The sequence below is a fragment of the Poecile atricapillus genome, chromosome 2, assembly GCF_030490865.1.
Source record: "Poecile atricapillus isolate bPoeAtr1 chromosome 2, bPoeAtr1.hap1, whole genome shotgun sequence".
Classification (NCBI taxonomy): Eukaryota; Metazoa; Chordata; class Aves; order Passeriformes; family Paridae; genus Poecile; species Poecile atricapillus.
Genome location: NC_081250.1, coordinates 15,657,490 through 15,729,578, shown reverse-complemented (window position 1 = coordinate 15,729,578; position 72,089 = coordinate 15,657,490).

The window sequence follows — 72,089 nt, the reverse complement described above, 5'->3', positions numbered from 1 at the left end:
AAGATTTCAAGTGTCTCTGAAGCATTTGTTATGACTTAATTTGATTACAGACTTAACAGAAGTTTTTAGAGCCAGTTTTGTTTCTTTAGTAGTCTTTTAGTTTATTCTGTTCAGATTTAGTGATTAACATTATATTCCAAATGGGGCACAGCCTTGTAACAGGTGGAAAACTAACTTTTTTGGGACACAATAGGCAGCACAATTAAATTTGGTATATAATCAATCATTTAGATGAGAAGCAAAGTCAAAGTAATTGGATAAATCATTGGGTTTGTGGAAGTGGGAGTCCACTGCAGTGGATGAAAAGGCACCAAGACCACTTCATTAGGACCAGCTCCTCAGGGAAAGAGATACCAAAGTGGACTTTGCATGTTGTGAAGCCCAGATTTTCTTTTCATGAAAGTATGATCTTCCTTTTCTTTCTTCTTTCTTTTTTTTAAAAAAAATCTGACTTCAACATATGATTTCATTGCAGTTTCATCCACTCAAAGTCCTATTTAGAAAGGTAGGTCCCTAATGTATCATGTGACATTTTCAATAAATTTCTCGAGATTCATCTGCAATTATCTGTCTTAGCTCTCCTCTCTATTAATCTTAAAATAAAATAGATAATTGGATTAGTCTAGTGACTTGCCATTTACAGAACCACATGGGCCCACAAAATTTCTGTGGTAAATTACAACAGGTATCCTCAGAGGATTTCTACATACCATTTCTAGTACATATTTTAGTCCTACAATAAAAATCTATTTGAAAATAATTTCCTGGTTTTCTTTGTTGAAATAGAAAGGAAAACTCATGCTCTAGAGATTTTTTTAGTACTTTATCCCTTTTATAACTGTAAGAGGATTAAAAAAATCAGCTGGATGTCATGTCAGGTCTTTTTGCTGTCAATATCTTCATGAAAACAAGTGCATGTTCATTTTGGTTGTATTAACATTTTCGACACTTGCATTGTCCAAGTCTATTCATTCTTTGGTGCTGGACTGACATGGTGGGAGGTGCTCTGAGGTGTTATTTCTGATGTGAAACTGTCCAAGAATTAAATGATTTTCCATGTCCCATGACCATATCTCACCTTTTGACATGTGTTCACAGTGGTCAGTTCTGTGCCTTTTGGGACTGCAAGCAGGGATGAGCCAAAGTTCCAGCTTTGTGAGGAATATTTCACTCACAGAACTCTCCTATAATCTTTTTTGTTTGAAAAGTTCATTGAAAGTAGCACTTGCCTTTGAACTCCTACATCAGCTATGCACAGATGGGGAGAAAAGAGTGAAAGAGAAGGGTGTATACACATGGTGCTTGCCTCTGCATATTCACCTGCTCTTCCAATTAGACTTATTTGCTGTTTTTAGTCCCCATCCATTGCCCCAGGGGGGCTATGCCCACACAGCCCAGCATAGCTCTTGCCACCAGGCCATTCCTTGGGCGGCAGGATGGAGCTGGGTGACAGATTTTGTTTACTGTCCTTGACAGTCTGTCACAAATCCAGCTAGCTAGACAGACTTTCAGACTTTACCTCCAGAATTTGTGCTGCCTTGGAGGTATAAACCATCTGGAAATCCTCCAGATGGGACCAGTGGAGATTTTTTTTCGATGCTGAACAGAGTAGCTCATCCACAATTCAGCTGAGCTGCAGTGAGCTTTGGCTGCCAGACCTGCCCAGCAGGCTGAACTCATCTCTGGGGTAGGGTAATGGTTCCAAAGGTTCAGCCACCTTTGTTCCCACTCTCTGGACATATTTTGGCTGTTGCTGGGGATGTAGCTGCCTCAGATAAAAAGATCACAAGCTTGCATTGTTCTTAACTAGCAGCATTACTCTGTAATTCTCTAATTCAAAGCAGGCTTTGCTCACTTTTGTGCTCTCTGTACAAGCCATGATGATGATAGGATTTCCGAAATCAAAGCTGAGCACTGAACTGAATTAGGATAGCAAAAGCCGCACTGCCTGGTTCGGGAGAGCAGAGAATAATTGTGGAGGATCCTCCCAGCCAGTTTGGCAGTGGTGGTGAAGGAATGGTTTTCTTCTATCAAACTTGTTTCATTTTTATTGCAAAATAAACATTTTCTGGGCATTGCATGGCAATTACTCACTCTGCCCCTCCAGGGATGAGGTTGCACCAACTGCAGATCACAGTGGAAGGCAAAACTTTCCCAGTTAGAGTAAAACTTGCATCAAACAAAGTGAACATCAATGGAGCCTTGTGTTTGTTCCTCTTAAGACTGGCTCACACTGTTTCTCTAAGCACTATTTCTGCATGAACACATTGGGCTTTGAACTTTGATTTGACGGGTAAACTGCTCTTTTTACCCCAGTATAGCAAAAAGGCTTATTCCATACTCCTTTACCTTCTTCTTTTCAGGAAGACTTGTTCACTGGGGCAGGCCAATCTGTTCAACTTCAGGTATGGTATTACAAAAAGTTAGTTAAACACGGTAGTACATTTATTTAAAAATGACTGATTATTAGCTAAGGTCACTTAGCATGGCAGAACATAACAAAACGTGTAATTAAATAAGCTATTTGAAAAATAATGTGAAATGGAACCTAAAGGAACAGTTACCTTTCAGACTGATCTAAATTTAAACTGCCCAGCCCTGCACACTGACAGAGTGATTGTGAAGTTGGAAGTATGTGATTTCTCAGCTCCTTATGGTTATCCTTCCAAAATATCTTCAGCTAACACTGAAAATAATCAAGTGATACCAAAAAAATGGGTAAAATATAAGTTTTCCATGAAGCTACAGTTTCCTAGTTCACAATTGTTTCTTGTTTCACAGGGAGAAAGAAACGTACTTTAAATGCCACCTCAGGGTGACTGGTTTGCTAATGCGGCTTGAGTAATGGTTACCATTTCACTTTTATTGTGCTCTTGTTAATTAAGTCCCACAATTAAAGAAAACAGAAATTCAATATGAGGAAATAGAGTTCTTAAGTTATTAAATGCTATACATCTGTGAAATCTGGCTGAGAAAGAAGGTTTCAATACTTGATTTAGTATTTAATAGTTTTTTATTAAGTTTTAGAAACCGAAGAAAATCTTCTTAGACCTACATTGCCAGGATAAACCTATTTTAAATGTTGCTGAAGATAAATAAAGGAGAAATACTGTCTGCATGTTCAACTTAAAAGGACTGTGAGATTAGCTCAGCTGTTCAGAGCACAGTGCCAGTAACTCCAAGGTCATGGTTTTGAACCCTGTATAGGCCATTCACTTAAGATTTGGACTTGATGACCCTTGTGGGCTCCTTCCAACGCAGAATATTTTGTGATGTGCAGATCTTGGCCCTGGACTGTAATGGCGTGCGCCACAATGAACCCATGAGAGTGACCTGCATTTTTGGGGCCTGGAGAGCACCGCTAGAGACTACTGACGATAAAGACAAAGGGACAGGTCCTCCTTTGAGTATCTGAAGACTGTTTATTCAAAGGATTGATAAGGGCCCCGAATGAACTCAGGGATGAGAACAGGATTGGGCTAAGGGCGCAGGCTTAAATACGGGGAAAATGGGGCAGATTTGAGGGTCGAAGTCCAATAGGGATAGGGGAAAGTGGTGCAGGGGAGTGGCTAAAGACTGAGCGAATCAATGGGATAACAGGGGTGGAGCAATGTGGCAAAACAGGGTTAAGGGAAGGAAGAACATTCTAGGAAGGGTGTGTTAAAAGCAAACGGGGGATGAACAAGGGTGGCGCTAATTTCCACAAACTACTAGAACACCAGAACCCAAAAGGCGCCAACCTGTGGCTTCAAAGCCTATAGGAACAATGTTTCCCCCACCCTAATCTAGAGGGGCACCTCTCCTCTTGAGTGCCTCCTCTCCAAGGTCAAGGCATTGCAGCAAGAGGTCCCTGGGCCTGCACACCGGACACACCTGACTCACAGCTTCCCTCTGCCTTCGCCATTCCTGGTGTCCTTGGTCATCCACGCAGAGCCACTGCTAAGGCTGGCTTACAGCTTCATTTCAGGCTTCCTGCCCCACTGCAGGTGTTATGAGATCTAAAGCAAGAAAGCAGGAATCTATTAAACACTTAATCAGAAAAGAATAGAGGATCTGAACTAATTAAGCAAAAATTTTTCTTTTACTTTGTTAATCAGACAGGTGTGTTAGCTTATTTATTATCCAGGCTGCTAAATTGATAGCTCTGCAGATTCCCAGGAGTGGGGTGTGGCAGCAGTGAGATGCTATTTGGGTGCATGGCATGACTCCCCCCACATGAATTTTGGCTGTTTTGTTCTAGCATTGTTTTATTTTATTTTCCTGAAGGTGATATAGGATAAACACTTTATCTCAGAAACATTTGAACAGTGGCCCAGTGGAATGGTCTTCTTTTGCCAGTATGAATGAATTATATTAAAAATTAAGCTTGTTTAGCACGCACTGAAAAGCCATGAAATTATTTTCCAGAAAGTTTCCCAGCTTACTCCATGCCTAAAGGCACTCTTCTACTCACACATTCTTTGAATTCCAAAATCTACTTCGTTTGTATATTAGTGAACTTTTTAGCTAAAAATATTTCTGATTTGGATAGTAAAGACATGTACTAGTTGTATTATCTGGCTGCATCTCTCTGACAAAAGCTAAAATATGCATCAGCTTACCTTTCTTGCACTCTATTTCTTTTTTACTATTAGAGATGACTGATAAATAGAAAAGTAGTGAGCTTATTTTTTGCTCCCCTGTGATACATAAAAATGTTCTCTTTGCATTAAAAGTTCAGTCTTAATCTGTCCTTGAAAATGCTACAGGCTGCTGTAGGAATGAAAAATTAAACTCGGCAGTGCCCAGAAACAGGAAATTATTCTTATCCCACTGGGTTTGCAAGTGCAAAGCTTGGTGTGTAGAACAACTGTTCCTTAAAACACAGAACCATGGAAATTACACCACATATTGCATTCTGTTTCATGTGTTGTTATTTGATTCAGCTCTGTTCACATCTTTTTGTTCTAATTTTTTAAGAGTAACTGTAAGTGAGCTGTGCAAATGTGTGTATGATGTTTCCATGGCTAGTCCAAATTTACTTATAAGGTTTTAGCACCTATTTTACTGGCATTTTAATTATTTGATATAAACAGGTAGAAGCAGAAGCAAAAATGCAGTATTGTGTTGGAGTCTGAGATACAGACTGTGTGCCCTTGTTTTTAATATTTAGTTCTAAGATTCAAGAAAACACTGAATTTCATATAATATGAAATGAAATATGATATGAGCATGTTTTCATGGTGATACATGAAAACAAATGCTAAAGTTAGATAAGAAAGGTAGGTGTGTAAATTAGAAAGTTTCTTAAATCACTAGGTGAAAAAGTAGTTTAGAGAACAGGAGACAAGATGGAGTATTTAGGGTTTTGTCCGTTGTCCCTTCTTCTTTCTTCTTCATGTTCTTCTCCTAGAGGTTTTTGGGTAATAGTGAGTGATTGGATAGAAAATGCCGCAGTGCATCACAGAGGTGATGGGTCATTGGGTCATTAAGAAAAATAATATCCGTGTCTATTGTTAATTGGGTAAAAATAGGTATAAAGATAAAAGAACTGCGTATTTCGGGGCCATTTTGTGTATCAGACACGAAGTGTGCCACAAAGCCTTGTTTGTACCATCAGAAGAAAGAAATGTACCAAATTGCAAAGATTAACCTTGTAACCAGCCTGGAGAGACCTGTTAAGTTTCGTAAGAATCCTTCAATAAACACGAGAAACAAGATTCTAACGAGCTCGGGAGTTTTCTTCGAATCATAAGGGCTGAGATAAGTGGAACTCCCCACAAGGGAGGATCTCAGAAGAATTCAGCTCAAGGGAGGCTGAGAGACTAGGGAAAAGTTGTATCCACAGAAAATTGAGCCCAAAGGAGGCAAGGAGAGAGAAATTACATATTGAGTACATCAGGCTAAGCTGTACTAATATATATTTAAACATGAAAGTGAAAAAGACTATTATTCCTGCAGTGGTACAAACTTGTAAAGTGTTAACCTATCTTTCCTAGTTCTGTGGTAGTTCACAAGATTAGAATATTACATTCACAACATCAAAGTAAAAAAAAATGCCAATTAAAAAAATAAAGTTATTTTTTTAGCCTGTATGGAATATGTATGTTATGTTGACTTTGAGTAACAATTCTCCAAGCTTACATGAAATCACATCTAGCTCCAGCTCCCCTGCCATGGGCAGGGATGCCTTCCCCTAGACCAGGTTCCTCAAAGCCCCATCCAACCTGATTCAGCCCAGCCCCTTCCTTTTTGGCAGTTACTGCTTTTTAAATAGGGACAAAACCAAAGAAGTCCTCAGCTTTCCTATGCTGGCTGTAAGCAGCAGTAAAAGTTCTCCCCACTGCTACATTTCTTTGCCCTGCAAAGCTGCTTCATTCCTTGTGTGTCCACCCTGACCCCCTGTGAGTCTCCTTTGTCACTACTTTGTCACCGCCTGCATCACTTCGGATTTTGTCCTGCTGCCCACACCACTGCATTGCATTGCACTGCTAAAAATACTGAGCTAGCAGAGATCGTAAGAGAGACACATTTTTAATTTTGGGCATGTCCATTTATTTCCGTATAAATATTTGAGTTAAAATTTAGTGTAGTACCAATCCAAACACTTCGGAGAAATTCAAATAAACTGCATCAGTCAACATGGTTGCCTTTATCAACAAGAAATGTCATCTTCTTCAAAACAGAAATGGTTTGTTTGACAAGATCTGTGCTCCTTGAAACCCTACACTCCTGTGCTGGTTCTGTGTTACTCTCATAATAATTTTTTTTTTTAGAGACAATACATTCCATTATTTTGCTTGGGTAGAGAAGCAATGTAGCAGTTCCTGGGTAGATCCTCTTCATTTTTTTCAGTCTTGGAAAAATAAGAATGTATCAAAGCCAGGGAAAATGTCAATGCGTTTACTGCTAAAGTATTAATTTCAACAACTCCCCAGCCTTTAGGACCCTCTGGGGTAAATTCTTTGGTCCTTTTGATTTAAGAAAATTTAATTTTAGTAGATTCTGGCTTGAATCCTCCTTCATGAAAGACACTTTTCAGTGCATGTATGGTCTATGAGTTGATTCAGTTCTCCCACTCTGTTCTGAAAGCAAAAGCATCTATTAAATATCCGCAGTCCTTTTGTTTGAGTTCTGTTTCTTCCTAACACATTTTATATTCCCCATTATTAATGCCACTGATGACTGAATTTTCATTAATTTCTTTCCCTTTTGTCTATTTTATCAGTTGGCTCCAATTTTGTACCTTTCATCTTGCTATTAACTTTCCTTTTATATTCAAACACTGTTGTTTAAATTCTGTTGTTCTGGTCAGATCTCCTAACCAGGATGTTTTTGTGGCTAGAATAACTGTTTTTTCCCCTTCCTTTTCTGGACAGCCAGTCTGGGTGCATCCAGTAGTATGTCCTTGAGCAATTTCCAGCTTTTGGTAATATTTCCCACTTCAAATGATGTACATTGCAATGGCAGTGAATCAGAAACTGACAGACAGAATTAAAAACAGTGTTCAGCCCTCCTCAAATTTGTAGGAGAAGTAATGGAATAAACAATGTCAGAATAATTTAATACTGAGAGAAGCAATTGAATTAAAGCGCTTTTGTGTACATAATGTCAAAATGCATAAAAGAAAGTAAGAAACCCATATGTAGAAAGGAAATACAGATTTTCAACAAAATCAGTTTCAGAACATGCAATTTTCCTACAAAATTCCCTGTTTTGTGAATGCAGGCAATTACTCACTTTCTTGCATAAGACACAGCTGATGGCTTGATGTTCACCCTTGCATTGAGCTAAAACACAATGCTCAGTCTGTACTGCTGCACCTGGGGCTGAGTGCCCAAAGATCTTGGAATAACCCTCTTTTAGGATGCATTGGATTACCCCCAGATTTGTCTTCCCAAGGAACTTCACTCTAGTTTATGTTTTTTTATTCTGCTTTCTGTAGCTAGCCCAGTTTAGGTGCCTCCAGTTGGCTGGGAGGAGTGCCATCTGTGGGGAACGCCGCGATGGAAGGTGGCACAGGGCCACCAGGGCTGGGGACTGCCAAGCCACGTGGTGCCTGAGCACAGCAACAAGCTCACAGCCAGACTGGGGGGAAACTTGGAGGTAAAGCTCAGGAAACTTGCCCTGCGTCCTCCAGATTCTCAAGGAATCTTCCCAAATTTGGAGGTGCTGAGATGCCTTGGGATGCACAAAGTGGAGCTAAAGCATGGCAAGAGGCTTTGGCACAGCTGAACTAAAGCTTAGGGATGTCACCGTTGCTGCTGGTGTTGGACAGGGACTCAGAGACATGTAGAGTCCATGCTGTTGCCACTCTGGTCCTTGAGGCAGCTTTGGGCTGTGTTACGGCTGGTACCATGAAAAATCATGAATGATTTGTACATAGCTAGTGCTCTCATCTCAGTATTCTAACCTGAGAAGGGACCTGAGGGATATTCTCCAGTTCCTCGAGGATGTCCCTCCACACCTCGCAACATGCTGGTCACCTGAGGTGCCTATTACAGCCATGCCTGGGAAGTTTATCTGAGAATGTCACCTTTTCCTTGTGGTCACCCCCAACACAGCAGAGACCTTGTAAGCTGGGGTATGGGAAACTGCTCCAAAAGCACACCCACCACCTCCCCAGAAATGTAGACATTCTTTTTATAATTTCCTATGAAAGTCCAGATATTTTGCTCATTTGTGCTCTCTTTGGTTAGAAGTGAGGAAATATCTTCATAAAGGCAGAGGTACTTATTGCTGAAAGGAGACCAAAGAGGAGGCATGGAGACAAGAATGACTAGAAATGAAAGTTTGCCTAGATTGTTAGAGAGCAGGAGTCATCCTATGTTTGCAAGGGTGGAAGAGACACTGCTATGGGGTAAACACAGAGCAGAAATTATGGATTAGATCTGGTAACATTATGCTCAAAATGGGACAGAAATACCCCAGGTTCTTGGAAGCAAACCAGAATATTACTTTTGCAAAATCTTTGAAAATGCCAGTGTTTGTGAGGAGTCTTCATGGTTAAAATCCTATTAAGAACAAAACTCTTTATTTACTCTTAGAATTCATAATTTAGGGCATATCTCAGACTTTTTTTCCCCTATTACTGCATTCCATTACTATTACTGAGTTTAAACTGGCTTAATTTCTTTTAACACAGACTATTACCTATTTGTATCTTGTTATATCAATCTTTCTATAAATACTTACTGATGTTTGATAGCTTTCCAGAGTAATGCTTTCCTTTCTATAATATTATGCATCTGATGAAGGAAAAAATTTAATTCTTAAGGAAGAGCATGTTAATGTATTTAATGATTTTATAATTTTTCCTTACTATTTTATTTTTATGGTGAATTTAGCTCCATAATTTAAATATTTAATTATGCATAAAAGAAATGCCGCAATCATTAGTGTAATGCTCATGACCCATGTAATTTTTTTTCTGGTAAAGTATGTGACAAAAAGCCATAACAAAGTGGGTTATTTAATCAATGTACCAAATATGTGGATGGGAAAGGTGAGCACATGCTTTCAGAACCCTGAGATTTTTCTCTGTATTTTGTGAAGAAGTTCCAGGCAACACCCCCGCTCTGGTTTTAGGGAAGTTTTGAGGCATACCAAGGCTGAAATGCATACTGTAGATTGTCAAAGGCAGCACCAATTTCACTAATGGCAGACACTTTGTTTTCAGGTTTTCGTAATACTTTAAGAACCAGAGACTACGTTAAATACTATGTACAACTTGTGGCTGCAAGCCAAAAGGAAGCCCACATGACATTTAGTGCCCTTGTCTGCAAGCTGATAAAAGAGTCTGGGTTCTCTAAACTCTTTAAGTGCTCAGTGTCAAGCTGGAATTCAGTAACTGCAGCCTGAACAACTTATGTTATTTAAAAATGCACACTTAGCTCTAAGAGGTTTCCAAGCACTCTAATGCTGGGGTATTTGAACAGAGTAATAGGGTGCTTTTAAAAAAGCTTTTTATTTTGCAACTTTATGTTCTTCATCTTGTTCAGATATTGTTTACTTTAGAATTCATCTGATAGACTCAAAATTAAACATGCTACTCAATATAATGGGACAGGGCTTTGACAAGCCTCAGGAAACTAAAAATATTTGAAGTGTTTAGACTTTACTATATCACAAAGTAAAATTTGCACAGTTTGAGTATGTGCTCTGGGATCACATAAAAATGCTAGACAGAATTATTCCTATCCAGTAATTTGAACTACCCAGACCTGCTGGTTTGTAATGTGCAGATGAATCTGTGTGTTTGCTCCTGCCACGAGCTCCAGAGTTGTATTAAATTGTGCTGGAATCCCTGTGCAGAATAATCTCAAATGGTACTGTCACTGGCTCTTAGTCCATCCTGGATGGGCAGTAAATTGCCTGGTCTTCGTCTTGCCTATGCACAAAAAAGTACAGCTCCTAACTCACTGCAGGCGCTACTATACCTTGTTTGAAAGGAAATCATGCTTGTTTAGCTCCTTTTCTCTCCATATGTCACTGTGAAACCATGGCGGAGTTGGAGGATCACAGCCTCTTAGTAGGACTTTGCAGAGTCCTGCACGGTATCCTTAATTCTTTTAGTCAATGAGCTCATTAATGAGTTTAAGTGAAACACGCTGTGCCTGTGGTGTGGACTGAGCATCTTTCTCAATCTTCCAATGAATTAATGGAAAACTGAATTTCTGAGAAAACAAACTATTTTTGTGTCTGACTCTGCAGCAAGAGGAGAATTCTCAGCTAAAAATTAAAAATAAAGCACCCACTGAGACTGAAAATAATTAAATTCTCAATGGGATTCCTGAATTCCTAAATCCTACACCTCTAGGAAGCTGTAATGGATATGCTTTTTATCTCTGCAGTGGGTTGGCTGTCAACAAATTTATCTCCTTCTCCTGTCCCCCACCAGTGAGACCTGGAGCGCAAGGGGAATCCCTCTGGCTTAATATCAGCACCTTTAGGAAACATGCAGAATGGGAGATTATTACAAATTACTTTTCTTCCACTGTAGTAGCATCCAGTGCAGTGTCTGAAAGACAAACTCCATCCACTGAAATGTGTCACATGGTGCTAGAGAGGGCATGGGAAAGGTTCATCCATCTGGACTGAGGTTGTCCACTGCTCTGAGATGCAGATGCTGGCAGCTGGGACGAGCAGTTAGCCAGGTGGATCCACCTGGGAGTTATCCTATGCTTCAACCAGCTGGTGTTGTCCAGCTGAGGAGCATTGCCAGTGAAAATCCTGTGAGCAAGAGTGCAGATACAAAAAATGTGGTGGATCCTGGGAGTTCTTTAAAAGAAGCTACTTAGAGGGACAAAATAAATATGGCTAGGGAAGTCAGGCAGGAGGCAAGACAGATTAGTGTTAAACCTCAGTCTGGTGTAATGGTGAATGGGGAACAAGTTAAAAATCAAATAAATAGCAAGTACCGATTTCCCCCTCTCTCCCCAAAATGCCAGTGAACAGAGATTGCAGGGTCTGTAGCAGAAAACACTCAAGAGGGAAAATGAAAACATCACTGGCGTTACAAGCTGGCAACAATATGAAGCAAAGGACATTGAAAAGAAAAGCTTTTTACCTGTATCAGGAACAAGAGAAATGGAAGCAATGATACAGCACCATTATTTGAAAGAGAGATAATAATTACATAAAATAAAATATTCAATAAACCCCACTATTTTCCATTTAGGAAAAGAGCAAGATAATAGGCTATTACCACATGGGAATGATAAATGACTGCAATCTGTTAAAGACTAAGTGGGCTGTTGGACAACAGCTATTAGAAGTAAATATTTTGAATAGGTGTAGATTAAATCTCTTATTTGCTGATGTTTATTTACTATAAATCTTGCAATGCCATGTTAATTTCAAAAGTGCCAAAGAAAGTTAAATTGATGATATTTTAAAAGATATTTTGGTGGGTTGGACAGCTGTTAATCTGAATTCCATAAAATGGAAAACCTGATGCTGAACTCAATTACAGAACATTATCCAGAGTCCATAATTATTTTATCTAGAATAAAATTTAAATTTTCTGGGGTGGAGCAAAAATATGGAACAAAAGGAAAGGCTATGTCCTAAAAGCAGTGTCTATGAAATTATTTAGAGTTTTTGTGAATGGCTCAGTATAGAAGGGCTGTAGAGCAAGAACACCTAACATGACCTGAGTATAAGTAGAGGAGATTCTGGCTGGTTACTCAGAAGAAAGACAGGGATGGCATTGTCATTTTGTTGAATTACATTTACAGGATATTCAAGGGCTCTTCCTAAGCAAAGAAAGGCATTGGAAGAGGAAGGAGAGAGAGACAAAATTTTATCTCTGAAGTTGATCATGTTGTAGAAAAAACTTTCAATACAGATAGGCCATTCCTTTGCCTTGATATCCTCTGAACATCAGATTTGAAACAGATGCAGTAAATGTTAATGCTGAGAGCAAAGGTGGGGACAATGTGTTGCTGTTTCACAGGACAGGGTGGTTGCATGACCCACCTGTGCAGGAGCACCACTGGTTCTGTGGAACGAAGGGATGCTGGAGCTGCAGATACTGGAGTTGGGGAGGCGATGATGTGGTTATCTCAAGGGAAAAAGAGACTGTAGAAGGCAGAGGGGAGTTAGAATTTAACAAAATAACCAGCTAAATCCATGATTTGTAACATCCTGAAGGGTTCCACCCAATTTAAAATTGTCTTTAGCTTTTTGTTGAGACCCAGGATTGAAAGGCTACAACAGCTGCTGCCTAAGAGCTTTGCTCCTGAGAAGGGATCAATCCATTGTCCATGTGAGCTCATCTCAGTGCAGGGTGGTTGTTCCTTTTCCCCTGTGTGGTTTCCACCAGGTCAGTCATGGGATGAAGCATACTGCCTCCAGGGAGGAACGGCTGTAGGATGCAGGATGCTGATGGTGTGCCCTTGGAGGGCCTTTATGTGTGGTTAGGATTCTTGCTGCTGCTCAGGGTCAAGCCACTTCACACTTCTGACAGGAGCTTTGAAGCTTTGAAGTCTGCAGTCTCCCTTTCAGACCTGGTGAAGAGCTTGAATGCCCCCAGCCTTTTCCAACTAGACCAAGTGCTCAAATAAAACATATGATTTCTCCCCACAAACATTGCCTTATTTGTTCCTAGCTCTTTAAAGTTTATGTTGTGTGAGGATGAGTATCACACACAAAAATTGTAAACAAAATTTTTTAAAGACACCAGGTTTTTTTTCACCTTTTGTAAATTCCATTTTTTGGGATTTGTTTGGGTTTGTGTTTTTGTTTCTAATTTTTATTATTATTATTTTTATTACAAACAGTAAGGTAACTCAATTTTTGGAGAATTTTGTCCAGGTTTCCTGAAAAAATGCACAGACCTGAAACAAATGCCTGGATTGAGTTGAGACCTTGGAATGAAACTGCAAACCACAGTAATTTCTTGCGGTTTCTAGTAGCACTGGTATTAATATCACCTAGAAAGTGTATGCCACACCTCTGAGTTACAAAGGCAGGCCTACAGCAATAGTTCAGACTGCAGGCAGACCACCAGCTACTCAGTAATCTCTGCACAGTTTGAAGTGGGGCATCCCTGGAGTCACCACCAGTGACTCAGCTCTAGGGAGAGGGATAAATGCTTCTTTAACCCCAGTGAACACTGTGTAGTAAGTAGAAAATTTTAAAAGAAAAAATCTAGAGAATGGAAATACCAGCATCCCTAGCTATCTGCTCTAAAAATTTCCTCTCAATGTAATTTTGGGGTTTTTGGTAACTTCAGAAATGTTGCTTCCCATATAATTTACTTTCTTGATCCCAGGCTAACAACGTGGTCTTCGTATCAGAAAATATTAATTTTATTTCTGTCTGGGCTAGACTAGCATTTGCTGAATCTAGAAGTCTGATCCAATGACTCTTACATTCGTTACATCATTACACAAAAAACAAGAGGAAAATATTTTGATTAAACAACAACAAAAAGTTACATTGCTATTAAAAATGCAGGAGAAAATTATGCATAAACAAATTAAAACAATGAAAGAGTGAGAAAGTACTTTCATAATGTCTTGTGTTCATGTGCTATGGCAAGTTCAAATTGTCTCCAGAGGGATGATTCAGATACCAAGTTTGTGCCATGCACTGATGGAGCTCAATGAAAGCCAAACCTGTGAAAAACAGGATCCCTAAAATTGCATAGTATGGAAATGAGGCAGAACCCTACTGTGAGCATTCAAGGACATGCACGTGTGTCACATTTGCCAAAATTTTTGCTTGTTTTTTTTGTAGTTTTTTATTTTTAACTCTAAGAATCAATTTCAGAACTGGTTCTAGTTGTACAAGTGAGAAGCACACAGAGAAAGCATCTTGCAGAGCAGTACAGAAGTGTAAATTGCACCCTGGTGTGTACTGGATGGAGTGGGCAGATACTGCTGTGCTATGGACACTGCAGCTTTCCCCACCCCCGTGCCATGGAACGGCCTGTGCTTTGCTCTGGGAAGACCACAACAGCCCGTCAATAGTAACACAGCTCTGTCTCTCCTTTTTTCTCACTTAACATGGCCTTTTGGTTTAAAAGGACTAACAGAGTTTGATCTTAGAGCAGGGAGTCAGAGCAGCTGACTCCAAAACTGGCTCTCTTCTGCTCCGACCCAGAACAGATGGCAGAGTTTTGTTTCACTATTCCTTCCCTTCAAAATCGAGGCAGAGCCCCAGAGGCACGAGAGCTGGGAAATGTTTAAGTTATAATGCTGCAATGGTGCTATTATTATTTAAGAAGTACATCTTCTTCTTCCACAGGGGAATGAAATTCAAGACTCGTCAGACGGACTTTTCTAATGCTGCAAATGGAGGAGAGACTCTTGGCCCTGGTGGAAACCTGGGAAAATGCTTTGGCTGGTGCCTCCTGGGAGGGTGTCAACATCTGTCTGTGAAGCATGGACAGTGTGTGATCCCTCACAAGACAATCATCTAGTCAGGAACCCTGTTTGTTGGCTTCTGGGAACAATTCTCAGGTGTCTTACATCAGATATGGATTTTTACTCACCGTGTGAGTACATGTCTTAGGAGCACAGTAGTATGGGGTGTCAGGAAAAGTAAATAAGACATATGAGAATGAGAAATGTGGAGATTTTGGCTTGGCTTTATGGCTGTACCCCTGCAGTGGAGTTGCATTTTTACAGCCACTCAGAAGAGTCAGAAGCACTCAGGTGTGTTTCCAAATACATAGTAGCTGGAAACAAGGAGTAAAACCTTTCCAGAAGCCAGAAGCTATTGATTTCAGTCAAAGGATTTCTTCCTAAAATGTACAGCCTGCTAGAGAAGATTTCCAGTAGTCATTTAAGGTGCCCTAGAGGTTACCTGAAGCGAAATATGAATTAAGACTATGATGGTGTGTTGCATCAAGTGAGATAAAACACAGATTCCCTCTGGTTGAAGCCATGATAAACCTATGTCCTAGGAAAATAATTCTGCCTATATCTTGCAGGTGCTTGCTTCAGTCAATTAAAAGCTTGGAGAGAGATTTCTTTAGTGTTCTGAAAACACTTAAAAGCAATAACATTTAGGTGATGTGAAATGTTTGATGAAAGTCTCCAGCTAATGCTCAAGAAAAGTCTTTGAAGTAAGAATAGCAGGATTTTATTATTCTGGAGGTGTATAATTTAGTGTAAATAGATATCTCATAGAAGCACAGGGAAAGGAGGAGGATATATATTTGGAAAGTACATTTAATATAATATAATATAATAATATATTAAACTACACAAAAAAAAATCCTCTCTTAAACATGTGCTATAAAAATTGTTCTTTGATGCTTTCTGAAGCAAGAGATCTAATTTAACTCTGTCTTTCTTATTCTGCTAAAGAGTGAGACATCCAACTGCCCCACAGGAAAGTCATTGCTTCTGTCATTAATGAAACAGGATTTGTGATTCTTTCAAGTCCAGGAGGAGGTCAGCAGTTTTAATGACCTTTTTTCTTTACTTACATAATAAATAAATAATTTGGTTATAAAATAGTTAAACATCTCTTGTTGCTGTTTTACTTTGGATTTTGTCATTTGGAGGAGGACAATTAGCTACTGTGAACACACTGCAGAACACATCCAGCTGATGCATCACTGAAACTGGGGAGCTTTTAAAATTTTATTTATTTATACACCCTTAATACCACCCTGTGCTCCTGCACAGATGAAGAAGGGAAATGCTGCATCTCTGGGGGGAGCCTCACCTCAGAAATCAAATTGCAGGTGCTGGCATGTTGAAGTGCTGATCTTGTGAAGAGTGGAGAACAAGGGGAAAGTTTCTCCTCCAGCTTACTCATGCTGTGTCCTTCCTCCTCATGCCCCATCCTCTCTCTGGCTATAAGAGCCTCAGCACAGCACTCAGCACAGCAGGGTTTGTCCAAGGGAAGCTGAGACAGAGCAAGACACAAAAAGTGAGGATTTATCTCCTCTTTCCATCAGGACTGTCTGAAATGCTGTTTCACTAGTGGTCCTGCAGGAAACTTTCTCTGTAGCAGCTGCTGGTTTTAACAGTGCAAATCAGTACATTGCTTTGATGAAATTTGCTTCTCCTTTAGTGTCTATGAAAAAGCTTAGCCCTGACTAGCAGAGATCCTCAGGATATGGGCAAGCATAAATTAAGGTCTCTGCCTAATCACAGACTAGGAACCTCAGCAATTTTTTGGGTTTTTTTCAATTTATAATTGATAGTTCTGTTGCGGTGTGCTGCTTCTGAGGCAGTCCAACTTGGAAAAACCCATATCTCCATATTCCTTGCCTTTCCACCAACTGTGTCTTCAGAGAGGCTCTCTGTGAGGCTCCTGGGGCTCTGGGGACTTGTCAGATCTGAGGATGAGTGCATTGGCTGAGTCCACCAAGATTTCTGAACTGGGACCTGTAGCCCTCCTTGAGAATGAAGATGATTTGACATTTGTGAGGCTATGTTTGTGCCCATGTATCCAAGGGGAATCAGCTGGGGCAGGGATGGGATGCATGCAGCACTCTTTTCATGGAGGACTAACACGATAAGGCTTGTGAAAAAATGAAAATCACAGTTCTGAGATTTTTCTTTCACGTAAGATGAGTCTCATGTGCAGACAGAGAGGTGAGGTAACATGCAGCTGGGTATGAGACATAGCAGATGTGTCTGTAACATGTCACTGAAATCAAACACTGTCCTCACCTGTACATCTCTCAATCTTGCCTCCATGCACATTTTTGTTTTACTTCAAGGACTGAAACTAATCCTGTTTCTTGTGCCTGGTACTTTATTTTATTTCTTGGGTTTTTCTTGGCTGGTCCTGTGTTTTCTATGGACTTTAGGTTCTGTTATTTTTTTCTGAGCCATTCAGTCCTTAACACTCTTCCATTCTCTTTCCATCTTTCTCTCTCTCTCTCTCTTTATCTCATTCTTCCTCCCCTTCACTTTTTCTCATCTGGCTACTCCCATCATGATATTTTATAGAGTAAATATAAAATTAACTGCCTCAAAATCAACTGCTTAAAAATCTTTTCTCTCAAAGATGTCTCTGCTCCCTATTGCTCTGACTCATCCTCATCAGGAGGCAGGCCACCTGCAAATTCCTTTTTCCCTGGATTTTGTCCCTTGTAACCCTGCTCAGATGAGAATGCATTCTTAGCACTTAATCCAGTCAATTTACTTCCCAACCAGTCAGCCTGTGCTGGCTTCCCAGCTAAACCAGTTGAACCCTTTTGCTGGTTCTCAGTGCAGACCTTCAGTTTCACTGGGAACATGTATGCCCTTCTGTCTCCCTTAATTACTGGATTCATCTAGTCTTTGTTCTCTGTCCTCACATTTGACTTTGTGAGCCGTAATTATCTCATACCATTGTTTTAAAATCCCTAGTCAGTTTGTGAGGTACAGCTCCAGACATGCCATGTCTTAAACATCAGCTTTGCCACAAGTATGTAGTGTAAGAGCCCAGCTGCTCTGTATGAGCTCTGTAGGCTGATTTCTCCATGCAGTCACGATCACCTCCTTTCCACCTCATCCCAGTCTCCCCGTGGCCTTCTCAGAGCTTGTAGGCTCTCAGGTATTAATTCCATTTGTGGTTTCACTTCTCCCCATAAGGACCCCAAGGACCCTGGTATTCAAAGGCAGCATGATCTGGGGGCAGGAGACGAGCAGGGCAGAGGCACTGGATATTTTGTGAACTTATGACAATTTTTCAAGTGACTTGTATTGGATTTCCTTACAAGTACTTGGCCAGTCCCCCATTGAACTCAACAAAACTTCTGTCCTTTGCGTACTCCTTCAAGGGGTTCCACAATGTTGAAGGGGTGCAGCTGTACTTTATGGAGTCACTTGTTTTAATTCCAAAGCCTGCTCCTCAATAGGAAATGGACAACTCAATGATCAAGATCTGCTGTATGAAATCAGGACTGGTTTTCATGGTGTTTTCTTTCTTTATTCTTAGCTACACCAAACTTCACTTGACATTTCATACAGTCTCGTGAGATGCGTCGCAATTTGTCACAACCTGCCCTTATTATTTTAAACAATTTTGTATCACGTGTGACCTTTGTCTCTCACTGCTCATGCCCTTTTCCATGTTATTTATGGGTATTTTGAACAGAACAGACCTCAGTGCAGATCCCTAAAATTTCCACTGGTAACTTCCTTTTATTGAGTTAAATGATCATTTTGCCTGTGCTGTTTTCTGCCTTGCAGCCATTTCTCTATGCCAGGACTTTCCCCTTCCCCTAGTTTCTTAGTTTCCCTAGAAGTCTGTGAAAGAAGACTTTCACAGGTAACCTTTATCAATACATTTGCTACTTTTGCCAAAAACTGAGATGTTGGAAAGGCAGGATTTCCAGAAGCCATGTTAGCTCTTACCAGGTGGATCATATCTATCCAGATCGTACTGTTTCAAGGTGTCCATTAGTTTGTTCTTTTATTAAAATTTTTATTACTTTGGCTGGTACAGACCTCAGCCTTCCATGCCTCTAAAACCCCAGATCCTCCTAACACCTCTTTTAGTCTTGGTGTCCCTTTTGCTTCCTGACATCCCAAGGTGGGCCCTATCTCAGTAATTGAGCCCAGACATTCTTAGGTGTCTTGAATCTCTTGCTATTTGCTCCTTATAGTTTGGTGGTCTCCATCCCAACTATTTTTGCCATGGTTTCTTCCATGCAATCCCACTAAATTTGAGACACACCCTGGCCAAGTCCTCTCCCAAGAAGGTTCCAGTGTTGAAATGTCCCAGGTTTTGCTACAAGAACCATGGACAGCCAGAATTCACCTTGCTTCTCTCCAGGGATCTTGCCCTTTCTGAGCATGGCTTTTAGACCTCAGACTCAGCTGGCCCCAGAGTCAGACTTCTGCCAAACTTGATCCTAGTGTGTTGAAGCAGTGCTTAGAATCAGCTTTGATTCCTTTTATGCCATTGTTCCTTTAAATATTTTATGGCCTAACTATATTTTCACATTCAGCCCACTGAATTTACCATGACCATTGGATAGAGCTCCTTGAAGGACACTTTCGGAAATCAACCAGTCTATTTCACCTGGTGGTTCAGTCAAGCAAACACCTACCCTTTCTCAAGCCTCTCCTGCTGGATACTGTATATATTACTCCATTTCAAGTGTGGTGTCTGCAATCCAGCGCTTGCCGTATTGCAAGAAGGATTTCACTGCCTTACCTTCCGTGTTCAGTTTCCCCATTTATACAATTTCCCTCTGCATTTTATCGTGGCTGTGAAAGAGTTCTGGGTCACCTTTGCCCAGGAAAAGATGATGAATCTAAGTGTGTGATGGTGGAAACACAAAGGAGTTTTTCCTTACTGAGATCTTGAACCAGCCCAGTACATCTCTCTCTCCTGAGGACAGGGCTGGGTGTTGGCAGTAACAGCCAAAAACCTGACCTGTGTTTCATGTCCCTATGTGGCAAATAGCAGGGCACACAACGGTGACTGAATCCGCCTGGTGCAATCACTTTTCTACTTGTGCTGCCCCTATAGTTTCTCTCTGCTCTAAGTGTTGCCGTCCCTGCAAGACAGGCAGAGGTATAGACTCCATGTAAAATTATTTCATTTTATGCCTGGAAAATACAGGTTTAACTGTGCTTAAATATATGAGTGGCTTTTGAAAAGGTTTCTGAGAATAATGTAGACAGTGCTGGCGTCCCAGATATTAACCTCTATCTATTTTAATTAAATTTGAAGTCTATTTCTGGTCTATTTCTGTAACTCTTCTTGCTGAAAGATCAATCAAGATGCACATTTGCCACCATTTTTCTCTTAGAACAGGTTCGTCAACATAAAAATATTTCAGTTCTGTTTCCTGGTCAGACATGCCTTGAAAATTATATACTTTCAACATAAAGCATAATTGTGTGCACGAAACTAGTGTTCATTTTGTTTTATAACATGCTTCTCATAGCCTGTGGTCTCCTGTCATCTTTACCCTCTCCCCTACTCCCTTACAAAAGTTTTGAGAAAGAAATAACCTCAGAAGTTTGGAAGTATAACACTTAACTGCCTGTGCCATTTCTAATGCAATATCTGCCCATATTTCAGCCAAGATGACGTAGCATCCATCACTTCAGCACAGATGCATTTTCACAGACTTCTTGTACAGAAGAGCATCTCAGCCAGCCTGTCTGCCCCAGAATACACAGGGTTCATCTGACAAGACTGAGTCCTGCTGAGCTGGGGATGTGAGGAACAGGACTGCATCACCCTTTGGAAATCAAAACCAAAAGGAATATTGGACAGGAACTGAAGGAATCAGCATCAAACAATCACCTCCTCTTCCATCATCTCCTCCTGTTTTCACTGTAATCCCCAATACAAGCTTCCTCAAAATGCAGAGAGCCTTTCAGAAGATTATCTGTATCAATGCTGGCTTTGAAGTACAGGCTGCTGGCATCTCATTACAGACAGAGATCAAACCTTGGAGATTAATGTGGTCCTAGGCCTGCTGGACTTCATTCACACATCACAGAAGTGCTAAGCTATCAAAGCACAGGGCTCTGTCTGTGTGTTACTTTCTCAGCCATAAATCCAGCAGCACAAACCCACTGCCATTTATTTTTTTTTTAACAAATGACTCTTTTCGGCCCGTAAGGTGTCTTTTTCTTCATGGGGATGAATACAGTTTGGGAAATTGAAACAGCCCAAACTGAAAGATAAATTGAAGTAATATTCTTGGGGTATTTGGGCCGGATGTTGACTGCATCTTTTTCTTTTGGTAGCAAACAGGATGCCATTTGAACTGCAGACTTGCCCACTGAGGACAAATCCAGGGTGTAAAGGGCAATCCTGGTGCCAGTAATTTTCTGCTCTCTTCTGGGACTCATGGCTGTGCAGGAGCCATTCCAGCCAGAGGAGTCAGGGCCTGCACATGCTTCTTTGCATTAGCTTAGAGACAGCATGTCCCCTCCAGCCCGTCCCACTGTGGGCCATCGGTCCCTTGGACATCAGATGCTAAAGTACAGGAGGTGGGTTTGCTTCCACCTCAATATGTTCTGAAGATGGGAGATGACTACAAAGCTTTTCTAACTCCTGTCCCACAGCTGCATTTAGGACAGGGTTATGCTACTAAATTGTGCCAGAGCCTAAAGGCTCAGATATGCCAACTGTCCCCACCACTGCAGCAGCAGCTGGGAGCTCGCAGGGGCCATGGACACTGTCTCTGGGCTGGAACTTGCAGATTGTGCTTAGCCTTCTGCTGTAATTACCATGTAATTGAACAAACTCAAAACGGTTGTGAAATGCAACACCAGCATTCAGAGACAATTTTATTAGTGAAATCTACCTTCATGTTCCCAAGCACTGTGAGAGGTGGCTGCATGTCTGGATGGAATTTTTCTAGCGGGATCCACATGTACGCCTTGCTGAAGGGCAAGTGACACAGTTCTGAGAGGATTGTGCTGACGGTTGTTTGACTTTGAAGTCAGGGTCACCCACATGCCTAGCAGGCACATCAATATCATGTGCAAGATGTTCCCACCTAAGGGGGAGCACAAATGACCAGGTTTTTTGAAGGCAGCAAGAAAAAGAAAAGGAGAATCAGCTACAACTGCTAGGCTAACATAGTCCTGCATACACAGTCCTGAAGGTAACCAGGATCTGGTGGAGATATGTAAGTATCACAACAGGATGAGCTAGCTCTGCCTTGCACCTCAGCAGTGTCTGGGTGGTCAACAGCCTTCAGTTTGCATCTGGGTTGTACCTGGCTGACCTCTGTGTGTCACCAGGGTCTGCAAAGCACCTGGTTGGGTGCATTTTCCCCCCAGGAACCCTTTTCTTTCCTCATATGAAATGGAGGATGTTCTTTTAAAACACTCATACCAGCAACTTAAGAGAATTTTGGCCAAATAAAAACAGATATACCAAAAACAAATTCTTGAGGTGCTCCTGTTTCTGTCTTTCCTTAATACGTGAAAAGAACAATAGCCATCAGTCATCTCCCTGCTTCCCAACATTTTAGTTCCAGTTACACCATAATTGCTGGCATCACAGTGTTAGCTTCTGCAGTTGGAAACAGTCTGTGAAAGGAAGAATGGGAAGCAGAAATACTGGAAACAGTTTTCTGTGGAAAAGGACCTAAAATGAAGGAATGAAGGGGGAGGGAGGAAAGAAAAGCATGGGAATAAATATTGTTTGTAGATATATAAGTATTACTTTGTTTTAGAAATATGGAAGGTTCCTAAAAATATATTTTTATTCCTTCTTCTGTTTGGATTAGTTAACAGTACAGAGTAACCTCTCTTTTGGCCAGAGGAACCTTGATCTACAGCCCTGGATAGTGCTCTGTCCACTGGAGACCACTTCTGTGCAAAACCCAAATGTGCTCCATGCCATGTAGAAATACCTGTGCTAGTTTTCAATTCAAGGACTCATTTCATGCACCATAAGCCTCAACTTGGGATATACTCTCCAAAGGTGGGACACTAGTTTTTTTGTCCACTCCCATCTCAGCTCCATTGCAGATAAAATCTGCTTAGATCTGAGCCTGACATCAGCCAGGTTCAGGACAGATATGTTTATTTGGATGGGAAGCACCAAGTTTTAAATTAGAACTGACATTTTAAAGCGGAACAAAGCAGGAAAACTTTCAAGACATCAATACTCAGTGCTACCCAATTCCAGGACAGAATAAAATAGGTGACGCAAGACCCTTTAAGTCTGTGGCTCTCCTAAATCCAATGTTGCTCCCAGCAATGACAAATATATTCTTAAAAGTCCTAGCAAGGGAAAGCCAAGCCAAAAGAGTATATTTTCAGTATGCAATTAACATAAATATACTTTGTGCTAAACTGCCCAAAATTAGAAACAAAGAGCTTGAGAAGGTTCTAATTGTTTCAAAGGGAATACATGTCATGGAGAGGAAGACAAAGGGGAGCTATGTCCAAGAAGACATGAGACTGAGGCCAAACCAGCAATTGCCTGAATCCAAAACAGTCCCAGAGGCTGTCTCTGAAGACTTGCCAGTGGACTCAGCACTGGAATTTGCCAGGGACTTAGTCTAAACCCAGCCACTAACCTTGCCACTCACGGCAAATGATACATCTCTGTTGGCACAGTGAACCTGCCACGTGTACTGTGAGAATGGCCACAATTACTGAGTTTATTGCTGAAGTCCAGCAGATGAAAGAAGGAACATCAAGCACATCACTAGAAGCACCACATTTAAGATGAATTTTTGTAATTGAAAGATTACTTAAGGAAAAAATTGTTTGCTTAAAGTTTTTTCTCCTAGCTTGTGGTCAGCATGGAGATTGGCAGTATGTGGCAATATAGCAAAGGGACAGGGAGTCTTTCAAACTGAATTGATGAAGAATGGCAGCTAACTCTAGTCTTGGTCATTTCTTAGCCTGCCCTCCCTTGGGATTGATGGCATTTACTCAGATCATCTCTCAGTGGCCAGCAGATGAGACTCAAAATACAAACTCCCCCTGCAAACCCCATCCCACGCTGCACAGAGAATGTCTGTGCTTTCTGGCTGCTCTTAGGCAGCACCATGATAACTGTGACCAGAGACCCCATTGTGGCCAGGGCAAAGCCTGTGCAGGCACTGATGTGCAGGCAGGGCAGCACATGGGGGAAGCTCACACTGCCTTCGATCCCTTCTGCCTGTGTCTGCTGGGATTTGGTGCTGCACATGCTGCAGGTTTGCCCTCTGACTCCACAGTGCTGGGTCAGGTCTGCTGTCCTTAGGCTTTCAACATGCCCTGAATATTCACAGCCAGGATCCTGACAGCTTTCTGTGTCAGGGCCTTTTATGTGATGCTGCAGATGAGTCCCTTGTCCCCAGCTCAGACTTTCAGACTCCTCTCAATCTAGTGTTTCAAAATTGTCTCTTGGACCAGCTCAACACTCTTCCCACCCCCTCCCCAGATAAACAAGGTTTATTTGACTTGGGAAAGAAACAATGATTTTCTTCTTAATTATGAAAGATGTGCTGTACAGAATACCTCTCCTAAGACTGTGCAAAATTGCGTCTAGCAACAATAAAGTTACAGTGCTGTGATCTGGGCCTTAGAAGCAATTTGTCTAACCTTCAAACTGGTTGACAGTTTTCATCACTTCCCTTTGTCACTGAAACTTCCTTTATTTCTCTGTACCTCTTTCTTCTATATGAGATGCAATCTTTACTATGTAGACGTGAACATAAATATTTAGACACAACTGGAGAAGCTTTCAGATGTTTGCTAAGAAATAAATCTTTCTGTGAGTCCTTGGTTCAAGATGGAAGCAGGAAGTAATTGTCCATGAAATTCCCTTTGGGTTGGCAAGAGGAATAGTTACTTCATATCTGTCGAAGGATGGCTTTGGGTAAATGGGCTGCTGGAAATAAAATTGATGCTCAAGAGCAGCACGTTGGTGAAATGTTTTGTGAGATTTTGTTTTCTTTCCTAACAGCTTGAGAGACTCTAAAAATGAGAAATATCAAAAAGGTTGTGTTCATGTGTTAAGACTTTCTTCTAGTGATACACTAAATGCCAAGGGGAATGTATCTCCATGTCAGAAGTACTGTGTAGATGTAACAGATCAGTAGCTGTAGTGGCTCTCATTTCCCTTCCCTTTTGGCTTGGGCCAAAATCCACTGCAGTGAAAAGAGAGCTGCTATGATCTCCTTGCAGGCTTTGGACAAGATACGTAAACAGCCACTTTGTCTCCAGCTCAGTCCTTACTACACCTGCCCCAGTTACACGTCAGCTGAGGTGGAGGCTGTCCATGGAGAGGTGCAGGTTTGGCTGGGGAAAACACAAAGGAGTCAAACCTTCTTTCATGTGGTATTACTTAACATTTTGAGAGTACATGCAGCTCAGCTGATGGTCAGCAACTGAAGTGTCAGGAATGTGACCTTGTTGCTGTGCTTTTAAACCTTCAGGTTCATCCCATTCTCAAGAGGGACCAAGTCTCCCGTTTCAATGGCATGACTTGCTTGCTCAGCTTTCCTACATTTCAGTGGGTTTCCATTAGAGACATTTTTCCCTTTCAGTATTCTGTGTAGTGAGGAATAAGAAACTTGAGATGCTTGCAGAAGACCTGCTTTGATGCTCATTGTCAGTTTAATTTCCAGGCATGAGATGCTCACGCTTCCAGAGTCACCTGGAAATCCTGAAAGTTTTCTTATGAAATGGCCCTAAAAAATGTTGAATTAAAAATTTTACATAAAGGAGAAGTTGCACATACATATCTTCTTGTTTACATTTCCCATCTTTAAACACTATCAGTTCTATTTAGGAAACAGAACAGCATTTCACAAAGTATTACAATTTCAGTCTCAGTTTGCAGAGGTATCTTTTTCTCCAGTAAAATAGGAGGAATAGCTTCCATCCATGGCTGCAACACAAACAGCAATGTTTCACCCAAGTCTTTTTGCATTTTGATTCTCTGGGAGAATTCCTCCTACCCATCCCCGTGGCTGAGACTCGTCTCTCTGCTTTGCAATTGCCAAGAGGCTCAGGAGCCTTCTGAGACCAGCAAAGTGACCTCTGAAGTGCCCCTGACTGGAGATAAGAACAGCTCATAGCTCCAGCTTAGGAGAATGGGGAGAGGGGTGGGGTTTGTTTGGGTCTTTTAAACCCTTTTGCATTATTTGGCATAGAGGCGCCATGAGGTCACCTCCTCCTGGATTCCTTGTCTAAATGCCAGCAGCTGGTAGCTGAGGACACCAAAGGTACGGCAACTAAGCTTCAGGAAAAACAAAATTTGAAACAGGAGAAACAGATGCCAAACAGTAGCTGCATCTGGATTTTGGGTGATCGACTCCACATGTATTTTCACATTACTATATAATATCCTAAGAAAACATTTTATTCTTCCTCTGCATGCCAGGATGTCATCATGTCTGAAACCTGTCTTGACCATGTTGAGTAAAAAATCTGCTAGATCACAATTGGTAAGAAGATATTGGTAGTGGAGTGGTTACATTGTTCCAATGAACCTCCTCCCACGGGACAGCTGTATGAAGGCATTTCACAAAACATGTCCCACAAGCCAGGGAATATAAGACAAAATGTGCAACCTGAGGCACAGTGTGCCCAGATCCCACGGATATGGCTCTTCCTAGATTTAACTTATTGAAATCAGGAGGTCTTAGTCATTCCTAGAATTGGTAGCTACCAGACAACAAATTGAATGAGAGGCTGTTCTCAACTTTTCATTCCTTTCTTTTTTTAGTGTTATTTTTTCCTTTGAGCAGATGTTTTTAATACAGCATCCTGAAATGCTTACAGCTGTCAGTGTCTAATGAGCCTCTAACATGCCATTTCATACTATCAGTTTATGTCATTAAACCATACCATTTGCAGAAAAAAATGTTATATTTGTATGGTTTGCAGTATTTCTGGAATAATCTAGTTCCTGTCTGTCAGCATTTATTGTAAATAATTTTTATATAAAGGTTTGCATCTTGGGGGAGACACATACACAGACATATACATTTTTTTTTTTTACAGCTCAGTAGGATATGAGCCAACCAGAAGCTCTTCTGGCAGTTACTGCAGTGAAAACATCTATGACTTGATAAACTAATTATACATGTTCTTACACAGGAGTTCTTGGTTCTTGGATCAAAAAAGTGAGGAAAAGGCAGTTTGATTCCTCACAAGAATAAATCTGCTCCTAAATATAACGGCTAGATAAGATGTGTGTCTGTGCATTTACCATATTTTTTTAAAAAATTACATGAAAGTGTTTTAATAAACCAAATGTGCCTTTAATTTATTTTAATGATACTTCTGAACTTTAAGGAATACTTCTGTAAATAAAGACAGTTACAAGAAATAATAAAAAAATAAAGGAAAAGCCAGGTATTCCAAGGAGCATCATCTGATTTCAGTGCAGCACCAAAGCAGTTTTCTGTACAAAGCACTTGGCCCTCAGCAGAAGCCACTGCTCTGCAGTTTCAAAGCACAAAAATCACAATGAGATTCCTCAACTGGGTGCCTTAAAAGCCTGGGACCAGAGCAGGCTTTGAACAAGTTTGAGAAATATGTCTCTAAATGCTGACTGGTCCCTTTTGGCTATTAAGTGATCATCTTTACTGTGAGACTCTTGGTTGAGGATGAGCTGTGCATGTTCCCAAATGCTCCACTACAATCCTTCTGCTGTTCTGCTCTGCAGCCCACTGGGGATGTGATGTGGCACCCTGGGGCTTGACAGACAGGGCTACTTTAAGCCTTTGAAATGACCTTCTGTTCTCTCCTCAGTGTCAAGGAGCCATCACTCCCTACAGAGCACAGACAGTTTGTGAGGGTTCATCCCTTCTTGGAGGAAAGCTCATTGCTGACAGCCCTTCCTCAACCTTTTATTTTTACCTCCTTGTAGACACTGCTGTGGCCTCCTGTGTCTCCCCAAGGCTGTCCCATCCTCCCTGACTCTTCTAAACCCAGACATCCCAAAGACAAGAGGCCAGTGATCAAAGGATGCAATGTGGCCAGTGTAGGACAGCTTTCAGCCAGCCAAAATTATCTGGAGCTCAGTATAACTCCTGGCCTGCCCTGCTTCTGAAATATTTCCTAAGGTACTGAAAAATAGCAGATGGGATTCCGCACATCACTGTGAATCAGAGGAAATATTAATCAGCATTCCAGCAGCATGGGAGGATCTCTGACTCTGGTGCCTGGGCTGAAGCAAACCTCCAGGAGCTGTGGGCAGTTACCCATGGCATCGCCTGGCTGGTAAACAGCATCCACCTGCCTAGAGAAAAAGCACCCAGAGAAGTCCTTGTCACTGTGATGATATTGCTCTAGAGGAGCGAGCCCAAGTCCTGGCCTTGGTGGGAGAGACAGAACTGCTTGTGTGTCCCTGCCCATCACAAGTACTGTCCTACACTCAGACAGCACCATAGGCTTCTTTACCACCAAAAACTTAGTTTTCTTTTAGTTCTTGCAATATCCCTGACATCACTGTGAGCTCTCTGACCCAAGCACAGAGGTTGACTGGCACAAAGAGGGCTATTTCTATGTTTCACAGTGTCTAGTGGGGTGCTGTGCTGGTCTGTGACAAGAGCCATAGGTGCCCCTGGTAAAGTACATTGCAACCAAGAGTAGACAGCACAGCATGGGAGGAGAGCCAGGCAGACACTCAAGTCTCAGCTAAAATAACATGTGATATAGCAGTATACCACATCTCCCATGGGAATTCCATGGTGGTCTCTTTTCTGGAGTAACAATAGGTTTGGTTGGAGTAGGGATGACAGAGGCTTTGTGGAAAGGTGCTTAGTTAACAGCAGAAAAAGATTGAATGATGGAGGGTACCAGGCACATAATGCCTGAGCCTCATGTGGAAGAGACCAGCTCACTGGATTCAAATATATTGGTGGAGGAGGGCACAGAGCATGACAGAAGTGCCACACGTGCACACCCTCACACACTCACAGAGGCCTTACTGTGATGGAAAAACAGGGTGAACCCCAGGCACAATGGGATGGCTCAGGGCGGAGCCATCTCCTTGGGATGTACAGAAGAGCTCAAGCAGGTTAATCCCCTCTTCTCCTGGGCAGGACAGGGAAAGAGCTGAAGGCATGGGGCACTTTGGGTGCCCTGAGTTTTCCAGTGATGCTGCAGTGTGTCTGCTCAAGGCCATTTCAGGGAACTGTATCTGCATGTGGAAGGGGTCATTTATTTTACGAGACTGACAGACCATGCTGAGCAATGTATTTGACCACACAACCTCTCCTTTGATGGTGAGGAGTTGCTCTCAGCCTGTACTGAGCAAAAAGTTTCAGTTTCTGCATCAGGCTTGGAAAAGGGCATGTGTGCCCAAAGGGCTTGTTCATTTTTTATAGCTCTCTTCCCTCTCCACAAACCTTGCCTTGCTACCACAGCTCCCACAGTACTCATGCCATACATGGATGGTCACCAGGGATTTACAAGTGACAAGAAGTTCTCCGATGGCCCTTGGAGTGGGTCAGAGCTGGGATTTGCTTTGTCAAGGAGCAGCCCCTATTTGAAGGTCTGGATTCCTATGGCTGTGAGAGTACTGGTAGTTCATGGATGCAGCTAAATTGTGGGCGTGTTTATTGGAATTACAAATAGCTATATACAGACGGGTTAGCCTGGTCACTGGGAATTTGTATGGGTAATTATGGGCTCATTATTATCTTCCCTGCAGGGAAGACACATGACCCAGTAGTCTGAGGAAAAAGTTGGGCGCCAGGAACTCCTGGACTCTAATCCCAGCTTCGACACTCCCTTCTCTGGCCCCAGGCAAGTGACTTAACTTTGTGCCTTGGTTTCTCTGTCTGTGGAATAGGGATAATATCTCTGAGGAGTGTTGTGAGGATTAATTAGATAATGTTCACTTAATGCTTTGAAGATATGAAATGTGAAATCTTATTATGCAGCTTGGAATGCTTTCCAGGCTCTTTTGATTTCTGACCGCACGCTTTCATTAGATCACCTCCTTCCCCGCGGAGGTGGATTCGCTTGGGAGCCACCCCAGCTAATTTGGGAGTTGTTTTTTTCCAATAGCTTGGAGCAGTTCCCAAACACTCTGACTCACACCGGCTTGCTGGAGAAGCTGCCTCTGACACCTGACCCTGGCTGGGGAACGCCTCGCCTCAGTGTGTGCTGGCTTTCCAAAGGCAAGTCAGGGAGTGGCTGGAGACAGGATGAATCAGGTTTAACGGTCTCTAATGAAGCCAGGGATGGATTTTGCCCTCTGGCCTTCTCCAAAAGCTTCTGCACTGGTGGGATTCCTGGCTGACTGGGGATGCGAGGAGCAGCTCCCTTAACGCTGTCCTGCCGAAGGTGCAGATGCTTTCTAAGCATTTGATTAGACCCTGGTTTTGTCTTGATATTTCAAGCCATGGACCTGTGACATAAGAGATTTTTATTTTTTTTTAAAGGAGTGAAATTATCTCCTCGGTCATTCTCCTTATATACAGCTTCCAGAGCTGTACATTTCTCTCAGCTTCCAGAGAGAGTTATTCCTTTGGGAAATGCAGTTTTCTGCAGTGTTCCTGTGCAGGACACAGTAAGGTCAACTTTTCCTAGTTAAGAAATAACCAAAGTAGGCCTTGTTCCTCCAGTCTGCTTTTTTGATCATTTCAGTGACCCTATGAGCCACGTCAGTCAGCTCCTCCTGGGGACCTTTCCCTTCCCTCATGCCGCACTTCCTCGTTCAGCAGTGCCTCAGCTGGAGCAGCTGCGGTGACAGGGACAGGTGGGAGAGCCATGGGAGCCCTGGACAGGTGGGAGAGCCATGGGAGCCCTGGAAAGGTGGGAGAGCCATGGGAGCCCTCGGGCTGAAACACAACAGCCTCGGGAACGCCTTTCCTTAGCCAGGAGGATCTCAGGCTGCGGCACAAGCATCTCCTCAGCCTTCCAGAGGAGCCCCTGCGTGCAGCCCGCCCGGCACGGAGGGTTTGTCACCCGCAGGGTTTTGCCTGAGGGCACTGCCAGGGTTTGGTTTGGGCTCCACAGAAGCAGGAGCTCCCTCGAGTGGAGCTCAGCCCCCACTGCAGGCCCGGGACCCCCGCTCGGACAGGCAGAACGGGGTCGGGAGGAATAAATAGCACGGAAAGAAATCACTGGTGAGAACTCACTTTCAGAGCCAGATATCGCTTCCTTTGAAATCGGGACCTTCCTCAGGGCAGACTGCTCAGGAAACTACTAGAACAGGCTAGAACAGTCAGAGAAACACAGAACTTTTGCTAGATTTTAAAGTAGCTCCAGTTTACTTGCTCTCTCATACCTTGAGAGTGAAATCCGTGTCCAGAGGGAGTTCATCCACTCCCCCAACATACTGAGGAGTTATGTGGGGATGTAGAACTCCAAACCTGGACTTGTAAAATTGGTTTGCTTATGCTCTCATCTCTAATGCCTGGGGAAAGATCATCTCTTTATATTGCACCAAGTGAGTGAAAGAGCCCCAAATACAAGGGTGGAAAACACCTGGGCAGTAGCTTTCACTCTTCGCTCTGGCTCATGAGTGTGCCAGTATGATCCTGAGGTATTGGTAGTAGGAAGAGGGAAAGAGTTTCTCCACTTTGGGGATGTAGATCATTTAACACCTTATCATTCACAAGCAAAACAAGCTATACCTAGGAATTAGAACAGATTGTGACATGGTGCTATGGTGTGGCACTCTGGCTTAAGTGCTTTGTCCTGCTCTGTATCAAACAGATATAAGCTGTGTTCCTAAAAAACACGCAGGGAAAGGGGAGGGAGAATGAGCCAAATACCATCGGGAATCATAGAATCATAGACTACCAGGTTGCAAGGGACCTCAAGATCATCTGGAATAAACTTTCTGGCCAGCTGGCTGATGAAAAAAATTTGTGCTGGGCATCACTGCAGGATGATCAATGAATAGCAAAAGAGGAATCCGAGAATAGTTCCAGTCTGCAAAAGCACATGTTAAGGTGAACGTGGACTCTCACCACAGGGGCTGTAATTTGATCCTGGGACTATGGCCAAGGTTCATGGGCTTTCCAGTACCTGTCCTTTGACACTGTTCCAGATGCTGATACCCTGTTAGGCACATCCATGCAGACCCATGCACAGGGTGCTGTAGTCAGCACCCAGGTAGAGGAACAGTATGTCTGTAGAGAGAAAACCTGTTTCTTCAGCTAATCTTTGATTATATATGCTATCTGCTAAGTTATTCCAATGTCTTGGAAGAATTATTGTAATTGAATCTAAGTAGTGCTCAAATTAATGTAAATATGACGCATCAGCCTAATAATTAAAGTTGTCAGGTATGGGTTTTATTCAGAGCTTGAATTAGGTTCCTGCTTCAACTTGTTGATTTGCCTTGGAGCTTGCAAGCCTGAGCTCAAAAGGCAAAGTGTTGTGGGAATGCCGAAAACAACACAGTGAGGCAAAGGGCTCTTGTGCTCTGCTCTGGGGACCTTTTCTCATACCATCTGCAGCACTCCTCACTGGGGACTTTGCTTTATATGCAGCAGCCCCTTTGTTTCTTTTAGAGAGGCATTTCGCAATGTGTATGTGGAAGTTACAGCCCCCAAAGATTGTCTTTCTCCCATCCCTCTTCACCATAGGACCCTGGCAGAACTCCACGTCTCAGCCCACCCAAGTTGGGGGTCAGGAGCACGGTTGGAGCAGGCTGGCTCTGCCCAGGGCCACTTGGGCACCTCCCCAGTGCTGCCAGCTCCAGCACAGTGTTGGTAGAGTTAGGCCCCCTGGGAGCCACTGGCTCACCAGTCAGGAGCCACTAGGCTGGGCTCATGTAACCACAAATTTCAGCTGGAATGACCCCTGGAAGCAGCCTGGTCAAACTTGCTCTGCTCAGCCTGGCCTCAGAAAAGGGTGCCTGGAAAAGCACCCTTTAGGAAACAAAATGATGCATTCCTATGGATATACCAGTTCAGCTTCTGGCTCCAAGTGCTTTAATTTTCAAGGCATGGTTAGAAAAAAGAGGCTTAGGTTCAGGTTTCAAAGTTGAGAAAATACTTTAACAATAGTAAAATGGTTCCTTTGGAGAGAAAAAAAGAAACCAAAACTAAATCAACTGGACTACACCTTCAACACATAAAAGCCCAATGAAAGAAATAAAGAAAAACCCTCCACACCTCTTCCCCAACGAAATTATTCTCATTTTTTCTGGGACATTTGTCCTTGCTTTGTATGCTTAAGTCAGACATTTGGCTATGAACATAGATGGTGCATGCATCTGTGCACAGATACACCTCAAACGTGCACAAATGCACACATGAATGAGATCCAGGGACATGAAAAATTGAGAGGGAAGTTATGGCCCCTTCTGTATTTAACATGAAGTCCTAAGCAAGTTCATGACTTGTCCATGTCTAGATGGCACATTATTCTGGTGGTTCATGGTGACATTCATCAAGAGGTGGAAACTACCAGTGACAAAGTTGCAAAAATTACAATTTTTCTGTGGGAAATTTGCCATTAGCAGCAGAGAAAGCACAGAGAAACAAATGTGTCACCTAATTCCCTGGAACTCATGTGGGTCAGTCTCTCTATCAGCATTACACTAGTATATATCAGGAATTTTAAACCTATTTTAAACATCTAGCTGGATGAGCTCCAAGCAGGTTGAGCACTGCTAGGGAGGCAGTAGCATATTTAGGACAAAATCCTGCTGTCAGACCAGTCTGGCACAGACAGATGCAGACACAGACAAAATGGAAAATTTGGCCTCTTGGTGTGATGAAGAGCTGTGTGTGTGTGTGTGTTGTCACTGCAAGGAAAGCCGGACAAAGTATTTGCACTGTCTTGCTCTTTGGGGGGTGTGACTCTAACCCAGCTTCCTCACAGCTGCAGATGAATCCTGAACAGATGACTGAACAAGGCCTGGCGATATGGGTCCTTTCCTATATGAAAATGTTGCCTGTGCTGCTACTCACATTGCTACAGGTGGTGGGATGAGGCCAACATCCAGCCTAGGAGGACTGTGCATGGAGATCAGGGGCAAATTATCCCAGGGCAGAAAGAGCAGGGATGGCAGGGACAGGCCATGAGGGCAGTGAGACTGTCCTGGTGGCTTCAGGCTCCTCTGTTTCCCGAGATGACATTATAAGGCTGGTATTTGGCAAGAGGTTTGGCAATATGTCCCCTGTAGCTCATGAAAAGGCTTTGTACGAGGGGACAGCGTAGGCTGCCTTGCAGAGAGGCTGCCTTCCCACAACACCAATTAAGTATAATCTCAGCAACTCAACTGTCTTTTTCTGGGTCTGGAGCTGTTTAGCCCACTCAGAAGCATTTTATACCCTTTCTGTTGAGCCTGGTGGAGCTGAACATAGCCCTTGTTTTTCCTGTCTCACACAGAGCTGACATCACCACTTACATTTGGCCATTCTTGTATTTAGCATTTCCTCCTGCAGCATCACCACCCCCTGCTCCTCCAGGATGGTGGCTCCTGGAATGGGAAGCACATCCGAGCAAAAAAATAGAAGCAACATTTCCTTTGTCTTGATGCAGCTAAACGGGGTCAGCATTACTGTGCACTTCTTTCCCCTTCTAAGCAAAAGGAAATAAAATAGAAAGGCCCATCTCTAGAAAAGTCAGCACCAGCTTCCCTTGGGGGAATGTCCTTGGAGGTCTGCCAGCTCAGGCTGAGCACTATGGAGGCTGGAAGCAGAGATGTGCTCAGGCTCCCTCCCTTATGTTTTCTTGTTTATTTGCATGTTTTTGTTGTTGTTTGTTTGTTTGTTTTGTTGTTTGGTTGGATTTTGGTTTTTTCCCTGGTAAACCTTTCTTTATAGTGCTAGCTGTGTGGGAGTGGAGTTGGAAATCGGCCCAGAAGATTTTGTTATGATGACTTGATATATCTTTGCTGTTACCAGCACCCATGGTACACTAAGGGTTTTCTACTCTTCAAGAAGGGGCAGACCCACCCCAGAGGAATAACTCCAAGCTCAAGGAGAAGTGGTCCAAAGAGGGAAATAAATGAAGAGTAGCAATTAAAAAAAACAGACCAACTCTGTGTGTTCTCAGCAGGTGACTGCATTGATGCAGGAGTGACCTGACATGTAGGCTGTCCCCCCCCACCAACACCAGCTGCTCAGCTGCAGGGGTTGTGTGCATCCCTGGGTGAAACAGGAGCCACCCATCCTCTGACCTCAAAGTCTGCATCCTCCCTGGCCGTGCCTGTGTCCCAGGGTGGGAGCAGCCAGCACAGCCCTGGGTCATGCCAGAATGTGCCTTATCTGAGCTTGGGTGACAAGAGGCAGCATTAACTAGAGGTAAGTACTAATGGAGGCAATGGCTACAGCACAACAATACAGCCTGTCATGTCAGATAATAAAATAATACCACTGGTGAGGAGCAGGGAGATACATCCATGAGTGGGTATTGTAAAAGCTTTCTAGGTTGGAGCCACCCCCTCCTGGTTAAGGGTTGGGTTTGCTTTTGAGCTGGTGGTCTTTTGTTGTGGAGAGACCTATCTCTCCTGGAGACAAAGTGGAAAAAATACAATCACACTTCTATTATGCCCATAACTCACCTGTGTGATTTTATGCTTTCTTTATGCTGGTTGATAGATTGCTCTAATGGTTGTGTTGACATGTATTTAATGGTATTCACTTATAATTTCATTTAACAAAAGTCTTTTCCTCACTTTGAACTGAAGAATTTTCTCAAATGTGGCCTATGGTGGTTTGCATTTGCTTTATTGTTAATTAAAAGTAAACGCCTTTCCTGAGAACATTTCATTGCCATGCAGATGAAGCCAGCACCTTCAAATGGATTTTTTTCCATGTTTTATTTCTTTAAATGTGTTACCTCCTAAAGCCTGATGAAGTAAGAATTTGAATAACTATTTTTGAAAGGTAGAATTCACTGATAAAGTTCAGATTCTTATCGTCTCAATTTAACTACTTTGGCTTATTTAAATAGGGGAAAAAAGGCAACTTGCAGTTCAACAAGAACAGCTTCTCCAGAGGTTTTCACTTATGTTAGCTTTGGACAGGGTTCAAACGCTGTGAGGATACCTTTATCCTGTCAGCACTTCCACACTCTGAGTTCTCATATTGACTTTTCAGCCCATACAAGCCTGCTGAAGCAGTCCTTGTTGCTGCAGTTGTAAATACACAGAGCCAGTACTACAGAGCAAGTTCACCTGGGGATGCTCAGGATTACCTGCAAGCCTCAGCTGTCTACTCTGTGCTTGAGCTTTGATGCCAGGTACTTAAGGAAAAATTCTGGTGCCATTCTGTTTCAGGAATTCAACTCATTTGAATGCTTAGTCTTTGAAGGTCTCTGAAATTCTCTTTTCCAGACAAAAATTTCATGCCTTTAACTCTGCATGTGGGATTCAATTACTTCTTTTTTCTTGCTCTTATCCTATAGATGGAGGCTGTTGCTCTTGTTACTCCCTTCCCTTCCCTTCCCTTCCCTTCCCTTCCCTTCCCTTCCCTTCCCTTCCCTTCCCTTCCCTTCCCTTCCCTTCCCTTCCCTTCCCTTCCCTTCCCTTCCCTTCCCTTCCCTTCCCTTCCCTTCCCTTCCCTTCCCTTCCCTTCCCTTCCCCCCCCTTCCCACATTTATCTCTGCATGTGGGATTCAACTACTTCCCTCCCCTCCCCTTTCCCCTCCCCTTTCCCCTCCCCTTTCCCTTTCCCCTTTTCCCTTTTCCCTTTCCTCTTTCCCCTTCCCCTGTATTGCCTATTTTTATGGACTGCTACTCCTATCCTGACCTACCAAACTGACAACCTGTTCACATTCATGGGTCCCTGTAAAACCCAATTTCCCTACAATGCCCACAAAAAGAGATGCTAAAAAAACCATGCATCTAAATCAAAGCTTTAGGTGCCTCCTCCTTTTGGATTTTCCATATGCCTGTGTGCTCCAGTTTCATCTTTGAATATCTATGTCCTACTTTTTATGCTTTGGGAAAAGTTGAAAGGAATAAATGACTAATAATAAACTTTTTAAAGCCACAACTGAACCCTATAGGTCCAATGACAATCTTTCTCATTTAACTCAGAAGTTCCTGACCAGGAAAGGTGAGGGATGCGAAAGAAAGGATGTCGGGAGCTGAGATGCAGCAGTGACCCATCAGAACCTATATCCAGCAATTGCCTCAGGGGGGGAAAAGGGAATGTTCTGAAACAGGATCTTCCTGCTGGCGATGTCCAGTGGTTCTGTGTCTGAGAGAAAACCCCCAGCATTCCTCTGGCCTTTCTGTGCAGTTTCCCCTAATGGGCAACAGAGACTGAAGTCTGGTGGAGCCTGGGCATGACCAGTTGGGCAAATGGGAGCAAGGAGCAGAACTGGACTCCCCTCAGCATATGTACTCACCACTGTGTCATCAATGACATACCCCTCTCATTTTATGTGCAAGCCATGGAGCAAAATGCAGGGGTAAAAAAGGAAGAAAATTTAAAAGGGAAGAGAGGACTTCCAGCTTGTGTCAAGAGGTGCCTTATCCTGACAAAATCAGGTGGAGCCACGGTGCTCTCCCAGGCTGGCATGGAGTACCTGTGCACGCACAGCCCAGCTGCAAGGGCCAAGAGAGGGTTTGAGTGAAGTCATGGAGTCAGCAGCACTGCCCAGCCCGTGAAACTACACACACTGTGCCCAAAGCCAGCACCACCAGTGTTCCTGTCTGGCCCAGTTATAATAACTTTAGTAAAAGAAAGTTCAAAGGTGAAATCTCAACAACTAAAATTCATCTATCTGTAGCCATGTTTAAAGATGTCTTGGTTGATTAGCTGATACCTGGCTCTCTGACCAGCCACAAACCCCAAAGATTTAGCACTAAGTAACATGGAAAATCCTTGTTCTTAATTGAAAAATGGGTCTGAAACCCTGGGAACAGTTAGGATGGTGCCTTGTAGCTTGTCTTTCCTTTCCGAGCACAAGGGTTCCCTGTGAATGGGCATGAAGTGGTCACAGACAGGGGAACAGACAGTGTCTGCTCATCTGCCCACCAAGGACTGCTTTTCCAGGCATTTTTAGCTGCTGTCCACACAGCCTTTGTTGTCTCATTCCCAGGCAGTTTCCAGAGCCAGTAGGCAGCTTGGAGAGGGTGAGGTAAAGTAGCAGGATGGTTCTGTGTGGGAGAGGGAAGGGAGGACAACCTCTCTGCTGCCTGGGTGTTTACAAACAGAAAGGCTGGTTTAGAAATCAAAAATAGCCATGGAAACTTTTATTTCAGCTTACACTTAAAAAATCCCCAGCCTTCTGAATCTTGGGCTTTATTCTGAGTGAAGTTTCTTGCACAATCATGAAAGATGTGGTCTGTTTGTACTCTTGAGCAACAAACCTGCTGTAATTACTTGTGCAAACTGACTGTATGTGAAACTTGCTTCACTTGAGGGGGATCTGTGGCTCCCCTACAGCAGGGAGGAAATAAACTGCCAGCCCTGCATGGTGCAGCAGGGATATGGGAGAAACACCATGGAATGCTGGAGAAGAGTCAGCAACATTCAGTATTTTTATATTGGCAAGCTCAATATATTTCAGCCAGCTTTAGGAACATTGCAGAAAAACCTTCTGGAGCAGATGCCTGCTGCTGTGTTTCTGCAGCCTACATCAGCATCTGATCTGTCATTCATGTTTTATGCTCAGAAAAATTGGGAACTAACTTGCTGCATAGCACCAACCACTAATTTTAATGACAGCTAACTTAACAAGGCATGAACAAAATAATTTTTTCATTTTCCAAGACCTTGGAGTTGGAATAGGTTTTGGGTGAAATCTTATATGGATATCTTATAAACATTCACACTTCCAGCATTCTGGGAAACTTCTGCCCAGTTTCTGTGGATAATGTCATGGGTACTGTTTCTTCCATTTCTCCTGGATCCACAACAAATGTGAATAAGATGCTTTCTTTAGACACTATCTGCAAAATGTCCTCCATCTTTGGACAGTATATGTAAAACATCATCCTACCAGTCTTGTGCTTTCTTTGGCCATCACCCACTAACTCACCTCCATTGCCCTGTCCTGAGTAAAACATGAACACCATTTTTCGTCTTTCTTTTTGGGAGTGAGCTCTGTGCTCCATTTACATACTCTCTTCCTTAGACTTTTTTATTCGTCTCTTCTTGCACTGGTCTCCACCCCTTCAGGGTTCTTTCTTTCATGTTCACAGCACACAGGCTGGAAACAGAGATGGCTGGCCAATGCTCACCTTGAGGGTGGTTTCTCCTGGATGTCCAAGGCACCAGGGGTTTTTAACAAGATTTTCCAGAAGTAGACCCAGGACTTGAAGTTTCAGGATTTCATCCTCTTCTGTGTCTTTCCCATTATCAAAAACTAAACTGTAATTAACCCTAACCTACTGAATTCCAAACATTCAAGCTTGAGAAAATGCCTGTTAGGATTCAATATGAAAAGATCATGATAATTTTATAACCAACCTGGATATTTAAAGGATCTGGAATCTTGAGTAACTCAGTGCTCAGGGCTTTGGCTTTTATTCTCTCAGTTAGTGGAGATCAACTGAGCTGAGTGAGATGACTTAGATTTCCTCCTCTTTGTATAACAAAGACTGTTGGATCCTGTCAGGTCTTCTTTCTGTGAGTAGATGTGACTGGTCATCACACACAGAGGCTATTACTTTATAGATCTATGTTGATTTTTTTTTATTTTTTTTTTTAACTTCACCTTGAAAGAAGTTTGGGAGATGATACTCTCTTTGCTTCAGCCAGCCATGACTTCTAGAGGTATATCTCTATTTCCACAAAGGTGGTAAATAATTCTTCTGTGGAGGTGACTGTCTTCTCTTCAGACACTAGCTTATTTTAAATATATTCCTTAGCACCTGTATAGCCAGCTCACCTTGGCAGAGCTCAGAATAAGGTGCCAGAGCTAAGATTTTCTTATGCTGTCAAACCTGCCACCTTCTCCTTGGGTACAGGGACACATTCACTGAGCTGTAGTTGCTGCAGAGGGTTACATTTTCTGTCTGCTGTATTGCCACTAGGACTCAAAATGGGTGAAACCAAAACCAAGGCTTTTTAGCTGTATTTCCAAACCTTGAAAAACCTGGAGTTACATAGCAATTTTTGTTGTGGCATCACTGTAATGGGGCATTTACAAGATCATGTTTCTTAGCAAGAATTGTTTTCATTTAATTTCAGATCCTGGCACAAGGGCTAGCCAATGCATTTTAAGATGCATCAAGCAGGCCAGACATTCCCATTTCAATTCCCACCAAGATTCCTGGGACTAGACATGGGTTTGCCGACTGGTGACAGAGACCTCTTGACACCTAGAGAGTGTTTCTGTGTCTTACCTTTTCATTGCTACTGCCTACATCCTCTAACTTTGAAAAAAAAAAAAAAAATCATCACCCTAGAACCCCTCCTTCCTGATTTCTGTTCCCTGGGTTTCTTTGTAGGAGGTCTGGAGGTGTCACAGCTCCAGGGGTGGCTGCACAGCATTGGAAAACCATTGCAAAGACCAAGAATCATCCAGGTTCATATCCATATTAAGAAAGGCATCCCAAAATCTGTTCCAGAAAACAACTGCAGACTGTACAGTGCAATAGACACTATCACCTTTTAAAGTTAGAGTAGTAAAGAGTGAGAAAAGAAAAACAAAAAACAAACAAAAAGCCAAAAAGCCTGGCTATCCAGCAGCTTTTATGAAGAGGATTAGCTCAGTCCAGCCCTAAGTCATTACTATTTCTTTTCTGTAGGATCTTAGAACTGGAATTCTTCACAATATGCTGTTCTCCATAATATGCTGTTAATAACTGCAGGCAGCAACTGGCAGAACGAGATGACACAGTCTCAAACTGAGCCAAGGGAAATATAGGTTGGATATTAGGAAAAGGTTTTTCAAGGAAAGAATAATAACGTACTGGAATTGTGTGCCTGGAGTCACCATCCCTGCATGGCTTTAAAAACAGACTGGATGTGGCACTTGGTGCCATGGTCTAGTTGTGGTGTTAGGGCATTGTTGGACTTGATGACCTTGAAGGTCTCTTCCAACCTAGTCATTGTGTTGAAAGATTCTGTTGAAAGATTCTGTAAAGTTTTTTGTAAAATTAGTTTAAAAAGGATGCTGGTGCCTCATTGTTCCCATTTTCATTTTACAGGCACAGACTCCCTCAGCAGTGAGGTCTTCTCTGGCTTTTATCATCCAAGATTACCCTGATGCTGATGACTTGACAAGATCCGACAAGATCACAGCACAGGGCAGTATACCTGCAGGTAAAACAAAGGTCTCTTTGGAGTAATTTTCTCACAGTCTGGAGCACATAAATGTTCAAATCTTAGCTGTCTTTCAGTGACAAGGAGAGACTGGTAGCCCAATAAATACAGTTGTAGTTGATGGAGGTGCATCTGGATGTCCTCCATGTGCTGCTGGTGATCTGTAGAGCATCACCTGTGTGTAAATGAGTTAGTGGCTGAGATAATCTAGCAACCAGTTGTCAGATGCAGGAGAAGCAAGCACAAAACCATATCCTTCTTGCAACCCAAAAGGCAGTGAGGAGTTATCCCAGCCTGTTTTAACCCACAGGGTCCACTGTGACCCACTGTGAGGAGAAAGTTCCCTGTACTGCTCCTGTACTGGGAAGTGTTGCCCTCCCTGCCTGACTTGTCCCCACCAGAGCTGGTGTAATGCACCGTGCTTGGATCGTGTATATTCAGAGGAGGACTTGGTCTCCATTGTGGACTTCTGTGTATGTACACTCTGATTTTACACTGCTCATTCCCATTTACATTCCCTCAAAGAATCCACAGCTTGATGTGCTCATCCTCCTGAATGTCCTCTGTAGCTAATTCCCAGTTTATTTCAGTCCCTTGGTAAGGCTCTGACATGGGTCAGATCTTATCATCATCTTTAGGTCAGATGTCTTTGCTTATATTGCCAGGGGATTGTACTAGATGACCTTTAAAGGTCCCTTCCAACCCAAACCATCCTATAATTCTATGATATGATGCAGTCTCATATAATTTTCTCTCCCTGCTACTGTATCTGTGTTTACACAATGAAAAATGCATTTAAATGACCATGAAAAAAGGCACAAATCACCTAGTTACACTCGGCCTAGGTAAAGCAAGCCCCTTTTCCTTCCCTTGCTGGGAGCACTAGAAAGGCAGAGGTGCAGCACCCATGTTCCCAAGTTCTTTACAGAGCACTCGATTACCACCCTTTCTACCCCCAGCATGCCTTGCCTCTCTTTTAGAGAACAAACTCTTTTGGGTCCATTTTGAGCTGGTTTGGGCCGGTGTGACATGGCCAAACAAACAGCACAAATACTAGCAAGCTTAACATGTTTTCTTTCAGGAATTTTTCTGTGACTTCCCAAAAATCTTGGGTATGATTTTCTGAGCTCTTGCTTTCCACTGGAGACTCTGTTTGTCACGCACAGAGGCAGACTGTGAATTTGTAAGACTTATTTTCTTGAGATGAAATCTGAATGCAGGTAAGCCGTGTTCCCCAGTGCTCAGTCACAGCACAGAGAACTGCACCATAAAGACTGGGACTCATCTGAGCCCCCGGGTGCATGTTTGGGCAGGGCTTCAGAGGATTGTTTGCATCATAGGCAGGGGACAGCCCTCAGCAGAAACTCTGAACCCAGTGGTGCTGGAGGGGGAGCACAACCTTCCTGAAATGGGAGTCAGCCACCAGGAGCACGACAGCCAATCTAAGAGTGACCTTAAGTGTAGCAAGGATTATTTTATCCCTTTACTGGGCTCTGCAGAGCCATCAAGCCTGCTGGAGTGGGCTGTGGGTGTGCTTTTGTGCAGCAGAGCTGCCTGCAGTCTGGCAAAAATTCTGTGGTGGAGTTGGAAGAGAGACAAAATAAAGTCAAACTGCATATTAAGATGGTTGCTGCAGAATGTTTTATCTATGTCATCTTTTGTACCACTTTCTGTAATGCAGAGAAGAGAGACTTCTGCCTGTGACTGAGCATATTATTACTTATTAGAACATCTCAGGCATTGGCAGTTTGGAACACCCCATCCCAGGGCTTTAGGAAGTGTGCAAGCACCGTGAAGGCGGTCCCTGCCCCAAACAGCCCATGCTATAAAACAGAATAATGGGTGGATAAAACAAGGGGATTGGGAGGTGGTAAGAGAAACCAGTGGGACAGGTTTGGGAGGCACGTCAGCCAGTAATGGCAGCTCAGCAGTGTAATTTTAGGGGAGTTGTGCTGTAGAGGCGTGATTTGAGAGAGGTTAGCTTTGGGCTGTTTCTGATGGGGGTTCCTCACTACCCAGGAGACAACAAGAACTTGCTGGCACAAAATGTGCTTGGGCTGTGCTATGTGTTGGGTGAGCTGGCAGCAGTGGTAACTGAGAGATGAGATGCTCTAAAGGCCTTGGAAGCCAAGGCAAGTAGATACAAGCAAATTCCCATGCAGTGCCCTGTCTGATAAATCTTTTTCACTCTTAGGATCCAGGGTGTCTGACTCTGGCAATCTGCAGGGCCATAACATTGACCGCAGTTTCCCCCACCCCCTCTCCTTTAATTTTCCTTCCTTCCTTTGTGCAAACAAAGAAAATGCACTGGGAATTCTTTTGAAGGCAGCATGGTTGGGGTTTGCACTGGAATTTCATAAGGAAGCTTACGAGACATTACAAGATGTCTTTAGAAAAAGACTCTTTGAACCTTTTATCTTAATGTATTTACCTCTGGAATACACAGGCTTTGCATTCAAGAAAAGCACTTTACAGGGAGAAAATTAAATACATAATGACTTGCAGGAGACCAGCAGACTATATCCTGAGAAATTTTACTGTGGGTTAGCACTAGGGAAATTAAACCACTGACATACTCTTGACCTTGATTTTGGCAATTCTGTTCCATGACATAAAACAATCTAGTTAGTAGGAATATTTTATTATTGTCCCCTATAAATAAAGTAGGAGCAGGATGCTGTAGATCAGTATCACTCATAATGGTGTAGTTGGTAGAAAATTCTGTTTCAATATTTCTTTTCAATTATAAGAGCTCATACTGCCTTAGGTGAGTGTGATAAAAAAAAATAAAATCACATAATAATAGGTTATTGCGTAATGGACTGTAAAACCATCAGAAAAGGGTGTAAGTTTTTGTTTTGTTTTGTTTTGTTTTTTTCTTTTTAAGTGAAAACCAACTGAATAAAGTGCCTGAAGTAATTTCTGTTATTTTTCTGGCATTCCTCTGGTTACTTTCTAGTACATGCTGAGGACATGCTGTAACTTCTGTTAGCAAAATACTGTTGACTTACATGAAATAATGAAAATTATTAAGTACAATTGGATGAATCACATTAGTTAGGAAGGCAGGAAACTTTAAATACAATGTATTCTTCCAACAGCATACATTGAGAGGAAATAATGAACACAAAGCTGTGTTTCATGGAGAAATTGACTGAGAGGGCTGGTGGTGTTTTCCTTAGGCAATGTGATAGCACTAGCATGGTCTTGGTTAAACATTCATTGAACTAATGAGGCTGTGTCTAGGGAAGAGGAGATTGCATTAGGTTGGTCTAAGGCACATTTATTCAAGGTGTATCCAAGGCCACGTAAGTACAGCACACTTGGCTAAACCTGGTTCACCAAAGTCCAATCAAACTGCAGAGCAGATTTTGGCATTTGGCATTCTTGGGATCCTCTCTGCAGCTCTGAACAGATGAGGATGCTTAGTCCGTTTTACAGCAGTGTTCTGGAGAGCAAATGGACATGTGCATACTCTGACAGCCAGATGATTATTTACAAAAGATTCTCTAAAATCTATGGCTTCAGGGGCCTTCCTGATAGATGCAGGGTTACATATAAAATTAAATTACTTGAAAAGCATACTGCTGTAGAATTGCACAGCCCACCTTTTGATCACCTATGGATGACTTACCAGCTTACCAGCAGTGGCAGTATTGTTATAGGATTTGTGATTTTATTGTCATGCTATCCTTTTAGCCTAGAGCAAGGTCTGATGGCTGAAGTTATGGTAAATAGTTGCCAAGGCAGGTCTTGGATCAGGTCATCCCCCTTACTTTGTCTTTGTAAGGAGAAATGTGTCCAGGACTGCTGGGAAATAAGGCAGCTCAACAAGGTGATCCCTCCAGGATACCTACCCAAAAAAATCTTGTAGCCATGCAACATTGCCTGAAGTAAATGTAGAAATACAATGGAAAAGAAATCTACTGGTTTGCAATTCCACTGAATAGTACAATAATAATATGAATTTGCCATGGAATTAATTATGGGTTAAAGTTCTGTGCTAATTTGTGTCTCATAAAATAGTGAAAAGAGCACTGAGGCAACAGATGTCTCTTCTGAGTCACTGCTTCAGCTATTAATATCTGAATATTGTGAATTAGAAACTACATTGGGATCTAGGTCTTTAGCAAAACTGGTGTTCCAGTGTCTCAAGTTGCTCTCCTGCCAGACTGACTCTTTTCTGTTGGAACATGTTTTGTGAGGACTTGCTTTAACATCTGTTCAACCAGTTCCTATGCAAAAAGGACTTATAAATAAAACATGTAATATATACATATGTGCTTACATGTGTAGAGCTACATGCATCCATGTAGATTTTGGTGCTTTGTGAATTCCTAAATGCTTTTAGAGTCAGACTACTTTGCTTCAGTGGCAAATGCTGCAGGCAGACAACTCTGTGATGAAAGAGAGGAGTGATTCCTGCAGCTCTGTGTCACAATCTGTGCAGGCATGATTCCTGCCTGCTGAAGGGTTGACTACACAAAGGCTCCCTGAGTGGAAGTAAGGAGTCAGACAGCATACAAACTGTGTCCCTATCGGCTCATCCCTGCCACAATTTAATCTCTTTTCCTCCCCACTGTTTATGACGTGTTTTATTTTGCTGTTAATGTTTCTCGCCTCATGTTCAGATTCACTCCTGCAGTAGCATCACAGCACCCAGCCCTGATCCTTGCCACATCTGTCAGCAGCCAAACCAGTTGTGCCAGATGGCTTAGAGCTGATGGAGAGACTGGCTAGCCCCCATGGTGGATGAATGGAGTTAATTGCTCTCAGTGTTAGCTAAGATGCAAAATTCTGCATTTAGTATATCTCCCACTGGGTGCTTTCTGCTCTGAATCAATTCTGCTCTGAATTGATTTTCCCTGATACTTTCCTTCTTATCTGAACTTATAGAAATGGTTTTCCAGTGCCAGTTTTACTCTGCTTTCAGTGGATAAGCTTGCACTTTCCAGTGGCAAAATCCTCTTTGGACACATGGTGATTGTGAAAATCCTCAGTCTCTCCATTTAAAGAGGCTGTGAGAGCAAACTTGCCTGTACAGAAAAGCGGTCCCATAAATAGCAGGCTTATTTGGTAAAGAGTGGTTTTGTTAGGCAGGGAAGGGAGAGACATTTCATGGCAATTTTGTATCACTAGATATTTAGGTTCAGAAATATCTTTATCCGCTTTGGGAATGCAAAACTTCCTGTTTTGACTTGCACTCTAAATATATATAATTTTTAAATTACAGGTTTACGTCAAGAGAACAATTTAGTCAAGTATTACTTTCTTTGGAGAATACATCCTTGTTGTTACTCATAAATTAGGGCATGCATTCAGGCATAAAGTATGTACGGATATATTAATTAAAGCCCATGATCCACATTATGGGTTTTCTGCTGGAAACAGCTCTTTTGGACATGGGTACAACTGATACAAAGCTGGCAAAATGAATGACAAAGGGGGTCCGATTGGAGGGGAGGGGAGTTACTGGTCAGGGAGGACAAGAGGACGTGCCAGAGATTTTGGAGGATCCGCTCCATGCCTTGACATAGCCTGTCTGCACAGCAGAGCTGAGGTGGCCTGTGATCAGGGTGTGCTTTGCCTTCCATCTTCCTCTGCTCAGACAAACTGGGAACTTCACAGGGTGCAGCAAAGTCAACCAAGGCTCAGCCTTACTTAACCACCCCAGAACCTGAAAACTAGAAATCTGTCCTTCAGTACTGGGCTGTCTCTGTGCTGAGTCTTGCTCTAATGCCTTGATTGTAAAGAATTAAGTAGAAAGATGCCCTAGGTTGTGGATGTCCTTGTAATGGAAACTTTCCTGTCTGGAGGCACCCAGCTTGAGCTGTTATTTTGTTATTTAATTATTGCACCAAGATTTAATTATTATTCTAAGGATTGGGACAGCTGAGACTCTGCTATGGGAAACCTGAGAGGTTGAGCCAGTAGGAAAACATGGTCTCATTGTGAAAGTGTGGTATGTGTCACTGAGAGGGGGCCTCAATCCCACCTTAGGTGGTGTGAGTGTGACTGCCAGAGTGGCTCTTGGATGGTTGGAGAGGGAGGTTTCCTTGGGATCCTTGGGATTTTGTTCAAGGAGCAGCCTGCTGTAGTAAGAGTGGGAAATGTTCAAGTGGAGTAAGCTTTATTCCACACCTATGAGAGCTGCAGGAAGGATATAGGTGGCCCAGACAATTCTGATGTTGATTTTTTTCAAAAGCTCAGCAGTCAGGGAGAGAACCAAAACTTTGTTCCAAGGTTCTTCTCAGTCAAAAGTTTGGATGTATTTGTTTCATGGGGAGTATACCCCCAACAGCTCTAACGTATAATCATGAGAAGATTGTCCCTTTAAAAACAATTTTTCATATGTGTTTCTGGCGGCTGCTGCAATTCCTGAGGTTTATAGTGAGCCATGAACAACTTTGTCATGAAATGCAAGTGCAGTTTTTGATGGTATTAAAAGAATTATCATATTTATAATAGCATAATTACATACTCTTCTGAATACTGAATAGGACTTATCTGTATGCAATTCAAAATAACATGCTTAAAAATGTATGTTTTTCTCCCATGTGAACTGCCATAATAAAAGCTGACCCTGTCCCAGAGAACATTTGTGGGCATCAGTATCACATCCAGCAGCAAAAGGCCAATGCTTAGTCCTTAAATATAACCTCTGCCTTCCTCTGGGGCTAGGAATGGGAGTCAGGCTATGCCTCTTTGGAAGGCTAATTCTGCTAGGCTTTGAAGTGCTGAGTGCACCTCCTCCCATGGAAGCCAGCTTATAATTTATACAAATGGCCTGGTTGTGTCGATTTGCTTCAGCAGCCTTGTGGAAGGAAAATAGTTAATCTGTATATCCTGCTTCCACTTAGAGCATTTTATGAGATAAAAATATGAGAAACAACCATCACCATTGCCCCGCCCCTCCAGAGCTGCATTTGATGTAGCATAGGCAGTGATGTGTTTTGGTGTCACACTGGCTGATGTCACACACAGAAGTTTTTGGTAGAATCTGTGTGTTCCATGTGACAGACTCAAATGCTCACGTCCACTGTGTACATGCCTAACTCTCAGCTTTTCCCTAATTTTAGAGTAATCCGCATTACTCTGTGTAGTACATCCTACACAAATCTGCCCCAAGGAATATTTGGTTCACAATACAGAGTATCACAACATCTGTTTGTGACCACTGTGGTAAAGAGAAATTGCCATAAGAGTTTGGCAATGAGTTTTGAGTTCTCCCTATTAAGCTGATTCAGCAAAGCTAAAATGAAATGGCCTGTCAGAGCATGCCAAAGGGAGCCATTTACTGCTCATAGAGCTCTCAAAGTGTCTCTTTCTTTGTTTCCCCCAATATCTCAACCGCAAAACTTTCAGGAAAATGATAAATGCCTCATTATATTTATGTATAAGAAATTGAAATTTCTGAGCTCAGCTATCAGTCACTGGCCAGGTGTCAGCCCAGAATGATTTTGGCTAAAGAAACCTTTGCAACAAATGTACCCACCCTCTTGCACCACAGTGCTGTGAAATCTCTGAACCAGGGTCACTGTATCACTGGTAACACAGGATGTGCTCAGACCCTGCTGAGCCCACCCATGTTGCCGCAGTCTTGGGTCTAGAAGATCCCCCAGCTTTCTCTGCTTAATCTTTCTCATATCATTAGATATCCCCTTTGGAGCCAAATTCCAAAAACAGTGCCCATCCTTTTCCTTTTCAGATTGGCAATGTTCTTTTGTCCAGCACATACACACATGTACATACACACACACAAACTGGTTCCAGCTGTTGTAAATTATAGCACAGAAAATGCTTTTTTTCTTTAAAAAAAAAAAAAAAAAAGTGAATGGAGGATCTGCACACTATCCAGATAGTGAGGGAGTAAATGTTTCTCATTAGTGACTAGATCTTTCACATGTTTACCTGCATGCTTGTGCTCCTTAGCTAGTCCTTTGCTTGTTGACTTGGGTTGGATGCCTGCTGGTCATTTTTTAAGATCCTTTACCTTCTGTGAGGAAAAGATTGGTTGCTCCTTTTTGTTTGAAAATTGCTCTTTATAAATTTTCATCTTGTCTGGAAAGAACATTTTTGTCCATATTTTTGGCCTGAATCTTGGGTTAGCTCAGCAACATTCATAGGAGCAACAACACCTTTATTAAAGGCTATCACTAAAGCCTCTCACCAAGTCTCAAAAGGAAGGACAAAATGTTGCTAAAAGGTTGTCTGAGACTTTTGCTGTCCTGATTATTTTTCCTTGGGACATATTCAGGTTTGTATTAAGATATTTCATATGTAGGAGAAATGGTATTTCTTTTCTCTAAGTATGTAAGTTACTCAAGAGGTCAAAAAAATGTTGTCCTTAGAGTATCCAAAAAGATTACAGTGGACAGAGAAAACAAATTCATTCTTATCTTGTTGGACTGTTCTGCTCCTGCATGATGGGAAGTTTTCTGATACCACTGATCTGTTTGAAATGTGTTATGCATTTCTGCAACTAATAATAAGCAGCCTAAGTGTTGAATAGCAGATGGGATAGCAGCAGACCTGGTACAGACCTACCACAGAGGAAAATATGTCATTCACAAAATATGAAATCCATGCCTAATGACAGTTGTTTGCATTTCTCTCCTTATTGGTCCCCAGCCTCCAAACCTGTATTTTGGTCATTGAAGTATCTCATCTGACAGGCTGATTTGTGCTGCTGCTCAGGCAATATAATGAACAGTAACATAAAGCCAAGTGCTAGGAATATATTAGAACTGTTGCCAAAATGTGCTGAGAAGAATCTGCTAAAATTAACATTGTTTTCCTTGAAAACATTATCTGTCCTGAAAATGAAGTTCAAGACAGTCATGTTTAAACCCATAGGCTTGGGCCAATTTCTAATCTTGTTTACACTGATGTAATTGACATCAGAAGTTGGCTTGCAATGTGCTTACACTACACCTCAGTGCCATTAGCAGTAACTGCAATAGAACCAAGAGTAGTTTTTGAATATGTTCTACTTTACATCACATATCCATGACAATGTCACTTAGCAAATGAGATGTTTCTTTTATCTGTCTGCAGAAAATGCATATATCAAATTAACCCTCAGCCAGAAAGAAGCTAACAGACCTCACAGCTGAATTTGAAAATATTCCATTGGCTGAAGTTTTTTCTTTGCAAGAAACATTGCTCTGTCTGTAAGTAATTTTTTGCTTCAACCACAAAGAGTACATTGGTGCACAGAAAATTTCTTTCAGGAATGGCTAGTTAACCTAGCAATTTAAAACTTCTCTGAGTGTGGGAACAGTAAATAACCTTGGTTTTTGCTATTCTAAGTCTGTTACAGAAAAGCTCCATTATCTTTTAACTCCTTAGTCTGTCTAACTCTTTTTATGGAGACAAGACTGAGGGCTTCTTGTCTTCTACCAGTGCCATATTCCAAGCCTGGTATCAAAGACCAGACAAAGAAACAATGCATTCAGGCAACACATGCCAAAGAGTCCCAGTCTGATCGTACACAAACTGTCAGGAGTTTTTTGATGATATTTCAAACAAATATTCTGGGGCTTGGCAAAAATATATAATGGCTGAGGTTAAAGACCATAATAACCTGGGAAACCAGACCTTTTTCAAGTATCACCCAACTTTCTGTACATTTGTTGCTCCTGCCAGCTCACTGCTACGTGTCCAGCACACCTCCAGCAGTACTGCAAGGCAGTAAGGACAGGGTTTTGTAGAGGCAAAAAAATAATTTAGATCTTTTCTAGCCTTAACAATTCCATGATCCTATGTTGCCCACATTTGCATATATTTAAGCACCTATGCACATTTATGTGTGCCAGGAAGGCTGAGATTGGATATTAGGAAAAATGTCTTCACTGAAAGCACTATCAAGCACTGGCACAGAGTGCCCAGGGAAACGGTGGAGTCACCATCCTTGCAGGTATTTAAAAGATGTGTATTCATGGCACTTAGGGACATGGTTTAATGGTGGGCTGGGCAGTGCTGGGTTAACAGCTGGGCTCAACAATCTCAAGGGTGTTTTCCAAACTAAACTATTCCATGATCCTCTGTGTGCTCACTCACTGATGGGCCCAGCACACAGCACCACTGCTGATTCACTGGCAGAGCTTCACCCCGTTCTCACTCACCGGTTTTCACGGTGTGTCTGAGCCAAATGCCAAACATATTTGGCTCTGTTTTGCTCTGAGGTCTGATGATCTCACAGAAAGGAAAATCCCCTCAAGACATTGCAGTAGAAATTAACCAAAATACTTCCTCTTGGGGAAATGCCCTAGCAGGCATGAATCAAAAATCAACAACATGTAGATTACAGAAAGCCCTTCCAATCCGGTGCCATATATGGATCATAACCAGCAGGATGATCCCAATCTGGATCAAAATCAGCACAGGCAAGGAAAAGGGCTTTCTAGAGCTGAATGTGAATGTACAGGTTGGCAGATAAGAGTCTTCAGTCTTCTCTTGGAGTCCACACATTTTATGCTGGTTGTGGGTTAATTTAGTTTCATTTGGAGTTTTTTAGTTCATTTTACACACAATGTTTTTATGTGGAAATACCTATGCTTTCCTCTTTATCTGTTCAGCCATGAGATGGTTACCCTGTTACCTGCAAGGAATCATCAACCTGACAAATCTTAACCTAGCGGTGACTGAACCTGTCAAGTCTCCTATTTGCACTGTGGCAGCACAGGATATGGGCATGAAGTCTTCAGCTGCTTGGAAATTTTGGCTATCAAGTAGCATGAGCTACTGAAAACTCAAGCATGAACATTAATTCCTCTCTGTGCTAGCTGTCAAGTCATATGTGTGGTCCTGGGTTCAGGGACCCCAGGCTCCAGCTGAGGGCTCTGGTAAATACCATTTCATTTGCACAGTTGACTTTCTGTACATCTCTGTGTGAAACAGAACCTTCTCAGGAGCAAGCTCTGGCGGAACAGACTCACAAAGCCTCTCTTAGCCCATCACCTCTCTCCTGCTTTGACCTAACATGCATATTGAGCCACAGGCTGTCAAAAGAAGCATGAACACACACACTCACAACTGCTTTTTCTCTTGAGGGGAAGGATGAAAGATGCTGACTAGCATGTGGCAAAGTTTGGTAGTGTGACATAGCACAGCAAGCCCAGCACACAGGCACTGGGGTGGGGAGGGAGTACAGCAGCCATCAAGAACCCAGTAAAACAGAGCAGCCCTTCTCACACTCCATGGCTTTTGATAGTGACTTGAGGAATGTCCAGTTTGTGACAGGGAGTGAAAGCCATCTGTTGGTCTGTACATACACGAGCCAAGTGCCTCATGCAAGGCATGTGTGTTAGCAATAGAGACCTCACTGTGTCCCACAAGAATGGCCCAAGCCACAGTCCCGAGTGGGATAAATGGGAGGATCTGGGATGTAGCAGCACGCTCAGCTGCTGAGCAGCGTGGGAAAGCTGCTGCTGGGAAAGGGCAGCACTAAAGGTAGGTGAAAACATGGCACAGAAAACTGTGTGTACTGGCTTCAGGAGGTGAAATATACAGGCATTAGGCAAGCACCAACATCACCATAAATTAGCCACACCTTCAAAAAAATGTATCTCCTGACTGCAGGAGGAAACATGGGTGCTGTGTTTAAAAGCCCCACCTGCTGATGAACCAAGATCCATGAGGATGGAAGAGAACCTAGGTAAGGTGGAAGTCAGCTCTCCATGCCTTGTACAGAAATCCTGGATTAAAGGTCTGTGCTTTAGCAGGGTAAACAGCCTCCTTTCTCCACCAGGGACAAATATCACTCATTTTCCCTGCAGAAGGGCAGTCCTCCAGTGCCCTGTGCGAGGCCCCAGTTCACCACACTGCTGTGCACATGCAGGCTCCAGCTGTGAACATTGCCCAGCGTTGCTCCCAGTGTTAATCAATGCAAGATGTGCATCCAATCACACAGAGAGCAAATATCTACATATAACCTGGTCTGTTATTAAATACTTAGCAGCAATATCCAGCTCCTATGGCCACCAGCCCAAAAAGCCTCCAAATCTTCAACAAAGCAAAATTGTTTGGCTATTCCCCTCCTCTGGCCAAATGTCTCTCAGCAACATCTGCAAAGAGGTGGTAACTGCAATGCAAAACAAGGTCATGATTGTCAAAGCAACACAAGTTTGAAGTTAAGGTGTTACTTCTGTGTCTCACAGTGATGAGCCTGGATTTGAAGCATCAATGTGCATTATGCAGTTGACATTAAAAAATCACAGGATCTTCCCAGTATTTTGAAAATCTGTTCATTTTATTGTAGATCTATCCTATAGTTTCTTATTTAGTTGTTTGTTTTCTTTTCCTTTGGAGACCCAGATCTCAGATTTAAAATCAAGTGCTGTTTTAAATAATTATTGAGTAATGCAATTTGCATTCTCACGGGATGAACTGTTAGCCCATGCAATTCAATAGAGGAAAGTCCTCTGCAGAATTAGCAATCTTGCTGCTGCAAATTGCAAACACCTCACCTTTAATATGACTCTATTTCCCTGGGTATAGCATGGTCTAAATCTAGGGGATGAATACTTTCTTTATGGCAGCAATGCCTTCCATCTTTGTTAAAAATTGCACTATCTTGTTCTGCCACTTTTGATTAAATAATTAAGTTTCTACAGAGATTTCTGGTGTGGAGACACTGAATTTATTATGATCTAGTTGGTAGGGATTTTATATTTAGTGTGCCTTTAGTTGTATTGCCTGGGTTACTGTGAAAAATGCCTGATATTAAATTATCCTCTATTTCTTACAGACTTCCTTCCTCTCTCCTTCTCCCTGATAGCATGGTGTAAGGCCTGTTGCTACAATAATGGAACACTGAAGTAAAAAAGACATCTGTCATGGATTTGGCCAGATGGCATATTTCTGTTTTTAAATCCAGTTGTGAATTGGGATAAAATTAAATGAATAATTTTGAACAGAAATGGAGATTAGAGAAAGAAGATCAGAAAAGTCAAATCTTTTTGTTCTGCTACTATTAAAATGGAACGGCATTTTTCTTTCAAAAACTCATTTTGAATGCCAGCAAAATTATTTTTAAAACATCTTATCTCATCAAAAGTAAATTAAATGTCTCATATTGGGTCAAATAAAATGCTTGTTTGAACAAAGCTGGGGGTTTTTTGAGAATGTAGTTTTTGCAACCATATCAACTATGCAATTATTTAAATTGAAATAATCCTGCTCTGATCTATAAAACTATAGACCGAGACTAATTTCTTTAATACTCACCCACTTACTTTGGAATACTATCAAAGTAGCTGGACTAGTACCCAAAAATTTGATCAACATCAGAGTGTAAAATGCAGTTTTATGCACTCTAGCTGAGGCAATGAAAAGGTAGTTACAATTAAATCCTTCCTTTGAGCAATACTTTCTTTTTATTGAACACTTTTTATAAACAGGAAGATAGACAAGAAACAGGGACTGGAAATTGTTACATCTCATGCATGACTGATTGTTAAACAAAGGCATAAATCTGTTTATTATTGTTCAGAGAACTGATGAAAATATTCCTTCATTGTTTCAAACGATCTGTACTCCATGGCCAAAATTCAAGTGATGTACCTTGTTACTGTCAGCACAGTGGTAGAAGGTGTGCTGGGATCCCCTGGAGTCCCCTGGGTTGCAGGCTGGTAGAAGACACAGGCTGTATATCAGCACAAATGCCATGCAATTGGTGGCAGAATGACCCAAAGGGTGGCCACAGGTGGAGATCAAGATGACTTGGAGTACAGGCTGAGGGATGTGCCAAGGTGCTGTCCCATCTGCTGCCACTGACTGCAGTTGACATCTCTTGGGCACGCTCTCCAGCCCCAGCAGGAGAGCTGTGCTCTTCATTTCAGTGAGGCACACCTGGCCAGGCTTCCCCTGCTGCCTCTGAGGCACATGCAGGTTCTGAGCTCTTGCTCCTAGGACAGGCTCCCATATGGTTCTGGCTGCTGCAGCAGCTCCCAAAAGATCCTGACTGGTTGGAATGCTGTGCTCCCCCAGATCCTGTGTGTCATCTGATTGCCTGGTGCTCACCCTGCCTTTTCCATCCCACTCTTGAGAAGGGGAAAGGACAGTTTTCAGAGCTGCAGGACTGTGAAGAGACTTGAAACTGATTTAGGAAGAACAAAGCAGTAATGACAGAAAAAAATCATCAGTGATCCCTCAGCAGGAGGCACCCTGGGTGCTCTTTGGCTTCTGCACCTACTGGTAGCATTTTGTTCAGCCTTTGCCCAGTATAAGCACAGCACCATCCTGTGTCCTATGTCCTGGAACAGTTTTTGAACCCATGCACTCTGGTTTGATACTTTAGAAATTAGCTGACGTGGTGCTGCACATGTCACTGTCACAGCAAGCATTGCCAATATGGCCCAACAGCCACTCAAATGTCCCTGCAGGCTCCAAACCCTGTGGCAGCCCATTTTGGTGTTGAAATCAGGGAACAAACTTGTACTGTGTACAAGTAATAAGAGTTCAAAACACGTCTTTGAGTCCCAAACACTGTGTTTGTGGTTTTATACCCATTTGCAGTGATACCTCTTTTCAAACTGCTGGCGTTGCTGCAGCTTCTCTAGGACCACACACCTTATGAATATTTTGGTATCCTCTTGTGAAAGGTTGGAGAACCTTCAGCATATTTTTCCCTTGGCAGAGGGTCTCTCTCAAAAGCACTTCATGTCAAGCTATTGCTGAAGGAACACGTTTGGGTTGTGTCTCTGTTGTCACAGGCTACATACAATGGCATACAATGATTATATGGTGTATCTTGAAATAGGGAAATATCAATAAACATTACACATGTTGCATTCATCAAATCTGCCTGGTCAAAGTAGACCCCTTAATATTTAGTTATTTAGTACATAAAACAACACTTAAAGGCTGTTTTCATTTTGGCTTTTTATTCTCCCTCGAACAGTCAGAAATACTCTGCATGTGCAAATGAAACCCATATTAAATTAGGCTTAGAGAGCTCATATTTATTCACTCTGTATCATTAAATCAAATCGAATTCTAGACTGTGATAAAAAATTCTCCATATTAAGTAAAACACTGAAAAAATTAATCTTTCCATGTAATTATATCAAGAAACTTTGCAGTAAAGAAGATACCAGAAGTAAATGCAACCTTTGAGACCACAACAGAAAATTCAGGAGATATTGCTAGCACACATCAAACTAGACATAAAGAATTACCAGCTCCTAGAATGATTAACATAATCTCTCTTCTGTGAAAAGTGACCTCCAGTCTAAGAACTTCATACAGAAATATAATGAGTTTGAATTACTAATCATATTTGGGCCTCATCAATATAACTAGCCAGCTAATAAGATTTATGTTTTTTCATATATTGCTTTAGGAAAGTGTTAGAGACCAGCATGGTACACTGTCATGACAACCAGACTGAAGTTCCCTGCTGCAAACACAGCCTGTCCCCTTTCCCTGTGGGGGCTCTTCAGAGGAAGAGAGCTTGGTACAGGTTTTTTACTTTGAGCACAATTTGTCAGGATGTGATAATCTGCTGGGCAGGTTGGCTCAAGTCCCTGCCTAAGGCACTCATCATTGTTGTCTGTTGTCATCCTTTCCCAGAAGAGGATGTCCTTTTTTCTTGATACAGTCCTTCAGCCTCGGAGGCTTGGATTCATCAATAGAAGCAGTGACTCAAGAGAATCTGAATTGGTCATGAGCAAGCTGATGTTCATCTTCATCTCCTAACTCCCAGCTACTCCAATGACCTTTAAACAAGTCCTCTCCTTTCCTAGAGTCCCCTGCCAGCTGTTGTCATGCTAGGTTTAAAATAGGTTATTGATTTTGGCCCTTAATCATTCTCTGTAATCTGGCCCCTTCAGTATCTCTTCAATAGCACAAAAAACCCTAAACATTATTATTTTTTAAATTTTTATTTTTCCTTTTTCTTAGCAAGAAATCTGAGAGTTCAGAAGTATGTTTTCTGTCAGTCACTGACATTCATCCTGGATGGCCTTGAATTTTTTACTTTCCCTTCTGTGCCTCTCTTTTCTCTATGCTCTCCTTTGCCATTTACAGCTGGTGGCTCTTAGGAGGAACCTGCATTTATCCTCCAGATCACCAGGACATACCAGAGTGCACTTTCACATTCAGCTTCCATGGGCTGGATTTTGTGCAGAAAAGTGCAGAGTACCCAGGTCAAGTGGGAGTCTGGTGAGCCCCAGCAGGTCCCTCTGGCAGCAGGATTGCCAGCCAGAGCTCTGCAATGCTCTGCAGTGTAAACCTGCTGCAGAGTTTGTATAAAGGCTAGCACTTCACCCTTCAGATGTAATGGCTGAAACTGTAGGGTGGGGAAGATCCTGCCTTGAGTGTTTGTCTTTATTGCACTTGCCAGTAAATCAGTACTAAAAGCCTTTTCTCCTGCCCCTCCCACCCTGCAAAACGCACTGGGTCAAGTTTAGCTAGTCTCGGTGTCCCAGAGAGCTGATGGATCCCAGAGTTCAGCACCCACGAGGCAACAGTGGAAGGAGCCCATATTCCCAGTCCCCAAAGCATTTTGCCCAAAGCAGCATTGCTGGGCAGGGGAAGGAGCTCTGGGGAACAAGACCTCATCCTGTCAGCTCCATCACATGTCTTGTACACCAAGGCACAAATGTCAAGAGTTTAGATTTCCAGCACCTGCTCTGCTGAACTTGCAGCTGGAGGCCAGTTTGCTGCCTTAATTTTTGCAGTGCCTAATCCTTCTTACCTATACCCCTAAGAACTATATGGATCCCAGGTCTCAAGTCTTCTGTTAACCTGCAGTTTTGGTCCACAGGTGGTTGGATCACTGGTGGGTTCAGAAAAATGGGCAGAAACAGTTTCCTCCTGATGCACAAGAATCACCCCGGCCTCTACCTCTAATCTTTGATTTCCCTCATTATCTGGGCCAGGTGCCACAGGACCATTTTTTCCTAGTTAATCTCCTTCAAAACCTCATGAGAAAACAGGGTTGTGCAGGAGATCAAGGACGAGGAGGGTCTGAACTGGGAATCCAGACCAAAAGTGTGGATGAGTAAAATCTGGCTGGGTTGTGGAGGACCCAGGACTGAGTCACTTGAGAGGACAGTCATGGGATGGCTTTGGATGGTGCTGGTGAAGTGACTGCAAAAGAGAGGGGCAAGGTGGGCAGCAGCGTTTTTGCAGACTCAGAAGAGAGGAATGAGTGCCAAGAGACATGAGAACAGGAACTTGTGGTAATCAAGCTGGGAGAGACTGTAACTTAAATCTAATGGCTGTAGGGTTGGAGGGAAAGGAACATTAATGTAATTTTTCTAAATCCCAGACTAAGAACCAGATTCCTTGAGAAAGCCTTCGGATTAACTGATAGCACCACACAAAATATGCAGACATAGCTTACATTTTTCTCAGGCTTTAACTACCTTAATATCTCAGATAATAGAAGGATGTCAGAAAAATTTAAACACCCAGAAGCCTTTGGAATTTGTAAAGCTCTCCCAGAACGTAATTAGACCTAGTTATTGAATCTCAAAAATTATTTCACTGTGGGCTCTCATTTTTTTATTTTTTTCTTTCACCTGCAGTATTCTATTCTGGAGTTCACACTGTCCTGTGAGAGCCACAGGATCCCCTCCACCAGTCAAGACCACCAAGTCCAGCATCTTATCTATTGCCAGAAGTTTCAAGGAAGGTATGTTCTTCTCCAGGACTGTAGCATACTGAATCATCAAGGCTAGGCTTAGCTGCAGGCCATGGCTGTCAAACCCCAGGTCTGGCCTCTGGGACCTGGAGCTTTCCTACCCAATCAGTCAGAATGACAAACATTTAGGAAGTAAGGATTTAACATGTTCCATAGAGACAGTTAATATCCCGTGAGATTTTACTCCCAAGTTCATCCCTAGTTCCTTCTGGGGAGAAACTGATCAAAAAACAACCAAAGCAATTGCCACCATTTTGTGACACATGATGCTTATTCACTTATATCAAAACACTTCAAGGAACTGTTTTACTTGAGTTACCATTTCTCTTTCTTAAGGGGAAGAATAACAAGGAGGCCATATCACAAATTTTAAAAAGTAGAGAATATAACATCAGATAACTCCATGTGAAATCATCTTTTCTACATTTCTATGAATAGGATATTCCAAAAAGGTTAGAGGGATTCTCCTGTTAGGAGAAAATAGGACCAAAAGATCATTAAATTAAGATATTTCACAGAGGGAATTTCTGCCTTCTAAACACCTGTAGTCATAGATTTCTTTCCAAAACCCATGAGATTCAAGAAAGCTCAGTGTATCTGCAGGATCATTCATGGAGGAGCCCATGGGAGATGAGTGAGTTGTGGCCACAGACTGAACTCCTGACACATCAAGTAGGCAGCTTCCTCTTTCTTCTGTCCTACAAGTCCTTATCCTGCCTGTGTGTGCCCTGGAGGAGGCCAGGGAGAGGATGCAAGAGGAGCAGATTGGCTGCTCCTGACAAGTCAGTTTTGACTGCAAGGAAAAGTTAACAGGAAGGTCAGCAAAGTGATGGCTTTCAGGCATCCTGTGCCCTGTACAGCAGAGGGTACCTGAGGTTTCTAATCAGCAATTTCAGACATTAACTACACCTCCAGACTCTATCACTCATGTTGTCTGTCTTGAGACAGAAGGGAAAGCACGTCTGTCTCTCAAGGTGACGGCCTGCTGCCCTCGGGGCTTTTGTGATCCTTGGAGACAGGGTTGCGTTTTTAAAATTATTGATAACCCTCATCATTTCTCCCCCTAGGGATTTTGAAGTCTGCTGGCCTGGGAGTTCAGCTATCTCTACTCTTCTGCAACTTAGACCATGCAGGTCTTTGTCCTCCTCTCCTGTAAATGCACTACTATCTGTACCACCCCTCTTTCCCAGGACACACCAGAGGCCCATAGAGGTGCTTTCTGCAGTCAGGTGGACATCCTGAGCACCTCATAACCTCACTGCCCTTTGGCATTAGGCTCTTTTCTCTCTCTCTCTCTGTCATTTCTGAGGGTACTGATGTCCCTGCCTTTAGTAGCAATAATCAAATACTTCAGGTCTTATGTTCTGCAGCCCCACACAGCCCCACCAGCACCTGAAGCAGAGTCAGATTCTGCCCTCCCAGGCCTCACCGTGGGGCTGGGTCCTGTGTCCAGCCTGGCTCAGGTTACATCTCTGGAGCAGGACAGGTCAAGTTATATGATCCAAGTGCAAAGCGTCAGAGACAAGAGCTCTTCAGCTGAGCTCCTCCCCTTCAGCTCCACTTAGAAACAGTGGGGAGGGAGAAATGTCCATATGGTGTAATTACACTAATCTCATTTATGCATCTGCTTTGGCATGGAATGAATTGTGCCCTAAATTCACTGACTCCAGATACTCAGATCGTGGTGACCACTTCAGATAAAGATGTATACAGGACTGCCAGAGGAACCACATCCTGTGAGACAAGTTGTTCTGAAAGTCTGTGGTTAACTCAGAAATCTCCTGAGACAGGTCTTTTTCTGGTTTACTGTATATGAGCTCAAGGCAGTTTGATAATAAATTGAAATACATTCTTAAATTAAATAAGAATATTCATGCAACACATGGCACCAGTTTGAACTGAACTAGTGCATATTCTTATGTAGATAAGGGATGTGATGATTTACTTGATCTGTTATTATGAAGAACTGATTAGACTGAAGTAACCTTTTCGCGATTAGCAAAATAAAGAAGTTATCAGAGTTCTCTTTTTAAAGACTGTCGCAGTATCTATGCCAGTCTATCCAATGCTCATAATTAACCAAGAATTTTGTTATGTTGCTTTTTTTTTTTTTTTTTTTATTTTCTTGCTTGATCTGGAGCACTTCAGCCCCCACGTATTATTCACAGCTCAAAACTAGAGCTACATCTGTTATCTCAGAAATGCTCCTATCGTCTCAGGCTGACACTTCTCTAGCAAGAAGGGCAACAAGGAGCAGTCAGTCTGGCTATGAATGTCTATATATAGAGAGAGTAGCTTAAAGAAAAGTCAAGGACTGAAGGATTTTAGAAAAAAATAAAATTATTTCTTTACAGGCCACACTGCCATCACAAGAATCCAAAGGGGAAAATCAAATTAATTTAAGGCTTAGGGAAGAGTGTACATTTGTTTTCTCAAACAAATCTATTATCCTCAAAGCTTCTAGAATCTCCTTTGCTGTGACAGCTCAGGTCAAATTCAAGTGACTTTGCTATAAAATGAGAATGATGCACCAGATGAAAAGTATAAAAGAGGTTGATCTGTGTGAACTCCCTGCTCGGTGTATTGAGTTCACAGAGCAGTGCACGGTAGTGAAGGGATCTGAAAGGACCGTGTTCACAGAGTTACACGGATGCCTTTTCAAAGAACAGGCTGACAACTCGCTAGAACATGAGAACTGTGCTGAAAGATTGAATTCTGAAAGGCATCTCCACCACCTGAGCCAGGCAGGCTGAATCTGTTCTCCTCATGTCTGCCCCAGGAGCCGTTCTCACCATCCTCTGCAAACACGGAATGCAATCCCCCATCCAAAGTTAGGCATTTTGATGATTTCTGCTCCTCTGAAAACTCAAAAGCAGCAGGACTGTTTCAGGCCTTCATAGCTGACAGCAGCAGCAATGCACAGGACTGGCAGGAGTGGGATGAAAATCTGGACTGTATCTTAGAATTCTTATAAGAACTAGTCTCTGGGGAATAATCTCATTATAGGTTACTGTAGCCTCATTATCTCACTATATAAATTTACTCCCTGAGTATTACCTCTTCAGCTTCTTGTATGCTGTGAACCTGTTGTTTCTCTCACGATCCTTTGCTTTACACTTCAATTAGAAGCAGTTTTGGGCAGGCAGCATCTTGTGGAGACAATTGTCTGGAGGAACCTGCTCTGGTGGGGTATTGGAAATGCTGCTGTACTACAGGAAGAAAACAGCCATCCTTGGCTTCCTGAGAAGTCCCAGGCTCCAGAGGTGCCCAAGTCAAGCTGTGAAGTGCTCCCTGCTGAGGCAGTTTGCACACAGGGCACAGGGGTGGGGTGGGCTTCTGTGAAAAATAGGCTCAATCACAGAGATACAGGCAGTAATAAAAATGAAGCTAAAAGGACACGGCAAAAAGAGAAAAAGCTTGACCCTGAGAAAGAGAAGACAGACAACAAAGACACTGAGTCTCAGTGCTATGGGTATGTGGTCTGTGAGTGACAGAGCTGCCAAGACAACTCCAACATCCCTTTCCATGACTGTAAGTAAAGAGACAAGTAGGAACATAAAGCCTTTTTTCTGAGGAGGGTCTGACCTACTTTTTAATCTGCAATGTAAAAAAGTGCATGTCTAAGGGGTTAAAGCAGAGGGGAAGAAGGAACAGACTGGAAGGAGTGAAAGAGATAGTGAGGAACTTAGTGAAGGACTGACTCAGGGTTAGAGAAGGACCACTTAACCTCCAAGGGTTAAGAGAAGGACAGCTTTCCACCCTATTAAAACTATGCCATCATCACCATGCTACTAACAGATTTTTATTTTTTTTAAGAGTATGATCTATAAACTGAGCACGGCACAAGGACACATTTTCTTCCTCTTCTTTTATCACTAAAGACCTCAAATAAATGAAGGTAAAGTTCATAACTCAGTCTAAATGGTGTTCTCCGTGTCTGGAAAGATCACACACTTAGACCCCAAACCAGACCTATAAAGACAGACAGTCCTTGAGAGCAAGCAGTCCAGGAGATAGACTTCCTGGAAAAGTCAATTTTATGTTACCAAGAATGATCATAAATACACTTATTCAATCAAGGCCAAATGTATCTTAATTTTCCCCAGGTTCTAGATAACAGGATTGATCTTAATTAAAGGGAAAAGTAGGCTGGGATGAGGAGTAAGGAGAATTAATCTGCATGCAGCCTTCTAGGCAGAGCAAGTTTTCCAGTTCACCTGGGGACACAGCAGGGACCTGGCAGTGATGACAGCCCAGACTCCATGAAGGAGAATGAGAATTCCCTTAATAAACGTACTCCTCATGAAACATACTAGACTTACCCAATGGCAATTCAGGCAATATGTGCCCAGTCTGGCACAGGCTAGAGCAAATACATACAGGCAGAGGGATTCAGCTGGACTTCAAAGGTATGGGAAACTTTTCCCAGTACCCTCACATTAGAGTTCATGGTGGAAGGAAGAGACATGCTAAAAAAATGATGATGGTCCTTCCCCATCTGGCTCTTTCCTGAGGGGCATGTAGGCTGCAGTAGGTTGACAACTAGCTTGTCAAGAGGGAATGGACATCATCAGTCCCTGAAGTGGACATTTATTGTGGTCACTGGCCAAACAAGAAGCTAGCCAGTGTCAGTTCTGCTTGAAAATGTGTTCATAATATAAAGCTATTGAAGAGGCCTTATGGCAGCAAAATCTAAATCTTTCATTAATGAAAGAACAGCAGATGAATAATCACAATAAATGTGTCTGTTACCATGGGATAGGGAAATAGGAACACAATGGGCATTTGATGAGCGGCGATTAGTCTGGCTCCACAGACTATTTGGGAAACGGAGAAAAAGAATGGATTGTATTAAATGCCAAATTCAAAAGACACAATTGAGAAGCTTAGGTCAAAGAAATTAAGGATGGCTACACCAAAATGAGATGCTGTCTCTGTGGATCTATGGTGGAAGTGAAACTTTTGAGTACAAGTTACGTCTATGAGCCTATAATTACAGGGTGTCAGGCATCTCAGGGATGTGGAGGGGCTGAGCTCAGGCTATGCACACCTCCCACATGGCACTTACTGACTTTGTGCAAGTCTTCAACCTTATTGTTTTCTTAAGGCATTCCCCAAACCTCTCTGAGATATTCCCAGCCCTGAAATCACTGTGACATTACCTGCCTAGGGGGACTCTGCAACTGATGCAGAGTGAATTTGCCCCATGTTGAGTCTCACACAGGAGTGTGGCTGGTTGGCTGCTCCATGAGGGACTGGAGTCCTTCTGAGATCTCTCTGCACGAAGTGGGACCTCCTGACCTAGTGACAGCCAAGGGAGAAGCAAAAGAGAAAGGAGATGGATGTGGCAGTGCCAAGTCACTGGACCACACATGCTGAAACAACTAGGAAAATCTAAGAGAAAGCCATAATTATGAAGAAGAGACAAATGCACTTCTTTGGAGTGGCAGTTTCTCATCAGCAGAGTGGGAAAACACTGGCTTTAGAGGAAAAGCCATGGCAATACAAGGTCTCACTTCAGGATGCACTCTGCTCCATCGTGGGGCTAGGCAAACTACAGGATAGGATCAAAAACAAATGGGAAGAGGCAGGACAGGTAATACCATCATTTGATAACTGCTAATTCTATAGGGGACTGTAATTACAGACAGCAGAACCATCATATTTGAAATGCTATGTAAAAATTACATTGAAATGAACCCAGGAAGTTCATTTGCCTAAGAAAAGGAACAGAGACATTTTATACTACTTCAAAGGAGAGGGACACTGAAGATGTTAAAGTTTTTCATGTACACCAAGAACACAGTCAGTTCAAGTAAAACTACCCACATAAGCAGCCCAGAGAAAATTGTCCTTTGTATCTACAGCAACAGATTTGTTCAAGCTGCTATGGAATCACATCCCCACACCTCTTCAATAAACTTCATATTATATTTCTCATGATCTTTGGAAAAATTTGGTAGAAAAAGAAGATATGCATTATAAATCTTCCAGTAGATATGGTAGCAAAATAGTGATGTATAACAGAGGGCCACACCTCACAGGGTATGTCTGGGTTTTTTTGGAATACATCTAAATTATCATCATCATATCTGTGGGGAACAGTCTAGCCAACAAAGCATTATTGACCAGACACCGACCAATACAGCACTACTACTTTTTATACAGCACTGATCAGTGCATGGATATACACCTATATGGGGCTAGAAACTGGCAGTACCTGCTTGATAAGGAAAATAATTTTAGGTCAAACAGACACAGGAATTTTTTAGAATTTGCAATGAAAAAAATGAGAAAACATAAGACAAGGAGATTCAATCTGAAACTTTTGATTTAACATCTAAGAGAACCCTTCATTTCAGAGTAATCCCTGAAAATGTTTATGCTTCTTTTTGAAGTTCTTGAGTTAAAAAAAAATTCTGATTAAAAGAATAAACAAAGTTCTGTTTAAAACATCAAATCAAAAGGTTCTTCATCTTGTTTTCTCAAGGACACCAGAGTGTCAGAGAGAAAACTTTCTCCAGGAACGAAAGTACTTTTTAATTAATTTACCTGAACTCATCATTCATCTTTCTAAGCTCTGTCTTTAGAACAAATGTCCTATATGTAAAGAAAAAGCCTCTACTCTAGTTAACCCATTCTGTCATTTTCTCAGAACACTGACAAATAGGATTTGTTCTCTATAAAAAATCTCAGGCCAGAGAAGCTGTCAATACATATAAAAGAAGAGATTAAATGACAAAGTTGTGAGAAGCCTTAGAGGAAAGGAATCCATAGAAGCAGCAGCATCCTGGGGGTCACCCAAGGTGTGAATCCCCCACGCTGGGTGACCTGCAGACAAACTCCCTTGGTGCCAGGGGGCAGATGCACAATGGGCACAGTGCTGCCTGCAGTAGTCAGGCTGGGGAAGCTGGTGCTCAGCTTTTGACTTTTGTGACCTTCAAGAGCTGGGGCACTCCTTTGCAGGTCCCTGGGAGATGGCTGATTATAAGCAAGAAGTCTATGCTGGTTGTGGGCTTTTTTGTTATTTTTGTTGTGTTTGACCAGGGAGGTATGGGACAAAAATCACTTTAGAGGGCTCTGGCTAAGCCAGGTTTTATCCAGTGACACATGCTGAGAGAAGCTGGTCTCTGGATCTTAGTGAATTACTTTTGCTGTTTCGTCATCTCCATGTGGTGTATGGACCACTCACCCATCCTGAACCTCTCAGGTTCCTCTTAAAGGTAAACAGATGACAGCGTGGCAGCTCCAGCACTAGTTCTGCAAGTCCAAGAGAAATGCTGGGATTCACGGGATGTGCAGGATCCAGTCCTTCTTCTGGGTTCAGGTGGATCTCTGCAGGCTCAAGACCTGGTGTTTCATATTACATGTGGGTGCTATTTTCATCCTCCTCAGGAAGTCTTTATTCTCGGAGTGCTGGTTACAGGCTCATTCAAAGTAAGGCGTGCAAGCTGATCTCTGGGCTCTCAGTGCCGGCAATGCTTAATCACATCCCACTCTAAAAGAAACCATCTGATGTCAAGATTTGGATGATAAGAATATGGGACACATTAGTCATGGAGGAGCTGACATACACAGAGCAACAACAACGAGATTATCTTGATATGGTTTCCCTTCTCAGGATGTGGACATGGAGAGCTCTTAATACCTAAAAAACAGAGACTTAATTCCTTTTGTTTCTGCTAATAAATGTCCTGTCCTTTGCTACATGAGAACTCCACCCTCTGCAGCAGATGCATACAGTTTAAGTATAACAAGTATAAGAAAGATGCTGTAAAAGACTGTATAAATCATTGCCTCAACTCACAGTGTCCTGCCTTTCAAACCATTTTGGTTTAATTATTAGAGATTATTGTATTCTTCGTTGTTTGCAAGCAAATATTGGAAAACCTGTGCTCTATGCTCTTGAAATACACATATGAAAAAATGTGATATTTTTAATTAAATCTTAGATGAGCAGTTCTTAGAGGAGCAGTAAAAGTCTTCGTCTGGCAAAGTGTTCTACAGCATGCCCAGAGTGAAGTGCGTGGGTAGTTCCAGCAAAATGTGTTGGCAGGATGAACTAGAACTAGGTTAATGAGCCTGACTCATTAGGAGCTGAGATAGGACCTGGAACATGAAATGGGACTTAATGGTACAAGCAGTTTGAGAAAATCCCCTTAAACTGAAAGAATACTTCTCCTTCCTCCCACCCTACACCAAGGAAAACCCCAAACAATCCAAAACCCTGATACAAGGCAACTGGAGCATGTATCCTTTTGCCTTCTGTCAGGAGTGCCCTCCAAGTACCAGCTTGGCCTGGAAAAAGACAGGATTTCCTGAGAAATCTTAGGGGTATGAGATGATGTGCTCCCACTGAGATAATGTCATGGGGGAGGACAGAGTTTTTTCTCTTTCAAAGAAACTTTATCAGCTTGGAACAATCACTTTAATTTTCATTTTCCTTAAATAATCCAATGCATGTTGCCCTTCCTTTTTTCCTAGGTGATGGAAAAGGGACATTTCCCCAGACCTATGCATCAGCGCTGATAACACCACTTTGAAATTCACAAACAAGCCATTAGGGCCATAAAATTTACTCTTCTACATTCTAAGAATATTTTAAGATGCAAATACTCCAGATAGCTAAAGGTGTCAGGACCCAGAAACCAGCAGGAGTTCTGTAAAATTCAACATGTCCTGCATTTGTATAAAACCACAAGGGAAACTGATCCCATAAGAGACCTTGATGCACGTATTCTTTGTACAAGGATCTCAGAGCAAACTGATTATGTTTTACTTGTCAGGTATCTGTACTGCAGACTCTAGCATATAAACAGAATCTTGAATTAAATTCTGACATTTAGAGTCCTTTAATTAATTTTCATGTGAACTGATTTTGAAAATCTGATCAATAATAATGTGAGCACTTTTTCCCTTGCTCCCTTTCTACCATGCTCCAGCAAAAAATTATGTTGATATAACATAGGGAAATCCTGACTTAGGCATTAGATTCTTGAAGATCTCAACAGCTTGAGTTAGCACTGCAATTTTCACTATTTAATGGTTTGTTTGTAAATACTCAGATGCTGAATTTATGTAATTCATTGAGAACATTTATTTTCTCCATCCATTGAAGTTATCAATAACTGTAAGCCTTGCAGTTGAAACAGCATGAAAGCAGAAGGCAAAAGCAAATAAAACGAAAGTTATCAATCTTAAAAATTTCATGAATTTTTGGTACATATCCCAATTTCTGAATGCTTGTTTGAGAATACCTTCCCTGGCCCATGACAGGACTTGCTAGGTCAGGGAAATCCAGCCATACTTTGCTAGCCGATATAAAATTCTTTGCTTCCAGAGTATGGAGAAATTTTAGTTTAATCTTCAGGAGGAAGAGTTGTGAAAGCTGGGTTTGCTTAGGCCCTGCAAGGCACAGGGTGATGAGGAGTGATGGCTGCACACCAGGACTCTGCTCCAGCTCAAAAGGCAGCTGATGAACCTTTCCACATCATTCCTCCTGCAACTAAACGTTTAAAAAACATTGAGCTGCATCTTTTTTTGTCTTCTGAACTACTCAAGAACATCAGGTTTTGGACCTGTTCTGGCTGTGAGTATGTTTCTTATGTCTTGCTACACACACACACAGAACACAGATGCCTAAATTGCCTCATTCATAACAAAGGCATCATGTTTCAAAGCAAGTGAGGCCCAGATGATTTTTTAAATTCAATTCTCCTTCATGCATCTTTCCCTGGTGCTTATATGAATTAAGCTCTTAATCTTCTGAGCTTTGCCAACCATTTCTTATTAGAGCAATTGATTTTGCAGTGATATCTTTGATTTCTTTACAAAAGACTGTGGTCAGAACTGTTCTTTTAGGACTCTAAGTGACTGTGTTGGGCTGTTCCTCCACTGTTACCTTCTTAACACAAATCCTTCAAAACCTGTGTGTGGGAGAGACAGTCCATTCTCCAGCAAACTCCTTTCTCTGAAGCCATTTGGCACTTTGGGGAAGAGGAGCAAGTCAATCATGCTGTGGAAATGAAAAGTGAGATGGAGGAGCAGAATAAGATGCAGCTCAGGGAGACGCCACAGCTGCAGAGCCACTGACCAGGCTCCAGCCCTGCCACGTCCCATCCCACCCCTCACTGACCCTGGCCTGCACAGGACGGTGGCACACCGGAGCGTGGCCAGACCCATGCTGGGAGCAGGCTCCTGCCCTGGGCTGGGGACAGCCACCTTCACTCACAAACAGCCTTGCGTGACCAGAACTAACAAGGTTTCCGCGAACAAAGCTTTGGAGAAACTGCGATGCTGCACTTTGTTCCACAAAGTTTATAGTTCCTCACCTCTGGCCCCTTTTAATGCTATAATTGCTCTCTTAAATTTCTCTTTATTTAACGTCACCCAGTCTGTCTTCTTTTGTTACCATTTATTTAACTAAAACAGGCAGAGGCTGATATTGAAGGCAGGAATGGAGCCAGCATGTTAAAACCTGCTTTTAATTTAAGGTTCTGGGGCTAGTTTCCTAGCCATTACCACATTTCAGAGAAAATGAATTTTCTTTCTCTCTGTCAAGTGATGGCTGATCTAGATCTAATTAGGGTCAGTTTCACCTAAAGATGAGTCATTTACATTCTGAATATATGGCTTCCAAATTATCATTTTGGTTTAACATCAGACATGAATAAACCCATGCATATCTTTTTTAGATGGCACTGAAGATAAAAATCAATGGCTTTTCTTCCACAAATACCTTTCCCAGCGAAAAGATGGCAGCTGGATGAAGAAAAAAAGATACAGTTCAGGATAAGGACAAATAAGATTAAGGGTAATTGCAGAATATAGTTTTCTGAACTGCAGAAAAAAGTGGCCTATTTAAGACTTAATGGAAAAAAAGCCTCTGAATATTCAAACACTGAAGTATTTTTTTTTTACAAAAAACCTTAGCTTGTACAAGGCCATGCTACTTTTCTTTAAGCATAATATGGGTACAGAAACAAAACAGATTGCAATGGAAGCAACTGGAAAAAAAAATCATAGAACACAGCAATTCTGCAGCAGTATTGGCAAATACTAAGGACAGTGAAGAGGAAAACTCTGATTTATAAACAAGTCAAAATCCCATTCCTTTTTCAGCTGGGAGCCATTTGTGTAATCAGTATGTCTTGAAACAAAGTTAAAAGAACAAAACTGTATAATACGGCATCTTGTAGCCTGCTACTTCCACCTTTTTACTCGTTCACTGAATGAACAAGAATTAGCACTGGAGACACAGTTCTCTGTCCCCTGCTCTGAGACCTGACCCATTGCCAGGATAACACCAAGGCATTCAGCTGCCACTGATGGGGATGGCTGGGACATAAGCACTTCTGTGCTGGGAAATAACAAGATCACTGAAATACACCGTGGAAATTAAATCTCATGGTGCTTCTTATTAGATCCAATAATAAGTAACATAACCTCGTTATTTTGTGTTTTAAATAACTTGGGTCAGCAAAGGAACTATTATTTTGTCAGGGTTTGCTTCTTCAGAGGAGGTGCTATCGGTAAGTTCACAAGTAAATGCTCGTCAGAAGCGCAGAACCTTCTGCTGTTCTGTGGGATTAAGCAAAGCAGACTTCTGCTATCAGCGAGGGGAAGCTGAGTTATTTAGGGCAGCCTATAAATCAGTCAAACACCAGGACTATCTGGCATCGCTGGGATCCTGAAGGCTTTGGAGATCCTTTTCCCACTGTGTTCCCACTGCAGAACAGCGGCACTGGTTTCTTTTCACAAGCCTGCCAGGTTAAGAGCATCTTTCATACATGAGCTCTTAGGACTGAGATAAATTTTCCTTTTCATCTGAAAAAGACAAAAAGGCTTACAATCATTGCCACCTGTTTTGGTGGAGATTTAAAGGAGCATAATGAATCACAAAACTCAGAGACGCAGTGGTATAGTTTGTTGCTTTACAAAGAAATAAGGATGCTCCAGGGTTATATTTTTCAAATAATTTGGAATCACTACATTCTCCCCAGGGTCTGAAGCTCTTTGTTAATTTAAAACTCAGCAATATCAGTACTTTTGTATTTGGATTATTTCTGTGATTTCATAAAGGCCAGAGTTCTATCACTCACCAGAGTCCCTGCCCAGCAAAGCATCAGCAATGTACAGAACCTGTGCTGAAGACACAGCTGTGAAACTGTGAGGTGTGTCTACATGCAGTTCAGGACCAGGGTCCTGCAGGAGGAAACCCAACAGGCCAGAATTTCTTTATCCCAAGAACAGGGTTTTCAGCTCCTCCATTTGAGCCTTTACCAAACTGTAGTAGCAAACCAAGGGAAACAGCTATGTGGATCAAAATTGAAAATGTTCATCCCCTTATCTGAAAGCTGAAGATGTGTATTTCCACCTCCTACAGACATATGGCAGTGAGAGGTGAGAGCCCATGTGAGTGTCAAGGTGGCTCAGAGAGCAGCTGCAGTGTGGTTTCCAGTGCAGAGGAAGGCATGAACAGTAGTCTAATTGAAGCCTTCTGAGAGTGAATGGCTGTGGAAATTCAGTTATAGTTTTCAGCAGGATGGTTATCTTACTTTAATCAACTGGAAGCAATCACTGTCTAAACCAGTCTCTGTTAACTTTGCATGCAGTTTCTGTTCACAACAACCAAACTCCTGCTTTGAGCCTCAGCAATTTGAGTCAAGCACATTTCAGTAACAATAATTTCAACATTATGCCACAACTTACCCAAGAACAAAAAATTCATCCCATGCCAAACTTGTCCATGGTTCACCATTAAACTCCATGAAGTTATTCCCGCCATGGTCTTGACATAGAAGTGGTTTAAGTTTCCAGGCTGGTCAAATTTACTGCTATGTCTGATATTCTGTTTCACATATATTGAGTACTTGTCTCTTTGATCTTGTGAGCTGTTTATTTTATATCTGCTTTGTTATTGTGGTTTTTATTTACAAGCTGCAGCCTGGCATTGCACGCACACAGGCCCAAGCATACACAGATGCACAGACCAGATCATTGCTGGACTTGATCAGCTTTTACTTCTAAGAACTTTTCCATCTTCTTTCACAAGTGTTGTCTACTTCAAACAAGCACTGCAGTTTACAGAAACACTGTTAAGGAACAAAAGATTAGGCTCAAATACTGCATTTTCAGCTAAGGCATGCCTGGAAATACAGTCAGCTTTCAGGCAGCATTTTTAGTGTGGGTGTGCAAATATCTTGTCCACACCACCTATATGGCATACTGAGAAACCTCATGAAACAGAAAAGGCAAAAAACTCTTTTAGAGAAAAAAACCAAAAGAAAATAAAATAAAAAGCCCCAAAGCCTGAGAATAAAACATTATCAGGATGCAAGAACTCAAACCGTTTAAACAACTTGTAAACATATAAAAAAATAAAATTTCTAGGGGTAACAGCCCTTTAAGTAATGGCTTCAT